The 72,089-nt window shown below is 43.4% G+C and overlaps 1 protein-coding gene across 13 annotated transcripts; it reads left to right on the forward strand.

The window, feature by feature from the left end:
- The first annotated feature begins 27,034 nt into the window (after window positions 1-27,034).
- Window positions 27,035-54,416, forward strand: tle3b (TLE family member 3, transcriptional corepressor b). 13 transcript variants are annotated; one of them, XM_084013199.1, is made up of 22 exons: window positions 27,035-27,499; window positions 28,049-28,274; window positions 28,854-28,954; window positions 29,185-29,248; window positions 31,211-31,255; window positions 37,259-37,321; window positions 37,927-38,031; window positions 40,537-40,575; window positions 43,272-43,475; window positions 44,437-44,496; window positions 47,018-47,140; window positions 47,600-47,650; window positions 48,057-48,212; window positions 49,084-49,219; window positions 49,534-49,706; window positions 50,325-50,401; window positions 50,487-50,736; window positions 51,460-51,707; window positions 51,895-52,042; window positions 52,132-52,282; window positions 53,587-53,663; window positions 54,015-54,416. In XM_084013199.1, the coding sequence occupies exons 2-22, from the start codon at window positions 28,251-28,253 to the stop codon at window positions 54,120-54,122; spliced, it is 2,403 nt and encodes an 800-aa protein (XP_083869325.1). In that variant the 5' UTR covers window positions 27,035-27,499; window positions 28,049-28,250; the 3' UTR covers window positions 54,123-54,416. The 13 variants fall into 13 exon arrangements, with proteins under 13 accessions (XP_083869325.1, XP_083869330.1, XP_083869331.1 ...); XM_084013204.1 differs by having other exon boundaries at window positions 40,540-40,575; XM_084013205.1 differs by having other exon boundaries at window positions 37,927-38,001.
- The last annotated feature ends 17,673 nt before the right edge of the window (window positions 54,417-72,089 follow it).

Here is a 72,089-nt window from a genome sequence, read left to right on the forward strand (position 1 = left end):
CTAAGAGCATCGATCCTACTTTTTTGGGAACATTTGGGCTCAGGGGCGTTGTAGTGAGTTTTGAATTGTATTTTGATGATGGCTAAACTTGGAGCTCTATGCTTCCTATCCTGTATATATCCATACAGATTTTATTTCACTTTATCAGAAAAGTATGTAGCAGTGCTATGCCAGACTTGGAGTCCGTGCACATTTACATAAGTCTGCTTTGTTTGTGTGAAGGTAGCGAAAGCAGCCAAGCCAGGATGTGCTGAGGAAACACTGTACGTTGAGCTTTTTCCTCTTCTGTGCCTCATTGACTTTGAATCTGTAAACAAATTGTCTTTGAACACATTTTTTCGTTCTCTGTGCTGTGTTCACACCTGCTGCTGAGTTCCTGTAACAGATGCATCCATACTTTAGGGTCACCGTGCACACTCCTGCGCTGCATTGCTGGCACACGGCCACACAGTCAGAGGCACACTGTGCAGACACACAAAGACACCGCTCACAATTAACAATGTGCTCGCACATGATTATTATGTGCATGCACACAAAGGAAAAACACAGACATGCACAAACACACGCTGGCAGAAACACACCCATGCGCCCACACAGCTGCTGCTCGTCCTCCTCCACAGCCCCTTGTGTTAATGGATGGGAGTCTAATTACTACTCTCACACTGGGACTACTTTCTCCAAACGTGTCTCCCAGGATGTGTGTGCGTGTTCGTGTGTGTGTGTGTGTGTGTGTGTCTGGGAGTGGTGGGGTTAGCTACTGTCAGCACAGAGCTCACACACACTGCTCATTAGCAGACTTTCTGTCTTCCTGTCCTTTTTGTTGCTTACTGCTCGACGGCGTTCGCACAGAAACACCCTCGGCTTCATGTAAAACACTTACACACAGCGTGGTGTTCAGATCAACATCTGTACAGGTAGTAGCGGCAGCTTAGCTTTGCATATACATTTTATTTTAAGATATAGTTTATTCTCTCTCTCTGTCTCTCTCTCTCTGCCTTTTGCTCTCACAGAGATAACTGGAGAAAGAGTGCGCCTAAAGCAAGACACAAAACCAGACAGACTCACTTCCCCATTCAGCCACCACTGTTCTGGTTAAAAATAACGACAAGGAACTGTGAGCTACTGACTCCTTCTCTCACAGTAGTAATGCACACATCTGCATGCACACACACACACAAGCGCATCCACAAACACAGCGCTGGTGGTGGCTGAGGTATTCCGAGTCTGTGTTTTGACACGGCCTCGTCTGTGACGCAGTCTGTGTTGTACCATAAACTGTCTCTGTTCTGGAGTGACCTCCCCCACCACTTCCTCTGTTGTCTGTGTGCGTTTCATCTCCCCTGTGGCTTTCAGAACTCGAGGTCTAAGTGGAGCACGGAGGAGAAGACAAGTCTTCAGAGGAAAGATTTCTGTTGAGAAACGTCTGCAGCTCACAAACAAAGGCCACCTGGCTCCTAGCAGCAGGACGGAAGTGTGCTCTCCTCAGTGCCTCGGCGATAAGTATGTGCTAATAACAGCGTCCGCACTCTTGAGGCCTAATTAGCCCTTCAACTAATGTAGTGCTAGTCATTCATAAACGCTGGAAAAACTTTGATGTTTGTGTTTTCGCTAATTGAGCCCGTTCTCATTCGTCTGACCCCGTGAGGTTTTCGATCTGGTATACAGCACGGTGGAGGGGGTGGACATTAATGTTCATATTGGTGTATACTGTGTGCTGATTAGTGCTTCATTAATGTGGGCTTGACTGTGAGCTAATACTGTGGTAATAGCAAGCTTAATTCCTTTGTTTGGGGTCTAAATGTTTGAACTTTGAACTACTTCAAATGGACAAATTATTTCCTCCTCCTTTTTCAACTTTTTAGCTTTTGGCTTTTAAGTACACAATAGAGTATGCACGACAGAACATGGAAATTGATTTTTTTTTCAAATTTTCATTCTTATTTCCTGTATTTTGAACACTATATAAATGTAAAAGAAATATTTCCTAGCATCAGGAATATCTCTTAGACTTAAAGGCGTAGAGTGTTCCGGGGTTCCCCATAAGATTACACATGTGATGTTTGTCACTTTGAAAGTCAGTTTGCACGTCAATTTTGTAGCTTATATGACTGTGAAAATACTTAATAAGAAACACTACACCCACCTTGCTGAAGCTGCAATGCCGGTGTGTTTCCTACCAGGATGTGCTCACACTAATAACAGGTCTTTCTCTTCCTCTTCCATCATGTCAGGTAACGTTACATGTGTACATGGGATATATTAGTGGTTGGGTGACACCTTTGTTTATATTTGGACCACAGACTGTGCTTTCACATTCATGTCATCTTTGTATTACACTTGGCTTCCTATTTACAGCACTGTGGATAGAGGTGCTGCTGTAGTACACCACAAAAAAAGCACATCATCTCTTAAGTATCCATCAAGTACATCAGCTGCCAAAGTCACAACCTCTGGATAGGATGGTCGCGCTCAGCAGCGGTGTTTGGTCCGCAGATTGAAGAATGAAAACAGGAATTGAGTCTTACAGGCGGCCGTGCCGGCAGAGTATGGATTCATCTCTGTCTGGCTGACCTCATCGGCTGCTCGCTGTTGACCGGCGATGCAGACGGAGGGTGGGCAGAGACCAGCACCCAAGTGGACCCCCAGGCTGCTCGATTGCTCAGCCAAGTCGAAAATGTGTTCTCAGATCTTCGCCTGACATGCTGTCCTGTGGGGTTATGCCTCTGCGTCTTTGCTTGTGTGTGTGTGTGTGTGTGTGTGTGTGTGTACACAGGGAGGAGAGGAAGCAGAAATTCACACTGATCCGCCTTGACTGGTGTGTGTGTGTGTGTGTGTGTGTGTGTGTGTGTGTGTGTCTGTGTGTGTGTGTGTGTGTGTGTGTGTGTGTGTTTAAAGCACATGGAGGTTTAATGAAGGCAATCTGATGTGTGACGGTGTTACAAAGGCCATGCTACAAATATGAAATATCACATCACAGGTGTGAGCACCTTATGTCATCTGTTCTGAGGTTATGTGTGTGTGTTCATGTTGTTCAAACGTTATTTAACACATTTAACGTGTACGAGTGCACTAAATACATGAAATGGAGGCCATTAAGTGAAAAAATAGTGGTCGGAATTTGTGTATTTGAAAACTAAATGTCAGGTGTTTATGTGTGTGTGTGTGTGTGTGTGTGTGTGTGTGTGTGTGTGTGTGTGTGTGTGTGTGTGTGTTCAGGGTGATGCTTCGTGTTGTAGTGGAGGCAGTGGAGCCATGATGCCTCCCTGGGCCCGTTTCCAACTGGAACACTTTGTCAGATTGAGTGACCTTCGGCTGACAGGCCGAGGAGTTCACTGAAGCGTGCGTGTGCGTGTGTGTGTGCGTGTGTGTGTGTGTGTGTGTGCGTGTGTGTGTGCATGCAGCACAGTCTGTGATTGTCTGGTTCTGCATTTGTGCGATTGTGTGTATGAATATGGCTGAATGCACGAATATGTGACTTTTTCCGTTTCGTGTGCCACACATCCGTTGTGTGTGTGCGCGTGCGTTGGCGAATCTCCCCGGGTAGCGATCCGTCTTGACAGTCTGCGTAGCCCCATCACATCACTGTCACGCCGTTCTCTCACTCGGACGAGTGATAGAGGGAGTCCAGGGGCGGGGAGAGAAAGAGAGAGTGAATGACGGGGAGAACGACAGATCACATCGGACTCATCAGGAAAAAGTGCTGTGACACACACGCTTCTGCACGGAGAGAGAGGAGGGCTGAGCGCTCCAGTGGTTACGGAACAAAACAAACGTCCCTCTGAACCGTGCATATCGGCTTGATTGGAGGTCTCCATTCATGTGATTTCCTCAGTAAACAACTCGCAGATTCAAATTCCACGCCTTTCAATCCCGATGGAAGATAACTTGTGCATGGAAGTGAAGATTTTTACTGATAGTTCAGCTGACTGGAGAGTTAGCTTCAGGCGAAGGAATTCATAATGATTATGGATCTGTCTGTGTTGTAAGATGCATACAGTTTCATGGATGCTGTTCTGTTCCATGGTGGAACGTCTGTCTCTGAAATTACCGTCTCAACTGCTGTTTTGGTGATTTATACACAAAAAAAAGCAGATGCCAAGAATTCTGGAAAGGTAAATTATATATAATCCCGTGAAATGTAGTTTTTGGCGACAAACTTGAGAAGTAAACATGAAGAATTTAAACAGTATGTAAAGGTAGTCATAAAGGAGTGTATGTTGAAATACATGAGCTGTATTGATTTGTTTTCATGGTAGTATTGAGGCCTACATTTCTGGTATTGTGACATCACACTTGTTAACATGTGAGAATTCTTCGTTTTTCCGTGTTTCATGCAAACATTTTGCATATGTCTGAGCCGTTGAATGTGGTTCAGACGGATTAATATCAGTCGTACTTTTGAGTGAATAGGAAAGCTGGAGACTGTAAAATGACAGACCGTAAGATTCAAGTAAATGTCAGCACTTGCCCTTGAGATTCAATGATAGATTTGTGCCGGTGTGCCAGAGGAATTTAAATGTAGTTGACTCTTAAAGGATTCACTCATGTGAAACACACACACGGAGAGCAGACTGGCATTGAGCTGAATACTGAATCTGTGGCAGCGATGAAGCCAATGCTTCTCCAATTGATGCCTTTTGCTGTCCTGCGACATTTTCATTTGTTAGAGATGGGCTTTCGCTTTTTTACAAGGAGTGAATGGCTTGTCCTTTGAAATGGCTTGGAATTGGTCTCAGAGGATCATTCGTGAGGACTATTCAAGAGTAATGGATACGTTCCGCTTAAAGAGAGATGAATAAATATATAACTCCAGTGTCCCAGTGTTGAATGATTGCTCGCCAAATCTGCAGTGATAGTGATGCTTTTGAATCACTCGATTGTGCCTTTTGTGATATTTCTGTTTTATTGGGTGGTTAACATTTTAAAGAGTAAGTTAAGAGACGATGAGCAGGAGATAGGAAGTCCAGAATATTTTGCACAGACATCGATGGATGAAGCCTACCGACTTGGCTGATGACCTGACTTTTCCTCCAGTGTCCCCCATTCGGTCGGTTGTGAAATGTCTGTTGGATGCATTGCCATGAAATATGTTGCAGATTTACTGTTGATTCTCCTCGGGATGTATTGTATTAACTCTGCTGAAACCTTGACTTTTTATCTTGTAATATCATCGGGTCGGTATTTTGTCCAAAACTTTCTTTTTATGACAAAATCCCTACAAAAGTAATGACATCATCCTCAGCTGTTCTTTGTGTTTTGTGTTAGCAATCGTATGAGTAATGCCAACATTCACACAATGTGACGGTATTAGTTTTCTGCAGTACTGCAGGTACCTGGGATCAGGACTCGTGACTAATGAAGTCCTGTTGTCCCGTGGGTGTAGGACATTTCCCTGATATTCTACATTTTGATGAATATTTTGCTCTGAAAAGCAGTGTCGGAGCTCATTAAGTTTATGTTTTAGAAAGGCACCTCTTGTATTTCATGTATTTATTTTTAAACTCCTTTTTTGTCACAAGTTACCAGTTATGGGCGCCGGGCTGTCAAAAACAAAATGAACTGAAACTGGCATTGCTAGTCTATTGTTCAGTGAAACATTTGTGCTGATATTATTTTCCACTCCTGTGCCTTTTTATGTTTTTATATAGAAGCCTCCAGACAGCTGTGAAACTATGGTGACACCTGTGCCGATCTCATTAAGATGTCCAGCGGGGAAGCTGCTCACTCAGCCTTGGCAGCAGGGCTAAGTACTGCAGCTCTCAGAGGAAACCAAATTATAGTATTGGTGAGTACATCTGAGATGAAGTAAGCAACCTGCACTGCTTCAGCACCCGGGAGCCTAAATCCTAAGCACTTCTGTCATGCTGAGATTGTTTCTCATCATTGTTTGGAACTTCCCGTCTCCTAAATTGCCCATAAACTGCACAATCATTTGACAAAATCCAGCCGCACTTGATAATACGAACTCCTTGTTTTTTAGTTTAAGTTCATATTTCCCAAATGTGATGTATGGCTCAGCGTGCTCACCGCGCTGCCAGAAAATGGGATCTTAGTCCTTGTTTCGGAGTAATGATTTACAAACAGGGTAAACTTTCATGACTTCATTTCCTCTCCTGGTGCGTCGTCACCCAGCTGTAAATATAATCAGTTGCTTGTTCAATTATGTTCAGGCCCAGCCTGTCGGTGGTGTTTTGAAAAGCAGGACTGTGGTTTACTGAGACAGTGAGGAGACTTTTGGCTTGTTCGCCTTGTCAGCTGCTGCTTTTAATCAAACTATCTTCTGAATAATATCCAGATTGCGCCTGGACTTCTTCATCCAATCCTTTTATGTGTTGGCTGCTCGAGGCACATGAGGAAAATCTCCTTGATACTCGTGGCTTTTTCAGCCTTTGCTCGAAAATGTGGAGCACAGATGGTCAGCGTTGGCTGAGAACCAGGTTTGAAAGGTTCTTGTAGTTTGTTTTTTTTAACACTGAGGATGGTCCAGAAGTTTAATTGAAATGCAAGGAGTTGGATGAATAAAAGAAAACGTGTGGGAAACCCAGCGTGATGTCTGCTGGGTATATCTTCATGTACCGTAAATTAATGTCATTAGCTGGAGGACTAAATCGGAAGGGTTTTTTTTACGCAGCTCTCTTTTCGGCGTAATTGCTTTTGTTTGTTTGGTGCGTGGAAGCGTCATCGTGGGTTTGTTTTACAGAAATCTCAAGGCACAAGCACGTAATTAAAGCGTTGTAGGCAAAGTGTATTTGAGATCCTCATCAGCATAGACAAGCGAGAAAATTACCATCACATGCAGTGATTTATTAGTTTCATTAATTTATGTTGATTTGCTTAATCACTCTCAGAGCGTCGGGCTGGGATCACATCAAGATGTTTACAGGCCTGGCACTCAGCGACGAGAGGTGTTATAATACTGACGTCAGATAATTAAACCGGAGTGCTGGATGTGTAATGGGGTTAAATTGGAAACAGACACTGCAATCAATGTTTTATCACTCAGGAATCGGTGGAGAATGCATCTTGCATTGATCCCTATGTGCGACGTCTCATCATTGTCTTGAGGAGAGAGGCCTCCTCCTCTTCCTCTTTAGAATCCCACATTTAATATTGATTAAATGTATTATGAGTGTTAATGTATTTACTCATTACTCTCTCCTCCCATCTGTTTACTCTTTCAACTCCTATCTCTCAATGTTGCGGCTGCAAACGAGATGCCGTTTTTTTTTTTTCCTTTTACACTACATGCTGGTAAAGAAGCAAGGGAATTTTTAACAAGCCCCCCTGTGTCAGTTGCCAAGCATTGAAGAGCTTGTGTGAAGTCTTGTGCCTGGAGGGGCTTTCGCTTGTATCTGTGTGTGGCAATAACAAGAAGGGGAACAGTGGAGAAGCCAAAGGGGGATGATTTTTTATTTTTTTTTTCCAGCAAGGTTGCAGAACTGACACTTAGAAATGTATCACACGAGAGCCTCCAGAGACAGATAGCCTTTTGTGGGGGGTTTTGCACTATAGGCAGATGTGGGATGAATCGGTGTCGACATACTGCGGTTGCTGTACCTTCACTCACATGGGTGCCACCAGGGGTTTTGGGCCCCTTGACAACAGCTCAACAACAACTGACATAATAAATAGTTGCGGTTCCTGGTTTGTTCCAGCTTTCCTCTCCAATTCCAGGTTCCCTTCAACTTTTAGGTTTCATCTGGCCGGCAGCATGCCTGAGTTCATATGAGACGATATAGCAAAGGACATCTATAGAAAGTTGGATGGAAAATATTTGTTCATATGTTCAATCCAAAGTATAGGGTTGCAACCAACCTCTTCATTATTAAGTCATTTGCTGAAAATACATGGTTGATTAGTTCATTTAAGAAATAGTGGGAAAAGCCTGTCACCATTTCCCTGAGCCAAAGGGAATGCATTAAATGTTATTGTTTTTGTATGAATAATCATTAAAACCCCAAAGAGATTCAGTTTATTATCATGTAAAACACAGAAAAGCAATAAATCTTAACATTTTAGATTCTAATATTGTTGCAGATTAACTTGCTTCGTCTCTCCGATAGTCAGGCAGACAACAACTCTGGTTTGGTCATAATAAATTCTTAATTCCCCAAGTAAAATTATGCCTGTGCTACATGTTGTTTTCTCCCCGCTGTTTCTCTCTGCCTTCCAGCCGCCCGGCTGTAGCGGCTCGTTGGCGTCTCACTCCATCTCACTCCGGGGTCCGTGTTTCAAAAGGGGTCGCGTGGGTTGCAGACAGTCCGGCCCAGTTAACAGTTGCGCTGGCAACAGGGTGCTCCTTCCCTCCCTGCATGAAGAGAGGGCACAGCGAGACTAAGATCACAGCCCCAGGAAGTGGAGAAGTCCAGACAAGCGGTGCTGGAAAGCTCACACGGCTGGAGGCCGGGAGCCACTTTCACTTTCCCAGCTAAACTCGAGCCGGTCGCTGCGCTCCGCTGCGGGGGAAATGTCCACGGAGAGGGTCGGACAGCCCACCCGTTGAGAGACAGGAAAATAATTTAGTTCATTATGAAACAGGAGCAGAAGCAAATAGACATGAGGTAATGAATGGGAAAGCCTGCTTCAGGGCTAACCCCCCTCAGTTTAATCTGCAGGTGGCTGGCAAGAAAGTCACAGGAACACTTGGGTCTTGATGAGTTGTAGAATGTTTCACCAACAGATAAAGTGTTCACAACTGCACTGCTACGTTCTCTCTCGGCTGGACACTCGCTAACATTAAATGGGCCTGTGATTCACAGGTGAAAGACCTGATGAACCTAGCATCTAAGCCAGTTGATGCAGAGCAAACTTACTGGGAAAGTGGCTGCATGTGTCCATGAATTGTCTGTTCAGATCATGGTGGCTTATATTGTTTTTTTTTACTATGAAACATTAGTGAAGTTGGTGTTTCTATCGTGACCCCACAGCTGCAGTGTTTGAGGAAGCTACAAAGCGACCGCGTTGCCACACAGGGTTGGCAAGCTGTCGTGCTCATGATCTCAGAGTGTCGTGCCCTCATCCTGGGCAGGCCCGTTACACCGCTGACTGGAGAGTTATGTGGTGCTACTGGCCACACTGCATGGTGACAGCATGTATACTCAGCCAAAGCTTTATTATTGCAGTATGTTCTAGTCTATATAAAGACTAATGGAGACAGCACAAATCGCCCAGCATATTGGTGGATACCGATATATCTGCGATAAAATCGCCTGACAGATAAATCGTTCAGGCTGTAAACCATCGTCACATATAAACATAACTTGAGTTTGTTACCCGCTACACTGCTCATTCTCTGGTCAGCTTTATCGCAGTTCTTAAATTTCATTAATTGCTATCTTTGAAAGCACATCTAAATGACTTCAAGGAAGGTGATGTGTTTTAGTGCACATTTTAATTGTTGACCCAGACTTCTGTAAACTGCCATCTCACCGTTTAAAACGGCAGAAAAAATCTCCCCTCTCCAACTGCCACCTCTTAATTCAGTCTCACACTGCGACCTTTGGTATGTGTCACTATATAAATATAAATGTGTTTTATGGGGGGTCTTTATGGGCCTTTTTTTAGCCACACCAGCTGCTTGGCTCCTGGGATGGCAGTCTGTCGGTTGATGCATCCACCACTTTGGTCCACATTGAAATATCTCAACAACTGTTAAATAGATTGCCGTGAAATCTTGTGCAGACATTCGTGTTCCCCAGAGGATGAATCCTAATGATTTGGTCATCCCCTGACTTTTCCTCCCGGGCCATCAGCAGGTTCTTATATGAAATAACTTGACAACTATTGGATGTGCCATGTTGTTTATTATGGATTCATCTCCCTTTCATGATTCACTGAATTAACGTTGGTGACTTCCGATCAGCCTCAGCTGTACGTTTAGTAAATATTAGCATGCTACATTAAACACGCTAAACTTATATCGTAGAGATGATAAACATAGCTGCAAAACATCATGGACTCGTATCCCAGAATTCATCTAGAAACATAGTGTACAATCAATGGTCCCTAACCAAGCACTATACCATCATGCATTGCGCTGAAGAAAAAATGAGAGCAGAGCAGAGAGAGCAGTGCGACTGAGACAAATCCCTGAAAATAATGTATTTAATATGAGCGGAGCATCACAACACAAATGGCCACAAAGCTATTTATTTATACATTTTTGGAAAATACATTTATTGCCCCCACATTAACTACAGCAGCGTATACCACTCCCTCCATTCTTACCTTTCACAATAAAAGCCGTCAGTGTTCACCAGCAGTGACATAATTAATGGCACACCCAAGGAGTGTCTGAAAGTGTTTATTCATTTTGCCAATGAGTTCACTATGTAGTCGTCTCCATGGAACTCCCCTGGATAATGAGCAGCGAGGAGTGAGGGAGTGGGTTATTTCAGACACAACTACTGTCATTGTGAGCAGGTTGCCATGCTGCCGTTAGCGTTTAGCTCAAAGCACTGTTGTGCTGAAATACAGCCTCACAGAGCAAGGCTCTCAGTCTTATTATTCAGTATTTATAAAGACACTTCTACAGTACTCATCTTCTGCATATTATAAAGACATCAGCTGCCAAAGCCACTTAAAACAGCCCAGCCCTGGATGAGGTGTGCGAGGCGCTTTGAATGAGAGTCTGTTGTTGGAGAGGCACTTCAGTCAGTTTCTAAAACACATTTGTGAGGGATGTTACAAAGAGCATGAGCTAAAGTACATACTCCTGTAGGTGCTAAAGCTCCACATCGTGACCCCCGAGAGGCTGTTGATCACGTTTCGTAACAATCTCATCTTCTCGGGGCCTGGAGGATGGAACTCAAGGAGTTGCTCTGTCGTTCACTAACAACCACTTGAACCTCGCTACCAAGGAGACCCAGGTACTCCCCAAATCCCAATTAATGAGAGAAAGGCTTAAAGAGGGTGTTCTTGACTCTGGCTGTGACAGCTTAATTGTAATTTTGCAGAGGCCCCTCTGGCAACAGTGTTCTCTACTTGACAGTTCTGTGCTCCTGATTGAACTGAAAGCCGTATTTTGCATATTCCTGTTACAGCTGAATACAATGTTGTGGTGGAACATATGCCCACTGATGTGCAATGTAAATGTGTACATGAAGGCAAGGAATTATTATGTATCTGCTCACCTTGGACCCACGGTTCGATACTTAACGTAAACGTATTCAAACAGATGACAGCGACATCACGTTGACACTGACAAGGTTTCATCGATCATGGCTGAAATAACCACTACTGCTGCTTTGTTCATGTTGTGGACGTCCCAGATACGCCGCCATGTTTGAGTTCATCACGTCACCCAGAGGTGAATTTCATTGAGCTGTAGTCACCGTGCCTAGCAGCCACACATCGGCTGGTTTACTACAGTGCCAAACAAACTATTTTGTTATTTAATTACAATAAACGGATAGAAAGGATGCCGAAGTAACCACATAATGATTTGATCTGTCTGCAGGACGAAAAGCAAAACACTAAAATGCTAATTCTTGAATGGTTCCAGTCGATCGGAGGTAGACTATGCTAACTGTAGCTCACTTAAAATGATGTCATAGCCATAAATACGGCCTTGTTGTTTATAGATAGTATGTGGTTTATACACTTGGTTTCATTTGGTCCCTGTTCTAATGTATCGTAGAGCTCTGGGAGACTACAGACCGCTATAATATATTTTGTCTCCATTTCTGATTCAGTGACGACAGGAGGATCATTTCAAAGCTGATAGGCTTATTGTTTTTAAATATTCCAACTTGCATGAATAAGAACAGATGTCTGTATTCTTCTTATATTCTGTAGTCTTTGTATTACCTTTGTATCCAACAGTGCTGCGTTAAAAACATGCTTCGTGTTTGTTTTGAGCACACCTTTAGAGTTTAGTGCGATACGGAGCTACAGAGGACTGTTGGCTCCACACACACATCTCCCTCACCTGTTAGATGAGGATGAGGATGAGGAAGAGATGATAAGCCAACTTTTCCTATTTGCAACCGGCTCTGTGTCAAAGCAGCATGGATAGTACATGCAGATGAACGGCACCTGAGCTCCCTGCTTGCTCACCTGCCTGCAAAAAAATGTGGCCCTGAATGCAGGATAAGTCATCAGACATTTGAGACCATCTAACAAAAGAGAAAAGACGGGGATTTTATGGGGATTTTGATGTAAAAATACTCGAAAAAAATAAACGAACAATCAACACAAGGACTCAGGATTAAAACTGGAAGAAATTAAATGGCATTTCACTGGGTCTTGAATGGATGAAGGGCATTTGGTATCCATTGATGTTCGTGCTGTGAGGTAAACTTTTGTTTATCATTGAATTTCAAAAGCTTTGTTGTGTCAATTGGCTTTTCTCTCCTTAGAATTCTTTTAAACTAATACTTAATTGCAACAACTTGATTGTTTCGTTCTCTCTGTTAATTAACACCAAGCCACTGTGAGAAGTTAAAATATCAATTAAAAATATGTTAACTAGAAATTCCTGTTTAACTTACCAGCCATTGCACTGTAGATATGTATATTAGAAACGGTGTCCCTATGGATGTGTACATACGCGTAGGTTTCTCTGAATAAAATGGGTCTTAAGTGTTGAATTAACTACGGCTTGTACGACGGATCTGCTGATGTCGGCTGGGAACTTGTTCCGAACGGAGAGAGCCTTGTCGCAGAGCGCTGTGCCCCGAGCTGTTTGCCACTGAACATGGGAAGTTAATGAGCAGTGATACTTCCTGTGTGAAGAGGGTTTAAGCAGGTTTATACGGTGTGCATACATCGGTGACTGTGGAAAGGTCATGTAATGCTTTCGTGAAAGCGACTTGGGGCCTACGATGATGTTCACGTGTCTGCTGGTTCGCCTGGATACGTCATTTAGAAGCTTCTTATTGGATGCGTGGAGCTGGGATAAATTGAGCGCTGCTGGGTGTTGAATGAGCATGAATAGTTATAGTGTGTACATAAATGTGCTGTTAGTATGATACATAGTTAGTTTGATACATAGTGGCAGACTGGCTTTCACTGTATTTATGTACGGGGAACTCCAACTAAGAAAGCCAACATATTTAATTTATGAGTGCATTTGTCAAATTTTCCTTCTTTTTTATTACTTTACCAAGCTTAACAATAAGAAAGCTATGAACTAGAACGTTGGCTTTCAATTTGCAATCAAATGATCTAGTACATGTTTTAGTCCCATTCATCATCGTGTATTGTGTGTTGCTCCAGTAATGTTGCATCAATGACTTAATTGTGGGAGATCTAGTTATTATGCATGAAAGGCTGTTCCATTAGCATTAGCATTGCTGTTGCTCAGGACAGCGCAGTGTGGATAGTTTGATCCAGCATCCCTAACTTCAGATCGGCCCAGAAGGACCATAACCATCCATTGATGCACATTAACAGTAGTCTTTTTGATGTTTGTAGTTGCGTATTCCTTCTTTTTTTACAAAGTGCACTATATCTCGCATGATTCCTTCTTATTACCATAATATTAGCTTTGAAAAGGTCGGAGCTAAATGCATTTTTCTGCATGAATAATGCAAGAAAGAGACATGTCGTCTTTGGCGTTTCTTTTCCACGCATCGCGCAGCTCTTCCTCTCTGAAGTAGATGTCCCTAAAAGCCTTTCCTGGGAGAGTGCAGTGAGGTGGACAGCAAAGCAGAACAAAAGGTTATTTTGTTGAAAGAGGCAGAGTGGTGACAAATTATGAACAACTCATTACACTGAGGTGGCACTTTGTAGAGCAGCGAACACAATCAAACATTGAGGATGGATCTCTGGGGGAATGTTGGAAGGTGCTAATAGCTCTCTGTCAGTGACAAAATGAATTACATTAAATTTCCCCAAAGACCAAAAACTCATTAATACTTTAGTGCTTTTCATGTTTTGGGATAATTTTGTATGGTGTTTCTGCTCTGTTAGATACAGTACTTCACACATTTAGAAAAAAAACAGACTGATCAAGAAACATTTATTTTTATGAACCTTTTCTTCTAAAGTGCTTATTCTTTTCTGTTTTGTGAAAGACTAATATCTTTCTGTGACCTCAACCAAGTGCCTTTCTTTGCCTGAACATAACCATAAAAACATGAGTCAACCATGAGTTACAGTGACCGTTGTCATTAGTGGATTTTGAGAAAACATTTAAAGAATGTCTCTTCTGCAAATATGGTACATACAATTGTTTCCTTGATTAAAAATTGGGGATGCATTATGTTTCTTTCAAAAACATTTTCTGTTGCAAATTGGCAGTAAATAATTGCAGGTTCAATGGAAGTTTAGTAGTTTTTTTTGCATTTCTTCATGTTAAAATCTAGAAAATTAGAAAAAGCCTAAAGATTTTAGTTGCTTGAATCAGAATAGTCTGATATTCTGGAAATGTATCTTATGTGCTTTCTTGCTGGGAGTTAAATGAAAGGGTCTAAAAAATGTCAGAGCATACATAGAGCTTTTGGAAAATGTGTCGTTTCACTTGAAATCGGAGGAACTTGATGAGTTTTGGTTTGGCACTTGTATCCAAAGCACTCCACTTTGTTGTGTCGGTAGTAACAGAGCAAAGATGAAAACAAACATAAAACAATATCATGGAAGAGTGGCGACACGAGGCCGCTCTCTGCAGTGTTGTCATGGAGCTTCATCATTGGGTTTCCTCTTGCGGGGCGGTGGGGTGAAGCAGCGTAACCCTGCTCTAGTCTCGCGGATATAGTTGTCAGCTGTTTGGATGCTGTGGTGTTAAAGAGAGCTCCTGTGTGGGCCAGCACGTTTCCCTGGTGGCATCATCAAATCCCCTCAGCTAGACTCCCCCACTTTGCTTAATATCCCTTGTCAACAACTGCTTTGGGTTCAGTTCTCGCCACTGGTATTTTAATCACTCGCTATTATGGGCTAAACAGCTACACTGGCCCTGAGGCCAGCTGCTGGGCATGTTTGGATGTGTTTGGATATGTGCCTGCATTGCGATGGCCTGCCAGCATGGGGGCAGCACAGTGTGATGGACGGGTGCTAAACATGCACACACACAAACACACACGTACAGAGACATGAACACAGATATCAATACAAAAATATATATAGAATCACTCCAATCCAAATGTCAAAATATAAGAAGTTTTGGTTAATTTTGCTTTTGGTAGCCTGACACACGTTAACCAGTAAACAACTTGTGATTTTTTACACAAACAAAAAGCAAAACGATGTGAAAAACAAGAAGTGCGTCGCTCGATTGACTCGATGAAGTTTATTGCCTCGTGTTGATCCGGTCATGCATCCTCCGCTCGATCAGCCTCTGGTCATTATCCGCTGACAGTTTGATCGGTGATCTCTATAAAGGCTGATCAAATCAATTCTGAATTTAAACATTTCCAATACTCGTTAGCCCGTTTTTTCTCACCTGCACTTTAATTTGTTCTGAGAGCGACACAGCTGGACACACACATGTACGCTCCACAGCTGGGTGTGTGTGACCAGCTATTTCACACACACACACCAGCACATGCGTCCTGGCTGTACAGCCAAATTCTTTAGCATGGAAGGAGCCACACATGTTCAATTAACATATAGAGCGTAGACTAATCTATAGACCAACATGCGTAACCGGTCACAAATGTTCAGGTTTAACCGTTGACATCCCCTCGTTATATCGCTTGGCGACACATTAACAACCAATCACTTCACAGGGATAAAGGTATTTATGACGGCCCCCTTCCCAAAATAGGCAACGCGAGGTTGCTTGATTTAGCTAACACTAAGTCAGATAGACAGGAGAGAAGAATTCTCACTAGAAAGAAACTTTTTTATTGACACACGAAGCTCAACGTTCACAAAAAGATGAACTAGATGCAGAACCAAGTGGTTATAACTAAATCGAAAACGGAAGATGGGATATATCTTATCGGCACAAAGCATCACCGTCTAATAAAAGCATACGAATTGCAAGCACACAGTTGTATAAGAATTCAGTCTGGAAATCTTTTTTGTTAATTTCTGTGTGATCAAGTTATTTAAATAAAGTCTGTAGTAGCTCATATAACTGAATCCCCTAATAGGGAAAATTAAGCTTTAAGGAAAAAGCATATCGTGGTAAATATCAATATCTCAGAGAGCTGCTTCCTGCTTCCCAACGAGAGAGTTAAAGACAGAAAGTGATGGGCAGTGGGCAGCGTGCCGGCCTCGGTGATAAGTGGACCACTGCAGAGCTACGAGTGTGGAGAAACCCGATATCAGGGTGGCAGCACTCAGCATAGAGTTGAGGGACAGGCGGAGGGAGAGAGGGCATAACACTGACAACAGCATTGCTTTTAAGTGGACGGCTTGAAGATATTAACACGCGATACTGTTTGGCCGTGTGAGTGTGAGGTAATGACACGTCAAGCAGAAGTGGTACTGAGAAGGAAATGTAACCAGACCAGCGAGTGAAGGTGAACTCTGTCACGGACTTCCTTGTTTTCGCCGTGCGAGCTTCCAGCAAATCCAGTCAAGTCTCTCAGAAAACACAGACCACATTTGCAACTGACATCGGCATTTTTTGTGAGCGGTCTAACATATTTTCTGTCACAACCCACACAACTTTTTTAAAACCACAGTTTTCTTCGATTAAACAGAGTTTGGAAACGCTGGGTGATTTCTTGATAGGTGTGTTTAACTGCAAACTCTCATTCTCAACGACAAACATGGACATCAGTGACAGAATCTCCGCCATATACCAGACCTCTGACTCATCTCACACATAACACATTTTGACAGTGCTGATTCAGAGGCATGGTATCATTATGGCCTTCATAATGTTAGAAGAAGCAACCAAGTGAGGTGGATTAAGGTTGACTGCCTGTTGACGTCAAGTGGATTCTTATATTACGTCTAGTCTGCCTTATCTTTTATATTCCTATGACACTTTATCAGATGTCTATCTGGTTAAATAAACTGTGTATCAACTTCCATTTCCAAACTTACTTAGGTTTTCTGAAATGTTCCGTTATGCCTATCGTACGCTAGCTGCTGCATTGTTGACTACAACTGAAACTAGAACCACAGTCGTATCCAGCAGACTGGATATGACTGTTTAAAAGCAGAATAAAATCTTGGTCCAGGCGGAAGCTAATGTCGGTGATGTCATTCAGTCTTAATATGACCTAATATAATATAATAATATATATTATCATTTCTGGTTGCAGTTTATGTGAATGACATCAGCTGACGGGAGGAAAACATGGATTGAAGCTGTTGCCTAGCAACGCAATTCCATTGAAATGCCACAGTACGTACCGACGGTATGTTCTAGTAGAAAAATACAAGTATGAGCATAATTTGTCTCCTGTAATAAGAGTTCGGTCATCAAGACGGTAACTCTGGCGCGGTTACACCCGTGGTTCCTGTACGTCTCCGTTCCAGCTCCTTAAAGACAATATGATAGCTTCTGAATTTATTGCGGCGGGTGGAGCAGGGTAATTAGAGCTATTGATCTGGCTAAATGATTGCGTTCGCGTCGTGCTGAAGGGCATGTGCTCAGCAAGCCCCGGTGTTATCTGATGACCCATGAAATCGATGGCCTGGCTGCAATCTCCCAGGTGATTTACCTCATTCCATTTATCTCACATGGCTGAGTGGCTCCACGTGCACGGAAACGGCACACAAGGCCACACGCACTATTGCATGCTCTCAATGAGCATACATAAATGCTACACACTTGCCTCTGAAGTATTTATGAGTGCAAAAATCTCATCTTGCCTACAGTCCTGAGGCACTGTGGGTAGGGGCTTGTTCCCTTGGAAACCATATTTTGCTCTGGTCCATAATGGATTCTGGTTGCCCGCCGAGTGACTGATGAAAAAAAGATCATTACATAGAGAAGACATTTGAAATGTCACCAAGATGTCAGGCTGCTCTCACATACTTGTAGATCCTTCCCGCTCCTTGTTTCTAGTAGAAATTCTACGTTGGGACAAGACGGCACGCAGTTGAGCCCAAACACGCCAATACTGAACAATTTCCAATTTACGGAGCTACAGCAGCTCTGCACCACTTCTATATCGATCATTATTGTGGTTGGATTTTCTCAGAAGATCATCAGACTTTGCAGCCACCATGTAAACCAGAGAATAACAGAATAACTGACAGTGTGAGATGTAACGCATGAGCAGACAACCAGATGGGGGGAATAAGAGATGAGACTAGAGGATGATTACAGAGATAATGACATGAATAGATGAATAATGAGAAAAGTCCTCCTTTTTAAATCAACAGTATGACTGTAAGCAATGATGCAAACTACTCTGTATTTTAAAGTATCCGCTAGGGTTAGGTAATACAGACATATGTAACATTCTGGTAATCATGATATTAGTGTTGTATATTTATAATGTTTTAATGTTGATGGTAATATATCCAATATTATCCGCAGATTTATCAGTCTTGTCCTATATTTGTGTGACTAAACACAAAGTTTTAGTACAGAAAAGTCAAAGATGCAATTTGATGTGGTTTTGAACCAGTTTTTCATCACTAGCTTACAAAGACACGGATTATCAAACTTAAATAGATTTTTGGTGCACTTGAACTGTAATTTATTTTCATATGGAGAGCCATAAAATATTTGCCCTGTAGTCTTCTGAATCCAATCCTGTCTTATGTACGTTTATATACTTGTAGCCTATGTAAAGCCAGCCATATTACGTTTTCTGTCACCATAACAAATTGTTGTTAAAAGTCGTGGATTCTGAATGTATCAGCAAAATCAACATTTCTGCCAATATATCCAATCAAGCAGTATCAAACAGGGTGACTACCGCTTTATTATATTTACTATATTTACTGTAAAACGATGGCTGTTTTAATAATCCTTTTCCAAACCTTAAACTAAACCGCTTATGTCACCTAAACCGAGCCACACTCTGGATTTTCACAGTAGCAGTAACGGTAGAAGGGCTACTTGGCACCTCTCTGGCTGACTGTTTTATCATTCACTTGGTGAAGGCGAAGTGGGCCTCACCGTCAGCGACAGGTTTCCTTTTCACTCTCCTGCTGAAGGACAGGAAAAGTTCACCGTGTTGACCCGGCTCTTACAGCAGCCACTTGGACGGTAATCACAAAAAATAACACCAACTCACTAAAGAGCCTTACACCGGGCCGGCCTGTAGACCCGGTCACACTGAGTGCTGACTAAATGAGCTCATTAATCACAGACGGCACCAGAGGCAGAGTCATTCTTAATTCATTAATGCTCAGCAGAGCAGTCTGAAAAAAAAAGTGTTTTCGACAACAACAACTGTGAATTCCAAATTGACGCTCCGTGTAGAACAAATACTCATGACTGCATGAGTGCTTAATATTACGTTCCAGGGTGATTGAATAAAACCACTCTATAACTAACTTCATTGAATTATCCTCTTTTTTTTAATTAACGATACAAGTTCGTGCTGCATAGAATGTGTCTCAAAATAAATCTGAACATCCTCTACCTATAATGCACAAGCTGGCAGACGTTCAGCTCTGAGTGTTAACATATCCAAGGTCCTTAAAAGACAGGAACAAAAGGAACATTTGTCAAGGCACTTTGAGGAGTCTGCTGCTGCTTTTTCTCACTTCTTCACTCTTGTTTACCGATAGCACCCTAACGAATTGCCCTGATAGACAGCCGCGTGTTTAAAAAGCTTACTCGTCACAGGTTTTTCTTTGCAGAGTGTCGGGGCCCTCTTTCAAGCAGGGATTACAAATCACCAGATAGGATTTGAAAACAAGAAATTCCTCGACACACCTCTCCATATTTCCTCTCTGCGGTTCTGTAAAACGCAGCTTACTCCATAAATGAATAAAATACAACTTGGAGAATATTTTTCACTTGTGTTTTCTACTTGTTTGGCAGCCCACAGGCTCTGACAACGCTGATATCTGTAGGCATGATGAATGATGATAAAGAGGAAAGACTGCATGAGTTCAGGGCCACTATTTATTCTCCAAACATGCATATGTAGGCCTACACACACACACACACACACACACACACATACAGTATAGACATCAGCCAATAGGACAAACACATCTATGGACTTTCGCCAAAAAAAGGCACTCACCTTTTTTTGTTCAGACACTGCTCACTCCAGTGTTTGTCTCTTTTGATAAGACCCTTTCATCTTGTTTGCATTGATTACAGGCTGACGAGTCACAGTGATACACTTCGGGGCCCTATTCATGTCTGCAGCCCCCGCGACACACACTGGGTCCATTGTGGTGAGGAATGTCTCCTTTCATGGCCTGAACCCGCCTGTGAAAGCATGTCAATAATCCCCAGTCAGTGGGTGCTTCACAATACCGCCGCCATCCTCCCACCAACCGGACCACTCTGGAAATAGGCACCATTTTGCTCTCCTCCAAGAAAAAAAAGAAATGACTGGAATGGTCACAAGAGGGGACAGTTGAATGGACGCTGGTAATCAAACAACTCCACGAAGGTGAGACTACTTACACAACAAGAAAAGCGCTAATCAACGTTAAGCCTTTGAAGCGGTATGCAATCCCTCCTCATTTATAACCTTCTCGCATACCGCGCCAAATATCTTGAGAAGAGCTTTATTGCTTTGCACAGCCCCTCCTTGTTTTCACACCGCAGGCCTCCAAAGGGCTACTGAACATGGTTCCTCTTCTCAGGAAGTATCGAGATCCTTGTATACATCAGAAGCAGGAACTAGCATCAGTTCGCTATAGAAACTGTGGTTTTGGTAGCGAGGAGCCGAGAATGCGATACCATAAGCAGAATAAATGGGATTTGAGTCTTCAGTGGCCAGTAAAGTCATTGAAAATATACATCAGTTGTATTTATTTTGGGGGCTGGTGTGAGTTGGCGTGTGGGGAGGGGGCTGACGGAGGCTGGAGGAATTCATTGGCCAAGCTCTTGCAGAGATGGGAGTGAAAAGAGCCAATCATTGCTCTGTAAAGAATTAAAACCACCTCTGCAAATAGCTCCAATATTTGTGTAGTGCCTCAGAGTGGGAGTTTCACAGCGTCTGGGTTTCCAGTGCAAATAAACAGTGCAGAGGTCTACAAGGGTGGACCGGCCCCCCTTATCCCAGAGGTGAAGCCCTCTTCTTTGTTGCTGCCTAATCTAGGCCACTCTCTATTGAGTGGGATGAAAAGTGGATCTGTGTGTGCGTGTGTGTGAGTGTGTGTGTGTGTGTGTGAGAGAGAGAGAGACATAATCAGAGTCCTCAATGTGCGAGATGAAGCTGTATGATAATGTGTGTTTGAATGCGGTTCTTGAATCAGAGTCTTGGGCCTGTGGAGACCGCCGCTGTTTGCCAGTTCCCAGATAACCCACATCCTCACACTGCACCTACACATACCGACGCCAGCATCCTCGGCACGGAACAGACCGGCAACTATCAGCTACCGGCAACTTTCAACTATGACTAACAGTACCGGCCCACTTGAGACTCGATGAATAGAAGATGATGTTGATATGCTGGCAGTTGATTTTGGACGGCGTGAAAAGAGTCGTACGGCGTACTTGACATACAACGTACGCTGCCGAGAAGAGGTCATCGCAGGTCCAGCCCACACAGACCTGATCCAGGACCCGGATTGGGGAGGGTCTAAATAATAATCAGTATAATTCAGTCGGGCAGTATCTCCATTGTGTTACTGCAAGTCTCGGGTGTGCATGCCAATTTTCTGAAGAGCAAACTGTATCAAAGTGTGCAAACTATCCGATCATATGCTTCGTCATGACCGTCACTGGAGAAAAATGTGGATTTTCAACGGTTGGAGCGTGAACTGTGAAATTTAGAGGGAAACTGGGAGCATTGCCTCCGTTTTGGCCTGCAGCTGCTCGTTAACGAGCGGTGCATCATGCTGCCTCTGTTGTTTTCTATTAGAGTTTCAGGTCATTCTGGTATCATTATCCCCAGATCTGTCTGTCCTTGGGTCCCTTCCAGATCTGGTCTGGTGAATTTATGCACACCACATTCGGGTTCGTTTTCCACAAGTCTATTTTGGACGGGTTCCAAAGACCTCTCCTGTGAAGTCATTATGTGGATGATTGGATGATTTCACTTGGCTGAGGAGTGTGTACAGCATGGTGGCTCGTTTGATGACATCAGAGGATATCCGAATACACTTAAAAAAATATATATATTTATGTTGAAATGACAAAATAGAGTGAATGTTTTCAGTGTTTTTACACAGAATGTAATAAATAATTTTCACAGTCAGATAAAAGGTGTGACTCTGAAACCTGAAACAAACAAACTTCCCATGTCATTTTGGTATATAGTGACATGGAAATGAGGAGGTTGAAATGGTGCGTTGGCAAGTGACTTACAAGTGATCATAAAATACTTAGTCATTTACTCCCTCTTTAAACGTGGCAACATCCCATATTTGAGGCGGAGGAAGAGGTTTTTTAGCTTTGCCACACTTCTTGGGTACCTCAGTCTGGCAAACCTTACAAGAAGCTGTGGTTTCTTCTGTTTTAACACCCTAAAACTGCTCATTACACATTTAATCATTTCAGGGGTTGTAGTCATTTATACCAGAAAGAAAATAGGTTGAGAGCGAGTCGTCATTTTCTGATAGACACTGTCACATTCATACATTCTTTTTGGATAATTTAGTCTCTAATTCATCTGACCTATCATGCTGGAATGTGGGAGGAAAGCAGTGGAAATACACACAAAGAACCTCTGGGGTGAAGTGAGCCACTGATCTACTGTGCAGCCAGTCTGACACAAAACCTGGACTCCGCTTAAAGATAAAGATCGATCTCAGAGGTGGTGAGTGTTTTTACAGCGGCTGTGGTTCAGTGGGGAGAGCGGGTCGTCCTTTAACCGCAAGGTTGGCGGCTCAGTGCCTTGCTCAAAGTATCCACGAGCGAGATACTGAACCCCCATTTCCACGGCGGCTGATTTACAGCAGCCCACCGCCCCTAAATGTTTAGACTGGGATAAATGTTTAGGCTGGGTTAAATGCAGAGGTCAAATTTCATGGGTGTGCGTATGACGACTGTGATAAAGTTTTTCTTCTACAAGCGCTAGAGCGACTGCACGTACACGCCGTTAAAAACCTCTAAACAGCGGCTGTCCATGTTTTTGAAGGTGAATACACTTTAATATAACTGCACATTTAAGTCTCCACTGACATCTTATTTATGTGAGTGTTGTAACGGCACAAAGAAATGTCTTTTGCTCTGAATGTTTCCGAAAGAAAGCGAAGCTTGATGTGTGTCGTCTACAGCGTTCAGATGGCTGTGTTTTATGATTCATGTCACAAAGTGGATGTCGGTTCAAGAAAGTAAACTTTGATTTAGCTGCTGCTTCAGGTAAGGTGATACGTTTAATATTAAACCTGGGATAAGACAATGATGGTTCCCATACGTTTCACCAATAAGCATGTCGTGATTTGTGAATGTTGTTCCGTCATCGCTTCGGCATTACACACACACACACACACACACACACACACACACACACACACACACACACACACACACACACACACGCACACACACACACACGCTTGTAGAAATAGAGAACATACAGAACCTGGAAATATAGCATCAGAAAAGTGACATTTCAGCCAGGTGAGAAGAGGAAGAGAATGATGACATAAACTGGCAGATTAATTGTGCATATGAATTAAGCATTGTGTTAAAGCATAGACCTATAAATTAACAGAAACTATAAAAACTTGAATAAAACCGCTTGATTTTGGTTCTTCCTGCAAGTTTAAGCAGTTCTTATAATGCATTTAGCCTCCTAAAAATATTGGAGACAGCCGTAAATCTACGAGTATTTCGAAGAGCCTCTTCAGTCACAATGTTTTTAAGAAACACCTCTTAAACTGAAGAGGGTTGGTACAATGGATTTTATGATCATCAGCCTGAAGATGCGTTTGAGAAATGAGGCCCTGGTCTTTACAACGGAGGCTGAACAATGTTAGATACTAAATTGCTGATGAAACATGAATATATCTGTTCTTGTCTTGGTCCTTTTTTTTCTCTTTTTTTTTTACAGCCAGGACTTGTGCAGTCTGCAAATGTGTGTGTTCAAGGTCATAGGTCAGACAGCGGAAGGACAGAGAGGAAATTAGTTCAGGATATAGTTTTCTTTTACAGACAGATGAGTTGATAGTCTGATTTCCCCCCATAACTCAATAATGAACTTTTAATACTTTTTTATTAAAATATATCAAGCATATTGAAGTTTGTAATATATCACCATATTGTAGTTATGGGACTACATGTTGAACTTTTAAACAACCTCACCACATGTTTATACTGTATATCTATGCCATTGTGCACCTGCTTACACTTAAAGCTACAGTTGCCTGCTTTAATAAAAATATTTTTTTGTCATATTTGATCAAACTGTCACTATATTTGGAGAGTATTACACAAGACAGATAATCTGTGAAAAAAAAAGGTGGTTCCTCCCCTGCCTCCTCTTTGTGAGCCCAATGGCATTTACAAGATGCCACGCTGCACAAAACAACCAATCAGAGCAGAGGATTCTCTATCGCGGCAGTCAATCGCTGCTTGTGATTCCAATCAAACTGTCAAACTAGGCAGCGCTGGCGCAATTTTAATCAAGATTCTCTTCCTCTACTGCTTATTTCTCAGCTCATATGTTTTCAGAATGTTTGTTACCCGGCTGCCATTTTGAAAACAGTCGAGGAAAACCCTTCTCATATAGCCTACGCTACAGATATGTTTCTGAGAACATTATTAAAATGACCAACTGTAGCCACAGTATATCCTAGAAACACAGCTGCATAAGGAGTTCTCCCAGAATTGTCACTTTACAAAGTTTCACTTCAAGAAATTGTAAATTGTAAGTGACCTTTTAAAGGGACTGCAGATGTGAATAAGCTTAAAGCTGTAATCTGGTACGGCATCAAATGGTGTCATTTATGTTTTAAACTGTACACGGTCCATTTTAAATAAAATAAAATAAATAAAATATATTATACTATAAATGAATATCTGTTTTTAGAGTCACTTTGTTGGAATCAACGACGCAGCGTCGTCGGTCAGTGCCAATCAGTGTCATTAGTAGCTAAGAGAACTAATAAAGTTCCCTCGGGGAGCTTGGATTTTGAGAAGTGCACATTGTTTGTTGTTTATACAGTCAACGGTCTGTTCCTCCTCAAACAGCGATGATTACAACCAGCACTACAAAGATAATTCATCATTAGGGAAGCTTTGTGTGAAGAATCTTTAAAGTCTCCCAGTGAGTGTGCAGCTTCCTGACATGCCCTCATGGTTTATGAGTTATTATCCCAACTCATGTCAGAGCATCTGCAGGAGGGATGCATTTGTTGCTAAGCAACAAAGCTAAGGCACACAGCATGCCCACTGATGTTATGTTCAAAATGTGGTGTACTAGGCTTTTGGACACTTTTTAATTCTACAATTAACATAACATTGAGTTTAGGTCTCAAGTGTACAACAAGTGCCTGAGTAATTATACTCTATCTGCATTTTAGAATGAATTTAATCAAACATTAATACATACATTTTTTTCATTTTCAGCACTGTTAAATAGTATTCACAAATGAGTCACATTTTTTTATTTAGTTGTTCTAGGTCAGTTTGAACTGCTTTTAATTTGGCGACCCTGTTAAAATCTCCTGCCACCCACCCGTAGGACCCGACCTAGTCTTTGAAAGAAATTACTGCTTCAGATTGCGTCAATGGCAGATATTTATTCAACATTTTGTAACATGCTTTTCACAGACTTTTGTTGAAGTTTCTTCATAATTTTCCCATTGACGTCGCTGACATGCACGCATATCAATAGATTTTACTTTTTTAAATAATTTCAGAAGAAAATGAGGGCAGAAACAGATGAGTGAAGCGAGCCCATGTTTGAATGAGGTAAAAGCTTTGTTTTGCAGCAAATGTTTTCATGGAGGAGGGGTTGAAGAGGAGGGGGGAATCAAACTGATATTTAGCCCCTACTGGCTTTTTTTTTTTTTTTTTTTTTTTCTTCCCTGCTTTTGTTTTATGCAAGGCTCTTTTTACCACATGGTAGTGACAGATTGTTTGAGCTGAAAGGAAAAGCCATTCGAAGCTAATTAAGCAGCCATTCCAGGCACTATTCGCAGGCAGGAGGGAGAGTAGCACAGGCATTTGTCAGCACCGTACCCAACGTGGGTTTAATTGACACCCCTGGCTCCTGACTGACAGCTTTTCCGCCCCTGAGCCAATCGTGAGCCGCGCAGGCAGACAGCTGCAACATCATTGGATAAACCGCGGCGAAGAGGGAGGCAGAGGGCCCACGTGGGGCCGGGCACAGTGAGCAACACTTGATAGGCTGATATGCTCACGCGCAGACGTGTTGTAGCCTACCTAGTGCTGCTGATAGGAAAGCTTGTAGATGCTTGAGGTCTCGTTAGAAATAGGGCGATCAATTCAAGTCACTCAAAGGACACTGCTGTAGATTAAGCGGTATTCACGTCCCGTGCGCACCTCGGGAAATTCTATGAGCTATTTTGATTGGCATAGTCACAAGACTTTATTTATTTTTGAGGGGGGGCTTCATTGTCTCCTTGAATTGGGAGCAGAATGTGATCTTACTGTTTCAGATTTAAAACTATTGTTCAGAGTGAGACGTCGAATTGTTCACATATTAAACACACATGCCACATTCACAGCCCTAATGCTTTTGTTTAGAGGATACATTCTGTCTTTGGTTAGTGTGGTTATTTCCTGTTTACGTCAGAACGTAGCGTTTGAATCGGCGTCGTTTTTTAGTGATACAACTCGCGGGTTAATCCTCGTAACGTGAAACGCCGAAACATCGGTTGAAACGCGCGGATGTATAAATTATTGGCTTTTGTTTTGAACAAGTTGTTGAACGCAGCGAATGTCACTACAAATCCAAAATGGCGAACGTGTGAGGTCACATATCGCCGCCCAATCAGAACGCCGTGGCGCTGAGGCCCCCACGTGGGGGATGCCGCGCTGCGATTGGCCACCGCCGCTGAACTCCTTCGGAGAAGCTCATTGGCCAGAGCAGAGCCCTCTCTCGGCAGTCGGTTCCTCGTGTCAGTGCACAGTCTGTGTGTGGTACAGCGCGCGGCGGAGGAACTGGGTATACCCGACAGTAAGCTAGTGGTATATTTCACAACGGCCGACATTTTCCAAAGAAATTAACGCGGTTATTCGCCCCCTCGAAAAAACAACAACTCTTGGACTTACTGGAAGATTCGCGTACTACTACTGGATCTAATACTCTCTGAAGTTGTATGCGGTCAACAACTCGTCCCGATCGAGGGGTTTCTAGCGTCCGACCGGACGGAGAGGCGCTCTCCGTCTCGGGATCACCGGGGTTTTAAAGGACTCTCTCGGGGCAAAGAAGGAAGACGTGTATGAACAATACAAACAGCGACGGACATTTTCCGTCCTTATCGCTTCGTGGTGACGGTTACAAGTGAAGGATATTACGCTTTTTTGGCGTCTGGATACTATTTTTTTTACCTGTGCAGAAGAGAGAGAGGAGAGGAATCAGCCCAGACAAAGGTAAAAAAAAAAAGGGCGACATGAAGAGAGCCGCTAACAAGACGGGTGGTGGTGGTGGTGCGTTTATGGCAGCCGACTTTGAAAGCAGCAGATCGTTGTTTTCTGATTTATTTTTTTCCCGGATCACCAAAACAACCTTGTTGTGTGTGTTCTCGCTCCCTTTGTGGAAGACAACTAGTCATATTTACGACAATAACAAAGAATCGTGTTGTGATCAAAAGTGTCAACTTTGGGATTTATTTAATACATTGGATAAATCACATATTTCTGGTACTATATATATCTATATATATATTTAAAAAAATCATCATATCGGGTCGACATATTTACAATATTTGACCAACAAAAAACGTGAAATATATGAAAACGATCAATGCCACAATGAGGATTATTCTCTTTTTCCCGGGGGAGTAGATCATATAGACGACCAGTCCGGTTAAGTTGATAAAGCTTTAACTCCTGCCGGTTTTACGACCTAAAGGGTGCTACGGTCACTTGCTGCGAAAGTGATCCGGCTCCTCCGCTCTGCACCGTTTTCTGTTTGCATAGGTACAAAGGAGAGGCCGCCGAGGTGACACAGCCAGCGGTCGGGGGTCTGAGTGCGCGCTTCGCAGCCGAGAACAGGGCTTTGTCCGCCGCCATCCTGCGCGTACAGCAGAGGGGGTGGCGGTGATTTACCGCACCTTCACTGGGAATACGGAAGGAGAGGAGGAGGAAAACGCACCGAATTCCCTCGTGTAAAGGACGCGACATGTATCCACAAGGCCGGCATCCGGTAAGTAGTTGTCTTTGTCACTATTTGTAAATGGATGCGAAACGCACCGCCCTTCAAAGTAGCCTAATTAGCTCGTCAGAGTGGAGCTGCTGATCCACACCTTACTATTTATGGTCTGCATCGGCGCTTCTCTCTGGCAGCAGAGAAACCGGGAGATCGTGTTTATTGGCGAGAAGATCAGAGCCTTTGGTTGAACCCGGGAAGCGTGGATCCTCACCTCCTCCTGCTGTAATCTGACTTCATTTCCCACTGGAAGTTTGTTATAGTCAAGTTTTCCACTGCAAAAAGGAGAATTGTGCTTTTTTTTGTGTGCAGCAACTTTATGTGTGTTGTTGTCCTCTGTCTACGTTTAACATTTTGACACTTTGAGGATGAAGGAAGCGACCCTCCTCTGTCATTGCACATGTTGAGTGAAAGCGGCTCGTGGGGGATGTGAAGACTAACCATGAAAAGAAAAGAAACACGCAGTCTACCAAGATAGAGGAGGAGGTGGCGAGAGATCGATGAGACGATAATCTGAACTGTGATGGCGTTATTTACACCTGTGGTGTTTTTTTCCCCAACCCTCGCACTTTTCAGGCACCTCACCAGCCAGGGCAACCGGGCTTCAAGTTCACCGTGGCCGAGTCCTGCGACAGGATCAAAGACGAATTTCAGTTCCTGCAGGCTCAGTACCACAGGTAATAACTAGCCGACTGTAAATAGCATTGGCTTCCTGGAAAGAGGAAGCTGCTTCGGTCTTGTTCCATTTTTGCTGCTTCATGCAAGTCTTCACTGATGTTACACTCATAAATACGTGTCCTGCATTTTTAACGTGGCGCAATATACCTATATGCTTTAATGTACGAAACATGTATCAAACTTACCGTAGTAGTAATACTTTATTTCCTCCTCCCTTCTTTTCCTCAAGTCTTAAAGTGGAGTACGATAAACTGGCCAATGAGAAGACAGAGATGCAGCGTCATTATGTCATGGTAAGAGCAGTCAGCGTTAAGTCATGAATCTGATTGAACGCCGTTCCTCCCTTTAGCCTCAGGTGAACAGTCACAGGTGGTGCAGCCTCCCTGCTTTGTGAAGGCCATGTTAGCATTTGTTCCTGCTTGGTGTTGTTGACTCACGCTCGTCTTTTCTGTTTTCATTGGATGAGAAGGTGCAGGGTGGGGGTGCGTGAAGGGGGGGGGGGTTGGTTGAAATTCTAGCAGGGGTCAAATGTCCAACTATTGATTGCAGGGTGTGACGACCCCCTCTTTGGCTCTGGGGTCCTCTTTATGACCCTACACCACCCCTCCCGAACACACCCAACATGACCCACTGGGGGTTAATGACTGGTCTGCTGGCTTTGTGCATGAATCAGAGGGTTTCCTGTGGGTTTTTTTTTTAACTTCTTAACTCACCCAAGTTGAACCATGGGGTCATTCGGACACGTTTGACTCAACCACAGGATTCTCAGAGATGTGGGGGAACAACCATAATGATAGCATACTCCTTATTGGGGAAATCAATATAAATGACAATATATTTCCACTGTTGATATGGGAAAACATACAGAATCTCACATGAGATAATCAAATTATTGTTTGGTGAAATGAACAACACATGTTCCACTGTCATCAGACTACACGTGTAACACAGAAAAGGCGTACTGTTAAGCACTAATTTGTACCAAGACAACAATGTGATGTCCTTATCTCTCATTTATCTCACTTATCTGTCATTTTAGGTCATTTTTAATAATAAAAACAAATGTCCAAACATTTCCAAAGAAAGTCAACTTATTATTTGGGCGATTTGGACAATTTGTCTAACAAATCAAGACATTTGAAGACATAATCTTTGGTTTTGGGATGTTGTGATGGGAATCTTATCTCTATTTCTGACAAACGTAGACCAAATTAGTTAAATCGCTTCAGCGAAAAATCAGTTACAGCCCTTTTTTTGGAAACCTACGTGAGAGCCAAGAGAGTTGCTTGATTTCTTACAAATCAAACAAACAAACGGTTAACTGCAATTAAAACATAACATTCGGCTCGGCGCTCACAAAATAAATACGTGCCTCTGCAAAGACGGCCCGACTCGAATGTTCTCCCCTATCCAGCAGCATTGTGTGCGTGGAAACGGAACAATCTTTATCTGACGAGTGTTGTAACTCAGACCTCACTCTTAGTTTGTGTATGTGCACGCTTATCCTGTGTGTACATGAAAGGAATGACTTTAACCAAACGCAGCAGTACGTTTGTTAAATATTATTTTCCCTGTGAGGAACCAGAAGGTGGTGGGAGTAGCTATAATAAGTGGAAGCTGTTTGCTATGTGTTTGATAAACAAGACAGACAATCTACTGGGCCTTAGCTTGTATCCGTTGGTGGGCTCACAGGCTTTTTGGCAATCAGCAGCAGATAATGTTGTTGTCAATGATAGTATTGGCTTTCTTCTGTGTTTTTGAAGCCACAGACAGTGTTTTAGGCTCCAAAGACTGGCAGTGCACAGTAGAAGTAGACGAGAACAGTAGCCGCTCGTCTGTCAGCTGTGGTCGCACAAAGAACATTAAGTTGTCAACCTCTTTGGTTAATGTCGCTGTGTTCTTAATAGCTCGCCCCGTGTGCTGCAACAAGTACTCAGCTTGTCTCTGTTATTGTTGGGTTGCTTTAGAGGATGGATAAAAATGTCATACCAGTGCACCACTGTTTTCCTGCAAATCTGTTGCACCGACAAATCCTCTGTTCCTCGGTAGACATGAGTCACAAGTTACTTTCCTATTCATATTAGCATATAGCCGACACAATTAAGAAGTATGGATATCACAAAGGATACATTTCTGGGTGCATGTCTTGTTTCAGATTGCTTCTTTGATTGCATGGACAAAAGAATATATTTTTTAAGCAAAGTTTTATTGCAACCTTTGTTTTGTATTAATGTTTTCTCTCTTTTATTTGACAGTACTATGAGATGTCCTATGGGCTCAACATTGAGATGCACAAACAGGTACGTGGTCATATCAGGGAGGATCTGTGTACTGCAAAAACACTGCTGTTTTTCACCCCGAGGAATATAAATGCATGTTTACACACACACACACACACACACACACACACACACACACACACACACACACACACACACACACCTGACCTTACTTTTTACCCGCATCCTTAAATGACTTTAGGAGGCATACACATACTGGCTTCCTGTTGTGAAAATGCTGACAGGCTAAACAACACGAAGGGCACGCTGCCTGATGGGGATGGTTTGATAAGATTAAAGTGAAGTATTTGGCAGACTGTCTGAGAGGATGTGTTTTTGTGTGTTTCAGTTTGTCCTTCTGAATGTGTGTGTGTGTGTGTGTGTGCACATATGCCTGCTTTATTCTGTGTCTGCCTCCCCAGTGTCAGCCGGGCTAAAAGCTCATTAGTTCAGCTGCCACCCAGCACTGGGCATCATGCTGCAGTGGAAAGACTTCAACTGATGAATAGGGCAAAAATATCTGCAGTTTCCTCTACGCCACCCAAGACGCCACTTCAGTAGTTAAGGCATGAAATAAACATGGGGCAGATGTGTTAAGATCATCGGTGACCACGTTTCACATCAGGCTTCTTTGTTGGTTTGCTTCCAGTGGATCTTTGGCTTGTCGTTTCCAAAATGCTGGAGGCATGTTTAAGTGTCCCCAGAAAAAGAAGGGCTTTCTTCAATGACGTCCTTTTTTTGTCTGACTGTGTTGGTGCTTAGCAACTTGTTGGAAATAAGTGGTCACGCTCGGTATGTGTTTTTGTATTGCTGCAACAATGAGTCGAGGGACAAATAGATTGGCAATTATTAAAGAGCAAAAATTCAGTTGGATACATTTACTGCTATTCTATTATGGACTAAACAGCCTGTCAAAAATGGAGAAATTAATCTGATAATGCCGGTCGTCGTTAGTTGCAGCCCACGGATGGCTTTGAATTAGAAATGTAGTGTCACATAACAGCATGTATATTTTTTTTTCATACCTGTGAGATGTCTGGAGGTGTGAATTTTAGCATCTCATATGAAGACATTCGGCGTGTTCACGGGATAATGAGTGCGTGCCGTCTGGCTGCTTAAATCTATGCAGTTAGGATGAGACATCTGCTCCTGCAGACACACATAGTCCTAAATCCTCTGTAAAAGTCAGGTTACACCTGTAAAACAACTCTGTTTAGCTAAACATCTGACCTGGGGCGTTTTTAGTCGGCTGCGAAACCCACATTTTCTTTCCTATTAAAAGACATTAGCATAATCTTTTATTCTGTTCACTTGAAAAGAGGAAAAAGGACGCTCCTGATCTCAAGATGCCCCTCTTTTATCTCCCTGCTCTTACATTTCCATTTTCTCTGATTCTGAGTTGCCTCCTCAATTTTCCTTTGCAACCTCCCGGCACCCTTATGTCTTTTCATTGCCTCGCGCTCCTCTGTCTGTGCCCCCTACCCCACGATGTGATGTGAATGATGGCCCTGGTGTCATTAGCAGTGTGATATGATGTATGGGAGTGGGAGTCTGTCAGATGGGGAGAAAGGGAGATGGAGAGAGGTGGTGCGGAGGCTTCATGGCCCTCAGATCCAGAAGGTTAATGGCATCAGTGGGAGGGTAGCCCTGTTGGAGCAGCACAATTCATCGTGTGTGTGTCTGTGTGTGTTTGTGTGTGTGTGTTGATGTTAGAGTCACCCTCCCCCGGTCTTGAGGGTTTTCTGTCAGGCACTTATCACCAACGAGGAGGTTTGCCCGGTGGGGGTGACGCTGGTTCTTGTGGGTGGATGCTGGTGGCAGTGGACAAAAGGGGGATGGAGACAGGAAAGCAGCGAGAGGCTTCAGGGTAAATGGGTTAATCGACTGTTCCTCTCCTGTGCATCTCCTTTGTTTATCAATAAGCCCGGCGGAGTCGACGGAGCACTCTGAATAATGCATGATTCCAGACACCTCCCTTCGTCTCCCTTCTGCCCTCCCCGGTGAGCGAGTGTTTGTGATGACATCAGCGGGCGGTAAACAGGCAGCTCTTAGCTGTCCCTGTTATTGGTGGGGAGGGAGGCAGGGTTATTGGATGCAGGGAGGCACATTACTTCGCTCGTGTCGAAGATTTATTGCAGTGTGAAAAAAAAATGACGCGATAAACTCGGTTTGTTGTTGTTATCGCTACAAAGCTGGATTGAAAAAAAAGCAGGGGAACGGGCACCGACCGCACGCATAGGCGCATATAAATAAATACTCATATCCCTTACATGGTAACCGTAGCTGTGTCTACGCACACGCACGCTGTAATTGAAGTTCCAACAGACACGCAGCTTTCCCCGTGCTGCCGCTGAGCCCAATGGTTGCTAGCGAAGGGATCTGTGCGGTTGCTTGGGGGTAATTTGTTTTGACAGTGTCTCTTATGATGGCAAAGAGTGCAGGGTGGAGGTAATCACCCTCGCTTGCTGTCAATAAGTGATTTTAATTAGCGCAGCTCATTAGGCTGCCTCAGCAACATGCCCTGCTGACTCTGTGGTGTGGTGGGGGTTTGCTCTGGTTTTCACTACCTCTGTTCTCCGTTGTCATCCAATTTTATCTCGTACATTTAGGGTTCAGTTGGGTAATTGTGAGCAAAAGGAACACAAAGAGAAGAATTAACACATCCTAAACCATGCCATTATATTTGGTTGCTTACTTTTCTTGCACATTCGGGGGCCATCTTGTGTAGTGTGTATGAATGCATCCTTCTCCTCACTTGTTGAGTGAGCGAGGGAAACGGAGAAAGTGCTTTATCGAGAAGAGGCCATGTCTGTTTCCTGGATGGAGGAAGAGCGTGAAAGGAGGAGCTGAGGGAGGGAGAGAGAAAAAGATCTTGCAAATGAATAATTTATACGGGATTCCTGGAATTGTTTGCCAAGGTGATGATGGCTGACCTGTCTCTAAGCCAAAACAAACTGACTACAAGAACACACACACACACACACACTCTCGAGGGAGTTTGACGAGGTTATCGGAGGCTGTGAGACATGCTTTATTTCGTTAGCCATGCTAGAAGGCCTGGTAGAATAGTGTTACACAATTAGTGTCTCGGTGTTGCTGTGTGCTCAACCAGCTGATGATGGTTTTGTGTGCTAGTGTTGATTTGGTTAAACGGAAGAAAAGATGTTGCGTGTGTCTGTAAACATGCACTGTATAATTAAAAATGAAATCTATATATATAAAAAAAAAAAAAAGTGCTCACATGATGATTTGAAATCAGATGTAATCTGCTGGATAAAACAGCTAATTTCCATATCCTTCCCTGCAGAAAAAGATGTCACTTCGGTGTTATGTGTATGAGCTCAAAATAGAATGACATGCAAAATATTCTTCATGCATTTGTAATGAACAAGATACCTCTAAGTGCCTCTTTCTTCCTCTGCACTGACTGGGAAGATAATTCCCCAAAAGCCCCCCACACCACCACCACCACCACCACCACCACCATCATATGCCACTTGGTTTCCTCGCCAATTGAATGCTCGTCAGAGTCTCTGCTCTCCACTTGGGGGCCTAATGCCTGAAGCGACAAACAGCCAAATGGCTTTCAATGCACCATTGACAGAGGGATGCAATGCAGAGAGAGAGAGCCTCTCCAGGCTCTGGTGCTACTAGACAACCCTGAGTACCTGTAATTGTGGCGCTGCAGTGAAAAGCTTCTGCCGGCTCAAAGGCTTCTGTTTTCAGTGGCTTTAAGTGATAATAAACTCTTTCCAGTGCCTGTCTCTACCGCTAAAAGCACTGTGGAAAATAGTGCCTCCAAAGTGAAGCAGGAGTAATGTAAGAGTGCTGCGTGTCATTGGATTTGATGTGTTATGAGTATTTTTTTTTCTCTCTGCCAAATGGCTGTGGAAAACTTGTGGAAATAAGCCATGTGCCCATTTGCCCTCCCTAACACGTGTGAACTCTTGTGTGAACACAGCGGAGTGACTCGATTTGAAAGGAAGGACCAGATGTAGCTGATAAAGGCAGTGACTCGCACTTGACTTTTATGGTTCATAGGCAAGTCATGCATCCTCGCGTTCTGTTAACTTGTGGCTGAGCTATGAAAGGTAAAAATGTACGGCATTAATAATTAGGCTACAAAGAAAAAAACAGAAATTGATGCGAAGGAAGTCTGCTCCATCCTTTTATATCCTGGCTCCAAAGTAAGTAAGTTTCCGAGGAAGCTAACGTTGAACCTTAAAAAGGCCATGGATGCAGCTCGCCTTTCAGAAGGAACCGCGGACCGAAACCTGTTTGTTGTTGTTGTTGTTTTTTTTAACGCACTCGTCAATTCAACACTAAAGTGCACCTGAAATCCATGAATGTTTTTGGCTTCCAACGGCGGCCCTTGAGTGGTGATTTGCTACGAACAAATGGCCGACTTTCTCTGCGACTCGGCTTGTGGTGAGCGTCCGCAGTGTTGTTGCTCTAATAGCCGAGTGTATCAGCATACTGCTGTTTTCCTACAAGCCCCATGTTGCTCCCCTTGCAGCCATTTCCAGAGAAGTGGTGTGATACTGAAACACTCTAATCCTACTGTGTGTCATTGTATCCAGCCCCCGCTAATGATGATGGTTTATGAGTCTCCACAGAGCTTCCTCTCTTTCTATGTCAGCCCCCCCACCCCCCCACCCCCGGTTGCAGCCCCCTCCATCCTCCCAGTTATCCCTCATTAATTTCCCGTGCTGATCAGATCGACAGGCCGAAAATTCAATTTAATGACCTGCCTCTTTGCTGTGCCTAATATGATTTTACAGGCTGTTCTGGTCAGGGCCCCAGCCCAATTTACATAACGATCAGCCGCGCCAGATAGCGTTGCCCTGGCAACAGAAGAGGGGGAAGATGAGAGAGGAAGAGAGAATAGTGGAGATTAGCAGGGAGGGGTGTGAAGGAGTGTGTGTGTGTGTGTGTGGTGGATGGAGAGAGAAAGCACAGTGCTTCTAAGGTCACACAGGAGGTTGTGAGATAATTCCTGACAGGCCAGTAAAGGTCTGTCCCCTCCTCTTCTCTCCCTCCTTTCCTGTCTCCCCTCCTCCAAATTGAACAGAGTGACACACAGAGCTGTGCAAAAGGCCACTGGCACCTCCTGTCCCCCTTTTCCCACTTTCTTTCTTTCTTTCTCCTCCTCCCTCCCCCATTTCACAGTCAAACAAGGTTAAGGGAGAAAATGAGTGGAATGCAGTAGTGTATATAAAACGGTGGGAAGGACCTCTTCAGCCCCCACACACCTGCTGGGCCTCCACCCCTAATCTCTCCGAATCAATTAGTTCACCTCCCCCGCTTCAGTCAAACTACATTACCTTAGTGTCAAATCAGACTTTCACTCCACCATTCATCAGCCCCACACTCTCCCCACCGCCATCTCCTTTTATTCTGCTTTCTACTGTTGTGTTCCTCTCCTTCCCCCCTCCCCTCTCCGTGGAAAGTACAGATTTTAAAAAAGGAAATGGGTTTGGGTAAATGTCTTGGGACATTCAAGTGCGGTAGGCGGGCAGCGCAGCGTATCCATTTGTCCAAATGTAGCACCGTAAAGTGCTCTATGTGCGTCGAGCTCTGCAGTATCATCTTCCTCTCCCAGCTAATATTCTGTGGTCGATACCAAAGATGCCTCTGATAGATAGGGCCGGGGAGTTAACCAGTCTGCCTCAGTCTGCCCCACCCCTCTTTATGGGCCATAATTATGAAGTATGGACCTCATTATGGTCTCTCCAGCCAGATGGTATTAGCATATTTCAGCCTCATAATGAAATAAGGCCTGGGTCTAATGGAGGCAGGAGAGAGGGTGAAGTAAATTTGTTCTAAGGCGGTCCCAATTTAGTGAAGAAATACAGAGTCTATCCAGATGGACACTGCAAACATTTGTGTGTGTGTGTGCGTGTGCACACAAATGCACACTCTTTTGTTTTATAGGTAGTTTAGCTGCTCGATCAAAGTGCTGCCTGCAGCATGCACTATACCGAAAGACTGTCATTCTTACGTTTTCTCTCTCCTCTCCTACAGACTGAGATCGCCAAACGTCTCAATGCAATCCTGGCTCAGATTATGCCGTTCTTGTCACAAGAGGTGAGTGTCACTCCAGCTCGCAGCATTGTGAGAGTGAGAATAATTCCCTTCACCATGCACAGTACCCGCACAGCATATTGTGAGGCCGGGTGTCGTCAATGGGATGTATATGAATGACATCTTTCATATTGTACAACCCCACTCCAAAAATGCAGTATTTGAATCACTAGATCGTGCTCAGAACTGGGCGACTGAACATACAAGCAACTTTAAAACAAGCCTGCAAAAGGGAATTAATACTGGCTGTCACGTTCGCCTTACAACAGATCAGCTGAACTGTTTTTTTTATTAATTTCACACGGTGAAAGCACGATACTGTTATCATCACTGTCACTCTTAAGAATTCAGTCCAGCTGCTGAAAACACCCACATAATGGAAATCCTGCCTCAGGGATACCCGAAGGCTGTCTGTATGTGGTTGATATATTCTTGATTAAATTCTGAACAGTGATTGATGGAGCTCCCGTTGATCGTAAACATCTCTTGTTTGTCATATGTGACTGAGAAGGCTTGAATTAAAGATTGTAGGATGTCTAGGGTTTGTAACTGAGCACAGGCCTGGATGTGTGCTAATGAAGTGTAATCTGTGTTTCTGTGTCCTGCAGCATCAACAGCAGGTGGCTCAGGCTGTTGAACGGGCCAAGCAGGTGACGATGACTGAGCTGAATGCGATCATCGGGGTACGTGGACTTCCCAATCTACCTCTGACTGTGTGTATACCCCCTTTTTTCTTCTTTCATTCACCCTGACGCCAGGGGCAAGACTGCATACATGGAGGAGGCTCGGCTCGCCAGTACAGACTTATAGACTGTTTAAAAGTGCTACATTAGACGGGTTTATTTCACCTTTATGCGCTTCAGCTAAAGTGTTGCATGTCAAGGATAACCTGGGAAAGGGTAATAGATTCTGGGGGAATATAGGGGTGAAAAGGGACTAGGAAAAGCTTAGTGTATTAATCTGCAAGCCTTTTCTTCCTCCCGTCTCTGGCATTTGAACATTCAGACTGAATACAAACGAGCAACGCCGCGTCCTCTTCACATGTGCAGACTTGCCCCTGTCTCCAGTGGTTTATTATGTATTATTTAAGTTTGCAATGGTGCTGTCAATATGCTCTGCACTGGTGTAATGTCTCTGATTGTTGGTTAACCATGAGCTGTCAGCACGCTGCGTGCAGTTCCTAACAGCAGCTGTGCTCTGATTTCCTTCTCCTCATGCAGAGTCAAAGAGCATCTGGTATACAGTAACAGTCCAGGTTGAGGTCAGATCACGGCGTTTCTCAGATTTCACTTTGGCTGAACTTTTAGTTTTTTTTGGTAGAAGGTTCCAGCAAACAGGCTTACCTTTACCTGTGACACAGCAGCAGGAGGAAGTAGAGCGGCCAGGTTGAGGCGAGCATTGTGATTGTAACGGAGATCACGGCAGTGTGGACGTAGCAGGTAGTGAGCATTTGTAAGGTGTAGCGGGTGAAAGATTTAGGCCGTATCCAAGCAACAACAGGAAACACCTGTTATTCTGACGAGGGAGTATTCACACACTGCTAGCTTTGTAGTCACACCATGTAAATAACCTGAAATAGCTACTTTGGTTGTTGCTAGGGCTGGAACCAATCATTATATTGATTGATTAATCTGCCAATTATTTTTCTTGATTAATATAGGACTCATAAGGTCAGCTTCCTAGAGAAACTGGGTGCTGTCTTCAAATTGCTTGTTTTGTCCGACAGTCCAATTGTTAAATAGCGTTTACGATCTCAAGACAAATATATGCTAATAATTAACCAAATTCTGTTAGTTATTCTAATTTCTGTGTACCTTCAGTGAGGATGGGTTTTTACGATTATTTTCGGCTGCTTGTAATTACAAGTGTACACAGCCTTATGTCTGCTCCAGTATTACTGTGGTTCGTTTTGGGGGGAGTTTCAAACAGCTTTTGGCTTTCAGCTTACTCGTCTTTCAAACCTAACTATATTAAAAGTACATTCTTATGTTTGATTCGATTGAGAGCATCTGCGGCGCTCAAAGGTTTAATAGCCGAGTGCACTACAAAAATCCGTAATAGACCTTTTAATTGTAGACTCAACCATAAACGCACACGAAATACACTTTTTAGTAATTTGGTCTTCCATCTGTTTTTATTTAAAAACGATCAGACTTGCTGGCTCATGATAGCCAGCTTGGACGCAGATGGATAGCCGACCCTCTTGATTAGCCCTCAGTAGTTAGAGGTGAGTCAGCGGTGAGCTCGTCCCAGTGGTCGGGGGTCAGGTCTAATGAGAGGCAGATATCGAAATTCGATTAAGGTAAATGAGCCAGGAGCACAACCTCCAGTTTTCAAGGTAATTACTTCCTGTTCCCTTTTCTTCCTTTTTTTTTTTTCCAACTAGCTCAGTGAAACAACAGGAGTGACCCTGCCATCATTAAGGGTGGGCAGGGCCACACAGAACACACACACACACACACGCATACACACAGGAAAACACACTTTAATTATAGGGGCGAAGACGCATGGCAGGTAATCAATCTCCATGTCCCCACAGTGTGAGGAGGGCGGTGCTGCTGTGGTGTTCTTGTCATTAAAGTCTCAGTGATATTCAGAGAGCAGCAGACTCTGGCAGCTTCCTGCAGCAGCCAGATCAGAAAATAGGTTTCAGTTCAGACACACACACAATATAATAATCAATATACCATTTTATATTGCTGTGAAATCATCTACTTTAAACACATTAATTTATTTAAGTCAAACATTTTACAAGTTTACATTTTAACACATTGTGTTTTAATTCACCAAAACTCAATTAACTGTAAATGCATCATAATGCAAGTCAATGCAAACTCCGTTAGCTGTTAGCCGCATGCTATCTGCAGAGGAGCTGGTCACTGAGCAGCACGGGAATGTAAGACCATGTTTGATGAAGTTAATTGTTCCAGATGTTTCAGACTTGTAACAAAGCGTTAGTTTTCACGCTGTTGAACTTCCACCCTGTCAAACATCGGCGTCCAAATATCACGCAGCACACGTGTGTAAACGTTGCTTCCTTTCGTTATTTTGGGGTTTTGTCGTGCAAAGACAAAAACAAGCAATTTGAAGACGTCACCTTACACTCCGGGAAATGATTTAACGTAGACAAAAGTTTTCATTGTCCTCTTCAGTTTTCTTGCTTGTTGCTTGTATCATTTCTGGCTGAATCTCTCCTCTTCCTCTCTCCTGTGACTCAGCAGCAGCAGCCGCCTCATAGTGTCTACCCAGCCTTCATGGTCAGTGTTCAGGTTAACAAACAGAGAAACCATCTGTTTTCATCAAGTGTTTTCTATTGCTTGCTGGCAGTCTAACATGTGTCTTTGTGAAGGGGGGCTGATGACTTTTTGTAGACGAAGCATGACTTGGGTGTGTTTTGGATACTTTTGGCATCCTGTCGAGGGACGGGACGATGTTGGATTTGATTCCGCGATATATAACACTCGCAATAAGTCAGCGGCGGTGAATTTTTATTTGGAATCATCGTAAATATCTTCAGGGGTGACTTTAAAAAGATGTCAAGCTCGCTGACGTGGTAGACTAGTGAAAAATAGAGCCAGGATACAAAAATACATTTTAAAAATGTATTTCTCCTTTATTTATGCAGGGAGACCTAATGAGTTATGATCTTCATTTGATTGTTTTCACAAAATATTTTCGTATCTGTGACACGATAAAAATGTTTCTTCAAAATATCAAAATAAGTGATTCCAGTATGTTTTAAGAGTTTAAAGCACATTTTGATGATTATCTGGTTATCGTCAATCGCAATTATTACCGTGACATGATATTTTTACACCGTTCCTTGCCCAACCCGTGTCTCGATTCCAATACTGAACTCACGCTGGTCCGTTATTAGCATAGCACGTAGCGTAATCTTTGTTGTGACAACTGAAGACAAATATGACGAGCCACAGAAGCTGTAGTAAAGCACAGGCTAAGTAGGTAACGCGGCGATCGTTGCCAGACTTTCTCAGCCGCTCTGCCAGCTGGTTTGTGCGGGTGCTGTTGATGCTTGTTCCACCTGACAGTACTGTTCTGCAGGGACCCAGCTTCGCCTAGTTAACTTTAATTGCCTGTTTCCTGTGGAAGTTGCCTGAGCTGCGGCGGCATTTACACATAATGAAAAAAGATAAGTGTGAAAGGAAGCCAGCTCTTTATCCATGAATATTGAATTGGAAGCAATTTATTTTCTGAATTTCCCCCCTCTCCCCTCCCCTCCCTCCCCCCTCCCCCATCTCCCCTCGCTCCTCTCCTCAGCCATAGCTCATTAATGAGGCTTCTTGATAATGATCCCTGCACGCTTTCCTCATTAGGCACACTCAATAGGGACGTCCCTGCCTCAATCCCTCGCTCGCTCTCTCTTTCATTCTCTTGTTATTTTCGGATTCTGCCTCTCCCTCCTTGTCTTGTTCTGGCTCCCCCCTTATTTTTCCTGATCGCGTCTCCCTTTTCACAACAAATAGGCTGCTCGGCACAGCAATACAATATCGATTAACAAAGCCGCCCCTCAGTTGCTCCTATCCATCGTACGATTTCAGGTCCAGCTCGACATAATGAGCTGCCTGAATAATGGCCAGCTGCTAAATAAACCTTTAAATGTGGTAAGCCACCACATATACCCTCGCCTAGTTTCTCCATTTTATGTAATGAATGTATGGATGAGGCTATTGAAGTTCTATCCAGCAAGCAGAATAGCAATCATGTTTTTTTTTTTTCCCTTCTTTGGAGAGGCAGTTGATGGATGTGCTAAGTGTTATTTAACCTTGTTTTAAAGCACTTGCTTCCCTCTTGCCTGAGTGGCTATTTAACTCCTGTCTATCTACTCACTCCTCTCTGGCTGCCTCTCTCACACACACATCCGCGGCCTCTTGGGAAGTGTGTGTGTTCTCCGCTGTGTCTGTGCTTAACAGCATTTTGCTGGAGGAGTGGGCATGCTTGCTTGGTTTTCCAGAGTGTTGAAAGGTTTTGAGGTTTTCAAGTGTACACCTATTGATTTTTAACCATCCCAACTATTATTAAAGCACAGTGGTTTGGGAGAGAGTAAAAAAAAAAATAACCTGCTCTGTACCGTTGCTGACGAAGAGTCGACATTTTGCTGACTCGGACGTAGTTGTCAAATAAAGGCCTCTCATCATAAATGAGAAACGATAAGCAGTTTGTAAAGAGTGTGGCAGTGTTGTTATAAGTGTGATGTGAAAGAGTAGCAGGTCTCAGGCTCAGTCATGTGCAAACCTTTACATTGAGCTGTTTCACGTAGGAAATGAATGAGCAGCGAGTTTGATTTTTATCTGTCGAGCATGAACGTCATATATTTTCTGATTCCAGCTTCTCAGATGTGATGCTTTGTTGCTTTTCTGTGTTTTATATCTCAATGTAAATTGAATATATTTGCGTTTTATACAGTTGGTTTGGGTTCTGGAGAGTAGGGATGGGCATTTTCTTTTATTGGCTTTTTACAGATTCAAAAATTAATGGATTTTCATGACTGAAAACTAACTGTTTGTTGCAGCCTTGCTTTGTGTGTAATTGATGTGATAAATACTCTAAAATGTGGTTTCAGTTGTTGAAATGTGACGTATTGATTTCTCATGATGCCAAACAGTCTATTTTGGGGATAATATTGCACAGCCAAAGATAAAGTACTAATTTATGGCATTAATGTGTTTCCGTAATGTACCACTTTTAACCAGACGATAACCAGACTGTACGTCTAACAGCTATGAACAGAATCCGTTTTCCCCTCAGACAGTGAATGAGCTGGATCAGCATGTTGGCAGTCACTGTCAGTCTGCTATTATGCATAAACGGTTTGGCCTTGTACTAAATGTTGTCAAAGCCAGCTCTAATGCATGAGTAGAGTGCGGTCATTCATGGATACACTTCCCAGCCGACCCACTTGTCCTCTGTCTTGTCTCTGTGCGTTTGTTTACAGCAGCAGCAGCTCCAGGCTCAGCACCTCTCTCACGCGGCCCACGGCCCCCCGGTCCAGCTGCCCCCGCACCCCTCAGGCCTGCAGCCGCCCGGCATCCCCCCTGTGACGGGCGCCGGCTCCGGCCTCCTGGCCCTGGGAGCCCTCGGCAGCCAGGCCCACCTGCCTGTAAAGGATGAGAAGAACCACCACGACCTGGAGCACCGAGGTGAGGAGCACAGCCTGCCACACACACACACACACACACACACACGTTTTAGTATAGATTTCTGGCCATACCACTGATATATTTTGCTATAAAAAATAAAAGTTTAGTTCATACTAACATTAGGAAAGACAAAGAACAGGCAAAACAAATACAGTCTAGAAATATTCAGTCCTAATGTTGCAGGTTGTTATGCTGGTCTAATAATATAATAAAATAATTTCAACTGTACCTTTTCTGTTATTAGAAATTAAGTACCACTTTCTTATAAGTCACCCCATGTAAAAGACTATAGATCAGTCACAAGCCATTACCATAATTGTGATGAAAAATCTGTCTGGCTACTCTGTTATTAATTGTCATTAATAAAAGCTAAGGATTTCTCATTTTGTAATATGCCATCAAGTCTGCAGTTTTATATTAAATTATTAAAGGTAATAAACCAGCGATTCCGCAGTGACAGATTGATTTAAAGGTCACGCGTTTCCCGCTTCACAAAACGCCAAAGGTAGAAGTTTGTAAGTCATCTGTAATTATGAATCCGGAGTCATTGAGGGTATTTTTTTTTAGTAATTCATCAAGTCTGCGGTTGTAAAATGTTAATAAATAATTCATACATGGGTTTTGTGCAGATAGCAAGCTATGATGGGTCTGCTGCTGGCTATTTTCTGGCTTAGTTACCACAGCAGTTCTCCAGAAGGTCAGAGGTCATACAGGGTGTTTTGCATAACTTATAACAGCTTATAACTGATTCATCAATTTACAAGCATCAGTACATTATTAATTAAAAAATGAATAAAGCTATTGTTTATACCGTATTAACACTTCATAAAAAGCACCTCATTAGAAAGTGTAACAAAAGTGTAAAGCGTAATCTTTTAGCTTGATAATAACTGTGTTACCTGATGACTGTGGTGAGTCGTGGTGACCCCCGTACTAATTTGTGTTTTGCTTGTCTCTCCTGGCCCCTCATCTTTTCACTCGCCTCTGGCCAATCCCCTGAAAGAACGCGAGTCCAGCACGGTACGTGGACTCCCTTCTTCTGTGTGTCTCTCGACTTTGCCCATCTCGCCTCAGCGTGTTCGGTGATTAGGTGTACTTTACGAGGACTTAAGCCCACTGTTCAATAGAGATCCGTGCTCCCGGTGTAGGAAAACAGACATTTTTGCGCTCGGCGTGGGGGGGTGGTGGGGTTATAATGAAGTCTGACCAAATAAGCCAGTGCCATCTAATCCAGGTGGAAAATGACTCCAATCACTGGGTGAGGATTAGTAGTCAGCTGCCTCCTTTAATTTCAGCACAATTAAAAGCGACTTTGACTCCCCGTCTCTTCTTCCCTCACCTCTTTAGAGGATTCACCCCGTGCATGTGTCCACTACCAGACTCCTTTTATCTACCTTCCTCTTTTCCTTTTGCACGTACGTTCGTTATTTTCTGCTCTCTCTTATCTTATCTAACTCATTCACTCCCTTCCACCACTACTTCTCCCCCTCTCTCTGTCTCTCTGGCTATCTCTCTCCTCCTTCTCATGTTAAAGTCCTTGTTTATTGGACTGGCTTAAAGCTCTCAGTTAGCTGGAGCGTAACGCTCGGTTGGATCTGCTCGGCCAGATTGAGTTCCCATTGACTGGCCATCCTGAATGAGACCACTCATGTCTGAAGGGAACCCAAACTCTTCCCCCATCTCGTATGGTGACGAGCGGCTGCCAGTACTGCCTTACCTGATCTCCTCCCCCGCCTCCTCCCCCCCTCTCTCCTTTCCACCTCCCACACACAAACATATACAGAGTCTTCCTGTCCTTTTTGTCAGGTCATCTGATACCAGAGTTGGAGGCAACTGCAGGGTTATTGAGTCTAAGCAATCCGTTAAAGGTCACAGGCTCAGATGCGCAGACGGACCAGAATCTCCTCCAGCATTACAGCCTGTCAGGCAGCATCTTCACACCGAGACTAAAACTCTCTGTGTGGCTTTCTTTTCCACAACAGCAGCTGAACAAATGTCCGTACTCTGACCTGAGAAACAGGGATGTGGAAGTGGCAGAACGTGTGCCAATAACTGTCCAACCCCAGTGTGTGTGTGTTTTTTTTTTATCGTCACACTCCACTCTCCTCAGCTCAGGAGATCTTTTTCTTCTTCTTCCTCTTTTTTTTTTTTAAATCGTCCTTTCACTCAAGCCGTTACCTTCTCTGCTGCTCTTCTTTCTCTTCCTGTCATTTGCTGCCAAGAAGTCAGACATCTTCCCGCTCCCTCTTTCACCATATCTGTTTGTTTCTGATGAAGGCAGGGAATTGTTGAGCTGCCTGACGGTGTCGTCTAGCCTCAGGGATTGCCCCCCCCCCCCCCCCCCCCCCCCCCCCATCCTGCCTGTCGGCCTGTTTGGCAGTGCCACTCCACCACACCAGTGTCCAGACTACAAAAACCCCGCTGGCAGCTTCTGAGAGAGTGCCAGCCTGTTGGGGCATTCCCACTAGTGGGAAGAACTCATTGCCACACTGCTACGCTCTCATTGCTTGCCAAGTTCCTTTCCTGTTTTGCTCTCTCGTCTTTCTTCCGCTTTTTTTTTTCTTTCTTATTTTCTCTCTCTGCCTCTTTCATGGGTCTTTTCTCTGCTGGCACATACTAGTTACCACACACACACACACACCTAGGGATTCTGAAGCAGCCATTGATGTGGGTATAACAGTCACACAGTGAGAAATGTTGATGCCCTTTGTTTTTATTTGCATGTCACAGACTGACAGAAGCCGGGAATGTAAGCCGTGTTTGGTTTGAATAGTTAATATAGCTTCAAGCGTGTCTCTGACCAGGTCACTGTGATGGTCTACAAGAGGATTAGATGTCAGCTTGTGTATGTATGTGTATGTACCAAATATCCCATGCTTCACTGCACTCTCACATTTTCTCTCCGCCTCTTCTCGATCCGTCCTCCGCATCACTTTGCTTGCGAGCTGATGCCTTTGTCTTCCAGAGGCGTTTTTGTGTTTGTGGGTTTGCTCAGCTGCCTCGTCTGTTTCCTCCTTGCTCCACTGCCTTGGCAGCAGGGCTAAGCCGTCCCAGAATCCTCTTCTGCACCTTCTATCCCAAATCAGTCCAGCTCAGTCCAGGAGCATTGTGTGTTTTTTAGATGTACAGTCAATATTGTCACTGCTCTGACAAAGGCGAAGGCTCAGGAGCCATGCCTAGACTTAAATGCACCATTTGGTGTCTGGCTTTTCTGGTTTCTGAGGGTTTGTCACTTGCTGCTCCAAGCCTGAAAACATTCACTTGAGTAAGGGACAAATGCTGGCAGGGCAGCCCTTACTCTTTCTATGTTTTTAAGTCCCTTACATCTTCCACTAAATATTATATATTTACTAGAAACAAAGACATTTACCGAGATGATTTCTTTACGTACTTGTTGAAGCTGCAGTTCTGCAGGATGCATCACATATAGTGTTCATGGCCTATTCGTATACGGTGCAGTCTATTATGGGATAAATGACAGTACTTTGAGGGTGTCACACACGGGGAACTGATCTGTGGTCCTTCTGCATGTTGTTGGCAGAATAACTCGGTGTCGCCGTCAGACAGCCTGCGGGCAGCGAGCGAGAAGCACCGCGGCTCTTCAGACTACAGCCTCGACTCCAAGAAACGCAAAGTGGACGACAAAGACAGCATGAGCCGATATGTGAGTGCTTTTATTGTTTTCATTAGTGTGAAATATATAGCAGGAAAACTATCTAACAACCAGTTTATTAGCCTAATTTCATGATATAGCCAGCATAGTTTTGGATACTGGGTCTTTAAATTCCTTAGAATTTTCCAGAAAGTGTCCTGGAACGGTGTATTTTCACTAATTTGGCTCTAATTAAAGGTAAAATAGAAACGGTGTTCAACTCCAGTTAAATAATTCAAATTAAATGCTAAGCTGATGCATCCTTGTACTTGGAGACATTTCTCTGGATATTTTTAATTTTACTATAAATTACAACGATGTTACACAGTCTTGTTTCATATGTGTGCACAGCATCTTAAACAAGAGGTCACAAAGTTCATAAATCTGGTCTTTGAAGATCGTGCACTGGTTTATGCTGAGTGTTGCTGGTGGCCTCCCAGTAGTGTAAACCCCGTCGCTCTGTTGTTTCAGGACAGTGACGGAGACAAGAGCGACGACTTGGTGGTGGACGTTTCCAACGAGGTAAGACTGCGTTTGATCGGAGCTGCTCCGCCACATTCCTCAATGCCAACGCTACACGGAAACCAAACACCGCTCTTTTGTCATTTGTCTGTCGAAGCATCAACACCTTTCACAGCGTTGCCAAAATGTCTGTCATAATATTGGTTGTGTGTGAGTGTGGGCCTACTTGCTGTATTTCTTTGGCTATTCATGCAGAAAGAAATACAAAGAATACAAAGAGGAAAGGGAGTGACAGGTGAATGAAAAGTGTGTGTGTGTGTGAGGGAGGGTACGAGCACGCATGAGTATATTTATCTGTGTTTGCACATGAGGCCTCAGTTTGTTTGACCTACATGTACATGCCAGTGGCTTTCCTCCGGTCTGTTTGCTCAGTCTCGCTGCGTGTCTGTCTCGTTTAACTCTGTAGGATCCAGCCACCCCTCGAGTCAGCCCCGCTCACTCTCCTCCGGAAAACGGCCTGGATAAATCACGAGTGCTGAAGAAGGATGCTGCCCCCAACAGCCCCGCCTCAGTCGCCTCCTCGGGCAGCACGCCGTCCTCCAAGGCAAAGGACCACGCCCACGTGAGTGACACGCTGACAGCCTAGAGAGAAGATGAAATAAGGCAGTTAGGGTGGAGGGTGAGCTGACAGACTAAAGGGCATTTGTCAAGTGAAGTGGGTGTCTGTGTGCAGGGGGCTTAGCAGTTGGCTGCTACGAGGGGCTTGAAGGGGCAGAGATGCACTCTCAGGAAATCAAACCCTGTGGCTCACTCCTCTCAATCTCCTTTATGGCTTACCCAATAAATGGTCATTTCTTCCTCGACCCGAGGCTGTAAATAACCCAGAGACACAGCAGCGAGGGAACTGCTGTCTCCCGCTTTCCCGGCTTCGCCTCGTCTTCGCCCCCGTTTTCTCCGATACTCAAGCTCTCACTCACCGGGGCTAAAACAATCCTCCTGCATCAGTCGTACATAAACCATTTCACTGAGGATTAGGACAGATTTATAGTCCACATCACTACCCTCCACCTCCCATGACACCCAGCTTCTGTCCGTCCCTCATTAGTGTGTCACCAGGCTAAACCCGCCACTTCTTTAACTCCATCTGGGATGGAGGAACGATGGATTAATTATAAGAGAAGTGTTTGGGCCAAGTCGTGTTTGTCTAGCCACTCTTAACAAGCTTGACTTCAAGGCAACGGTTTATACCCCTTCCCCCCCCCACACACACACACACCCCGCGGCTGTAATGAAGTGTCAGTGTTAGATTGGATTACCTTGAGCCGTCCACTCAGATTGTCACTCTGGATTTCTCTGCTAGTAGGGGTATTTTTGACTCACTCCGGGATTTCTTTTTTTTTTTACTTGCAAGTGGCTGAGAGTTGCGAGTAAGTGAGCTCACAACTTCCTTAAGCGGATACAACATGAGGTTAAAAGGGAATTTTCTGTTTTAGAATGACAAGTCGTCCACGCCCAGCCTGAAGTCCAACACACCTACACCGAGGAACGAGGCGCCCACACCAGGAACCAGCACCACTCCGGGACTACGGCCTCTTACGATGGGCAAACCCCCCGGCATGGAGGCCCTGGGTACGGCAACACAATCCCTATCACATTAAGAGTGGAAGCTGTTCATTTACTGACAAATATATACTTGCTTCTCTAAGTTAAGGAGTGCTGGTTGGATTTTACGTTTTAAAGAACAGACAATTAAGAAAGAAATCTGCAGATTTATTGATGATAAATTAATAGGAAAGTTAATTTTTGACCTTGGAAATACATCCATTAGCAGTAGCTCTGGATCATATCGCCTGATCTGTAATGAATCCCAGTTTTTGTGTATCTGAATGTCGTGTCAAGCATCTGCAGACATTCCTATTTAAATGCCCCTCTCTGTTCTCTAGCTGCCCCGGCCCTGCGTACGCCTCTCTCCATTGCGGGGTCCTACGCCTCCCCGTTTGCCATGATGGGTCATCATGAGATGAACGGATCCCTGACCAGCCCGGGCGTCTATCCAGGTCTCATTTCACCACAGATGAGCGCTGCAGCTGCCGCCGCCTATGGACGCTCACCGATTGTAAGTATGCTCGCTTCGATTAAGGATTCATGAATCCGGTGAATGAACGAAGCTCCTCTTCCCCACACACACACACACACACACACACACACACACACACATTCATTCATGTATTCTAACAGTTTGACACGACGAGCCCTCACCAGCATCTGTATGAATTATCCTCCACTGCTGTCGGTTGTAGAATCTGTTTGCAAGATGACTTTGAGAAACTTAAGCGCCATAACTCATCGTGACTATTTCTGCTCGGCTGGCTGCGGCTTGTTTTGTGTACATAATGAGATGTTACAAAGACGGCCTCGCTCCTCTCACTTTGATGTTAGTTAGTTAGCATTCTAAAGGCTTTTAAAAAGAATGCCTCTCCGTGTTTGAAAATCTCCCAGGCTTTCATTAGCATTAGCAAGTGGGATGTTGTAGCCTTGTGTAAAGCTTCTCTGTATGCAATGAATCTGCATCTTTCAAGGGATTTGCCTGAGAATGAAGGTACAAGAGTTCCTCAGGGCGTTAGCCAATAAAGTGAGGCGTACTTTTTAATTTGAATATTAGCTTAGTGTAATTTATCTTTGCAGATTATCGTTTGTTAACCTTTTTTTCTTCTTTTTTTTTCCGCATATGCAGGCGGGGTTTGACCCTCATCCTCACATGAGAGCTCCAGGCCTGCCAGCCAGCCTCACGTCCATTTCTGGGGGAAAACCGTGAGTATCTGGGCTTTAGCTATTAAACAGATACAGCATGTACATCCAGAATCTAACTGAGCACGTTTCCTTTGTCCCCCCACAGAGCGTATTCTTTTCACGTGAGTGCAGATGGTCAGATGCAGCCCGTGCCCTTCCCTCCAGATGCACTTATAGGCCCGGGCATCCCACGCCACGCTCGCCAGATCAACACACTGAGCCACGGGGAAGTGGTCTGCGCTGTCACCATCAGCAACCCCACGCGTCACGTCTACACCGGCGGCAAGGGTTGTGTCAAGATCTGGGACATCAGCCAACCGGGAAGCAAGAGCCCCGTGTCCCAACTCGACTGCCTGGTAAGTCGTTTTTTTGTTTCAGATCAATGTTATTTATGTGGAAGTTTCAAAGGCATCCGACCAGAAAGAGAAACATAATGTACTCGTTTCATGAGGTCTCTGCAATCGGCCTCCTTCATTAAGATTTTCTTGAGCATCAAATGTAGCCTGACTCCAGATCCCAACAGACAGAGATGTGAATAATTCAGCAAAGTATCTCTCTGCTGTGCTGAAATAATCCTTGGTGAGGAGGGGAAAAAAAGAAGCCTGCTGAGTAATGATGTTCTGATTGGCTGACCCTGTCTGCCATTACCCAGCTCATTACTTCCTCCCAACTGCCTCCCATTTCTCATTTTGATACTGTGGCTTCATGCCGTTCATCTCATATGGCCTCCAACACCCTTAAGGTGCGTCCAGAGTGCAATTGGGTCTTATAAAGCCATCGGGGTGCTGTTTTAATCCGACCAAGAGCTTCCACAGTCCTATTGATCTGTCTTCCTGCTCTCTTGGAGCCTGGCCAGCAGCCCCGCTCTCTCCCTGCATCTCTTGTTAAAGCTGACATCCACATCTTCACTAAAAGCACAAAAGAGGCGGCGGCAGCCTGAAAACCTCACTTGTCAAAGAAAAGCTCCTCTGGAGTTTCAGTAGAGATGTATTCCGTTAATCCCTCGTTGTTGTAATTAAGTTTCACACGTTAACAGGTAAATTCCATCGCGATCGTGACGATACTCGTTTCTGTTCCAGAACAGGGACAATTACATCCGCTCCTGCAAGCTGTTGCCTGACGGCCGCACCCTAATAGTGGGTGGCGAGGCCAGCACGCTGACCATCTGGGACCTGGCCTCACAGACGCCGCGCATAAAGGCCGAGCTCACTTCCTCTGCTCCGGCCTGCTACGCACTCGCCATCAGCCCCGACGCCAAGGTCTGCTTCTCATGCTGCTCGGATGGAAACATTGCTGTGTGGGATCTTCATAACCAGACCCTTGTTAGGTCAGTATTACGTTACTAGTAATGGTTGGCTTTGAGCACACACTGAAAGACGTAATTGGCTGGGTTTGGACGTGTGCTACAGGCATTCTTTAATACGCAGCTCATTGTGTTCGGAGACTTGTTGTTTAAGAGTGGGGAAGGTGTCCACTGTGGCCGACTCAACATTGTGTGTCCCGTGGCGTTACAGGCAGTTCCAGGGCCACACAGACGGAGCCAGCTGTATCGACATCTCCCACGACGGGACCAAGCTGTGGACCGGAGGGCTGGACAACACCGTCCGCTCCTGGGACCTGAGGGAGGGCCGGCAGCTCCAGCAACACGACTTTACCTCACAGGTAGAGAGACGCTCGTAGGAAGTGTCCTGAAGAACTCACAGACCGTCTCTCAGGCGATCCCTGGTCTAAATCCTGTGTCCTTGTTGCAGATCTTCTCGTTGGGCTACTGTCCCACCGGAGAATGGCTGGCCGTGGGCATGGAGAGCAGCAACGTGGAGGTGCTTCACCACACCAAGCCCGACAAGTACCAGCTGCACCTGCACGAGAGCTGCGTCCTCTCGCTCAAGTTCGCTTACTGTGGTGAGTAACGGCTTCCTCAACACAGACGGTCCAAAGCATGACAGGCGGAAACCGGTTTGTTGAGTCACGATGTGATGAGTCAGTATTCGGTAGGGCCGGTTGCTTACTGGTGGGCTGCGTTGGAGGCAACTTTTCTGCACAAACAAATCACGAAGTAATCATTTCTGTCGGCGTTAAAATGCAGTTTATTTTTGCCAGAGAATTCTTTTTTTAATGATTGCCCGTTTATTAGAGAGTTTGTGTGAAAGCGCTTGTTAGATTTGTCGTCGTGCCTGCTGGGCAGACGAGCTGGTGTCGAGTTTAAGGCGCAGACAAATGAGGTTTCGCTATCACCTCGCTCAGTATTCATTCCTCCTCATGAGACTCCCCCACAGCACCGTCTCATATCACTGCCGCCACACAACTGGTTAATTCAAATGCAGCTCGCTGCTTCAGAGCTCTCTCTGCCACTAATTAAATTATTACCCAACTAGTCAGTTGGGTAATTAATCAGAGGGCGATTTAAATAATTATCAGAGTGGAAATGATGAGAGTCTTCTTCATTATGGGCATTTTAGGACTGTTAATGTAATGGTGTTTTCCCCCCAATAAGGTTTTTTAATGACAGGGTCACATGTTAGCTGTTGTTGTAATGTGAATCTCTATTTTTAGAGAGGAGAAAACACACATGAATGTGCGCTGGGCTTTCCACAGAATTAGGCAGCGCTGAGACTCAGAGAAGCATTTCGGTCGTAAATGGTCTCTGACTCATTCTAATGCCACTATTCTGTCGTACACACTGAATTATTGCCGACCCGATTGTAGCATTTATTGAATTATAATAAATTAGACTTCTTGTGCCTTGTGTCACTAGAAGGATGCCAAAGTAACATAATGACGATGATGTCGGTCTGCAGTATGATAACTTTTAAACTGCTTGTTTTCTGAATGCCGTTGATCGGACGTAGGCGATGCTAACACTGTAGCTGTTCGGACCACAGACTACGGTTTCGCTGGTTCCTATCTTAGAGCTCTGGGAGACCACAGACCGCTACGATAGCGTTTGATGACTTTAATAACCCCATGTTTTATATTGAATTATTAGTAGCCTGTCAGACAATGAAGACTCCTCTCCTCTCAGTCCAGACAGAAACATTTCTATGGTTCTATGTTAAAAAAGTGCATGCATAGTGAGTCACAGCCTGTTAATCAAATGTCATTTTATTAGGAAAATAAAGTCTCGTTTGCAAATGTGTGTGTGTGTGTGTCTAACAGCACACACACCTTCAGATCGTATCCTCAAGACGTCTGTTCTGTGTTTGCAGGTAAATGGTTTGTGAGCACAGGGAAGGACAACCTGCTGAACGCTTGGAGGACTCCTTATGGTGCCAGCATATTCCAGGTACGACTCGCAGTGAAATTACACTTAAATGACATCAATCAATCGGAAAATGGAAGAAGAATTGTGATTATTTTGCTACATCGAAGATGATACGTCCAAATTATACCAACGCTGTCTAACTATTCATGTAGATAATTCAGTCGTGGAAAATCATTTTGGCTCTTCCAACTTGCTTTAATCGGACTGAATTGATTAGTGTCAAAAAATGATCTTAGTTTCTCATCCTAAATGAGTGTCAATTAAGAATAATACATTTATAATCACCTTAAATTGATGCAGTGCAGTCTTAAAAATGTTATTTCTCTTATGATACTCTTCTATATGTTAAAATGAAACCTCTTCCTTGCACAGTCGAAGGAGTCGTCCTCTGTCCTGAGCTGTGACATCTCAGCAGACGACAAATACATCGTGACAGGATCCGGTGACAAGAAGGCTACCGTCTACGAGGTCATCTACTAGAGCGCCAGAGAGGAGGCTCCTGCTTCTTCAGCACGCTTGTCCGTTTCCCTCCCGACCATCCGTCTGTGGACTACAACACACAAACACCTACGGAGCTGCTGGACAACAAACTCGTGCTGGAAAGAAGCGTTTATTTTTGAGACTTCTGAACTTTTTTCCCCCTTGAGAATACTTCGGTGTCACCCGATGAAGCAGCGCTTCATTCCCGAGAACCTCGTTCCCCCCCAGACGTCTTGTGAAAAGTGTACATATCGGATTAAATAAAAGACATTTTATATATATTATAAAAATATATATTTTCATGTCCTGGGTGTACTTGTGATTTTTCTTCTTTTTTTTTTCCGGCCCACTCCGTCTTACGCCATGATATTTGAGTGGAAGAGCAGAACATAGACTAGAACTTTGTAACAATTTTACTCTTGTTTTTCTTAAAGCACATTCTCCAGGCTGACCTTTTCACGAATCAAACGGAGGAGCATGACATTTGTAAGTAGGACGTTTTGTGGAGATTTTTAAATGGCCTTTTGTCACAGAGCTCTTACCCGGACGATGAAAACGTGGAGTCCTCCGACTCCAGCAGAGCCTCGGCTGGTTTGGACCACTGTGGGGGACAACGCAGGACACGGACTCACATCGTATATTAAAGTGAACTGCTCTGTCTGTGCTCCCTCTCTCCCCCCGTTGTTAGATTATGGGAGATGGCGTTTAATCTTTAGCCTAACCCTTGGACCTCAGTTGGCAGCAGCAGCACTGCAGCAGGCACAGACTGGATCAAAATGTGCTTTTTGCTAACTTGACGCAACATGGATGTCGAGTTGCACCATTGATTTCTTTGCCACAGACTAAACAAACCGTTCAATCGGCGCTATTGGAATCCTTCTTATCAATCTTCCTGGAATATGTTTGGTTGGCAGAAAGACGTGTAAATGCTCTTGAGAACGGAGGGAACGGCACTTAAATGTAAACACGAGTTGGGAACTCAAAGTGTCTGCCACTTAGACGACGGTGAATAATGCTGGTTTGTACACGGATCGTGTCATTTCCCACAAGAATATATAAAAAAACGCCGGCCCCTCTGAATCACACCAAAGTATGTAGCAAATGCTGTCAGCACTGAAAAAGAAATGTACAGTTGTTAATAAATCAATAAAACAGTTTTTGTAGAATGTCTCATTTCCTCGTGATTGACCGACCGACGATGTTTCATCAGGATCTACTGCGGTTTAGGACTCGGACGTCGAGTCCTCAGTAGGATTTGTTTGTGGTGAAACAGATTTTTGTTTGAGACGGCGAGTGAATAAGAAAAAAGTGCCTAAGTATGAACTGAACTGGAGACTCATTACACCCCACGTATGTTGGATGATGGCTTACAAAGGAATTGTTTGGAGAATATGCTTATTTACTTCACTCCTTAGAGTTGGAGAAATGTATTTTTTTATAAGACTGCTGTGAAATAATGTTAGAAACCTGGTCAAGGCTTTTGGAGGGAGATACAACGAAAGCAATCTCACTAAAACCCTGAGCGAACCTTGATTTATCTTATGCCCACGAACACACAACCTCTTCCAACGTCATAACTCCCGTATCTCTGAAAAGTTCAGGAGATTGGAAAGCAGAACAAATATTTGAGGACTGTAAAAGACTTGCTTTTGTCCGACTGATACCTTTTTTTTTTGGCTCGTCTCCGTGTGACGCTCACAGTCGCAGCGTCTGTGGTCGAACCTCGTCGGGCGAGTTCTCCTTGTTGATCTCTGTTTGAAGAGGAAAACACAGAGATGTTTGTGTTTTAATCAGATGGCAGATAGTCTGACTTCACACTTGAGTTTATGAGCCACAACGAACACGCTGGCTATGAGGGTCATTTAATGTGGAGCATTACCAGAACCATTCAGATCCTGAACTTTTATGTGGAAGTCCAATCGTTAATTTAAATGTAGTCAATTGAAGCAAGTACTGTTCGGTGTTCAGCCTTTAAAATCCCATCGTTGTGAAACTGCCGACAGAGATCAAGTAGTTACTGTCGGCGTTGGTGATGGGAACTGTTAAATGTCATGGCTGGGACACACACACACACACTAATATATTTGTCACCGCGCACACACTGATATGAAACAAATGAAGTGTGACGGAGAGAGGAGATCTGGAGCTGAAGGAAAACAAGGTGTGAGAGAGGCCGAGACGGTTGTTGTGAGATAATGGCTTTGTTTCCAGACGGGATGGTTTGTGGTTTCAGGCCTGCTGACAGAGCAATGGTGGGAGGGATGAGACACAGCGCAGAGTCTGTGGCTTACCAAACCACACACACACACACACACACACACACACACACTTGAATCACAGAACCAGCAGAGACACATTCAGTGGCGCTCACATTCCTCACACTCCCACACACACCTCAGAAAATGACAAACTACTTTGGGAATTTGCGGCTTTGCGCTGATATCGGTGATGATTGTGGGATGAAATGCCAACGACGACCATCACATGATTATGAAACTGCAGTCAAAGTCCAGGCTTCCATAGATTACTCATGATATATATACTATAAATGTGTTTTACTGACTCACCGCCCTGAACAGTCTTTTGTGTCTTCCTCTCCCACTCTCTTGTTCTGCTCCCAACACAGGTGGTGAGAGCATTCATTCTCACTCTTGTGGGGGTGCTGGCTGTAAGGCTGTGATGTCTGACTGTGGATGTGAGAGAGAGGGAGGGAGGGAGGGAGGGATGGGGAGACAGGGTAGTTAGGGAGGCAGTGTTTCTTTGCCATGCATTTAAACCTAGCTAGGCTGAAGTGCTCTGTAAACATGGCTGAGCTACGCAAGCATCCATGTACAGATGTTGTACATTCGAGTCAAAACAAGTTGCATCAAACTTAGTGTTCTATGAATCACACGTGGTTGAGAATAAGGAAAGACAACACTGACAAATACTGAGATGTATGAACAAGAACTAGGCACACCTAGCCGAAGCCAGATGCATATAAGTGGGATATGTGTTGATGAATTATGATTAATGTACACAACTATCTGTGTATCATATGTCTAACACAGCAGTACTGTGTCTTGACTTCACGCCTTTGATCACTTTGACTATAAACAGGAAGGAAAACTGTCCTGGGTCTATTATGGGTTTTATTCATTATATTATTTATTATCATTTTTATTTAATTCATTTATTTTTTCATATAGTTTTGGTTAAACATTGGGATGCAGAAAGAGGACTGTGTGGATTTTGAAATACCTTTTAAAGGTCTCCTTGTATGAACAGGATCAGCATACATACTGTTTTCGGAGACTCCGACATCTAAGTTGTTTTACTTTGACAAGAAAAAAACTCAATGTCAAGATGTCTTTTATGTGTTTTGATATTTGCCTAAATTCTGATGTATTACCAAAAAATATAAAAGGACCCATTTCATTGCCCATTAAAGAGCCATTTCACCCAATTCATAAAAAAACACTTTCGCTTGACGTCTGCTAAAAGCTGACTGCGCTGCACTAAAACGCCTCCAACCACTCCGAAAGGCTCAGCCTGTAAAATCCTGATGCATGATGTTTTTTGTTCTCTTGACAGTCGAGAGCTTTTGCTGTGAAGGAAAAGTGATGCAAGGCGCTCAACCTCTCTCCTCTCCATTTTTCTCTCCTCGGCCCATTTCAGCGGGGAGGCAAAGGTTTTACTCTCCTTTTACCTGACAGCCTTCTGATTTCATCTCTCTTTCATAGCACCGCTAGAAGAAATAGAGGGCGAAATTATGAGGCTTTTTTTCTCACCGAGACAGGCCTTTTATGTTTCCATCTTCCACTGGCTCCTTTTCTCCGTTCCATTTTCAGCAGTTATACCCCTCCCGTCGTCTTCTCTCTGTTTCCACATCGACTGAAGCAGGTAGCCTGAAGAAACACGGAGAGCGTATGAGGGTGCAATATATATATAAATATTTAAAATGGGTGGCAGGACAACCAAGTGCTTGCGTAGATTAAAGGCAGCTTCTATAGAGGCAGAGAGTTCTGGTGCTTCAGGGTCATTTTGGTCCCTTTGATGGCGTTCAGGCCTCTTCACCGTCTCCTGACCCGTCCTTCAGATGACGAGCTTTCTCCAGTCTCGTGTTTCCTCAGACACAAGAGCCCACTCAGGATCACAGCCTCAAATTAGAGAAGGCATTGTGTGTGTGTGTGTGTGTGTGTGTGTGTGTGTGTGTGTGTGTGTGTGTGTGTGTGTGTGGGCATGTTTTACCCTTCTTGTGGGGACAACAATCTCATTATCACATTGTGGAGACTCGCATTTCTTTTGGGGACAAAATGCACATCCCCATAAATCATTATATTTTAGGGTGAATACTTGGTTTAAAGCTGCTGTTTGGGTTATATTTAGGGTAGGTCTCCAGGGGAGTTAATGTAAGTCAATGTAATGCCCTCAAAAGTCATGAAAACACGACTTTGTGTGAGTTTTCACAGTTAGGTATTATTCAATGCGTTTAGGAGCAGGATTTCAAAGGTTTCAGGCTAAAAAGAAACACTAGAGCTTCCTGTAGCACGCTAACAGCAGCCTGTCTACTAAATATACAGCTAGCCAAGTATTGACTGTATACACACAGACATTAGCAGGGACATATACAGATATAACAACCATGGTAAAGCTAAATCTACACGATGATCATTAAATTGATCCTGGTCCCCGTCTTCAGTGGAGATTATAACAACACTGATAGGAACAGCTGACTGTGGAAGCTTCACACAAGCAGCATTTAAATGCATTTATGATTGTTTTATTTGGAAGGAATTCACATTATTGTGTCCACCTTTTGAGCATATGAATTACTAAAAATTAGCAACAAAACATTGATATTTGAGATGGGACTTAAAGGAATATTGGGAAGATTGATATCATAACCTCTCTTTTTTAGACAGTAAATACTGAAGAAAGTCGTGACACCCCAAACATCACGAGTGGTAATTACATATATCTGAGCTCCGACTGGTCTCAACAGACAGGAGTAACAACAAAAACAGTACCTGCATTAAGTGGGACCTGTACAACGAGAAACTGTGAAACTCCTCACATCGCTTTAACTGCCAAGGTGAACACGGGGGTTAACAAGCTCAGCAAAGCAAATAATTGGTACAAATAAGTCATTAGCACAGTGGAAAGGCTCGGATAAAATGTGAAGGAGCACTAATTGAACATGATTATAAACTTCCTTCCTTCCTCCTCCATCAATTGGCGCTGGACCGAGGAGGTCCTCGGAGATAATTAGGATCACAGATCAAAAGTGCCACTTAAGAGAAACTCAGATGTTGTAAAGACTTTACCACAAATACAGTCAAGTCCACATAATCATGTGATGATGTCCATATCAATCCGTTTCTATTTAGACTAAGCTCCATGACTGAATATTTTCCACAGATCTGATTACTCTGTATACTGTGGATATTAGGGTAATGATATTCTGTTGGCTGTCTTCCTGCACTGCCATCAATCTTACCATTTAAACCGCAGCAGTTAAACACCCAGATATGTTAATAAGAGTAGGTGGAAAACTAAAACAAACATGACAGTATGACACTTTAATCTATACTCATCATGAGGCCTCAAACACAACTTCAGTGAGATGTGATGTGTGTTCCTTTAAGTGTGTAAGTACTAACACACATCAAATATCTAAAGTTCTCGTTATTGATTAATGTGAAGATTATTTTCTCAATTAAACGTTTCAGTAGAAAAGGTTTATAAAAAAAAGAAAAAAGAACTGTCCATCTTAATTTCCAAAAACAGAAAGATATTCATTTAAGTATCATAAGGCTGAGAAAAAAACTAGCAAAGCAAATAGTTATATTTGGGAGGGAGGAAGCAATAGTAATAGTATGTCAAATGAAAAAGAAAATCATAGAATAGTAACCCATTAAGCTGTCATAAGATAATTATAGTATATGCCATAAATATGTCATAAAAAGTAATAGTATGTGCTGAAAATGTCAAAAACAAATACAGTGTCATAGCAAACAAAGTAAAACTCATTAAAAAAGTCATTATATAGTATGTCATAAAAAAGTCATGGTATATTATGTCAGAAAAAAGACAGTTCTTGCAACAATGTTGTCTTTTGCAAATGTAGAAACTGAGACAAAAGAAAACATTACAGTTAAAAATAAACATTAATTTACTATAATTGTTATCGATATGAATGTGAATTGCTTATAGTTTTAAAACCAGAGACGCAGTTGTTGTTTCTGAAGTTATTTTGAATAAAACTTCCAACATAAGTAGTTTGTTAAGTAATTAAGTAAAATAACCACTAAAATAAAACAATGAAAACCGAACTAAATAAGAGGAAGGGAAGGTTATAAGAGGTCATTGTGTAGAGGGAGAAGTGAAATGAAGCCGGAAGCCTGACAGAGCTTTGTGCCGTATGAACAGGTCATTTGTTTGGGTCGGTCACAGTGGCTAAAAGAGCCAGAGGAAAGTGAGGTGCCAAGTTAATGTGACAGGCAAATGAGTGTGAGCCTGTTCCTGGGATTTCTATGGGCTTTATGCAAAGCGAGAGGCGACGGGGGAAACTGGCCATTCAGTGTGGCAGCAGAGCGGAGGAAGGAGACTCCAACCAACAGGAATTCAAAGCGGCGGTCAAAACGCCACACTGAATATAATACTGCTTTGAAAACTGGATTTAGTCAGCGAGGGAGGCTAATCAAATCATCAGCCAATCTGTCACTGGTGATTTGTTTTGTAAAAGTCTGGACAGACCGGCGTCTATATTTATTCCTCTTTTTGTTATATTAATAAAAACATCGATCCACAGGGATACATCAAGGCGTGCATCGTTAGAAAATATCTTCAGACACCCGAGCTGTACACTCAGGAATGACGAGATATTCAGAACCCAGAAACGAAGCTTCTTCTGAAGGCTAACCCTCTGTTGAGGTTTGTATTCAAGTTTCAAGGAAGAATTCCCTTGGAGAGCTGCCTTGACTGAAAGGTGTGTTTGTGTGCACATATAAACAAAAACACATGTAAGCTCAGACGCAGACATGTTGGACGTGCTCCGAATGCCTCCACCGGGGGAGGAAACCAGGACACATCCTGATCAGATGTCTGGACAACCACAGCTGGATGCCTCCGACACAAACAGGAGAAGCCATACTCCGAGTGCTGACCTTCATCCAATTTGTGCTGCAATCACAGTCCAATTAGCAAGCAGACACACAGTCAAACCGCAGAGATGCAAACCGGAACGCAAAACTGGACACATGGTTCTATTGCCTGTGATGATCTGAATATATATGTATATATAAATAAAAGCTCATAGCGACCACGTCATTTTCATGGAATTTCTCTTTCATTATTTTAGGAAATACAGATGGGAGGGGAAATAAGTCTTACAAGACATATTGCTTCTCGGATAAATCTGGCCATTATTACTCTTGTAAAATACATTATAGGAATCATTTACAGTGTGAATTTGAAAATCTTCCACAGCAAACAGGTTGTTTTTAGAACTGCAGAAGCAAAAGCTCTTCTCTCTGTATCTCTCCCACACACACACACACACACACACACACACACACACACACACACACACACACACACACACACAGACACAGCATATTCCCTCTCCCTCTCTCGACCTGTCTCACACACCATTACCCCTGTGAGGCGAGGAGACAACCCTAGCCAGGGGAGAGAGGGAGGTGGGGCGGCATCATGGGTAATGTCAGTAGACACATGTCAAAAGTACAGCCTGTGTCCTGAAAAAGCTGTGTGTGGTGTGACAGCAGTCCGACTGCCGCTAACCCCCCCCCCCTCTCCCCCCCCCCCCACCACCCTCGAATCCGTCCAGCCGACACAAAAGCTTCCTGTGTTATCCCTGAGGGGGGAAGAGAGCAAGAGAGAGCCAGCAGGGAGGGTCATCAGCACTACTCCGCCAGGATAAATGCTTTTCCTCTTGCAGTCTCACCTCACTGCACAGCTATTGTCCTCAGGACGAGGGAAAAGGGGGTTTTGTGTGTCTGTGTGTGTCAGAGAAAAAGCAAAGACGTTGAGTGTGTGTGTCAGCGAGTTTTACCTGTCATGTGGGGACATAACTCTGATAACAAAAACACACATCGTGGGGACTTGTTTATTTATTTATTATTTAGACCAAATGGGGACAATTGCATCTCTTCATTGATGCAAATCATCACATTTTAGGGTGAAGACTTGGTTTAAGGTAAGTTTAGGTTTGGGTTAAGGTTAAGGTAAGAGTCAGGAATAGACTGGCAGCAGTTCATGTTCGGGATAAGGTAAATCTATGGAATGACATTTAGGCCGATATTAAATAATTACGCCTCCTTTCAAATCCCATTCTTTAAATAAATACATGAGGTAATACATGTGGAATTATTAAAAACAATTCCCCTGACATAAATAAATGAGTTATTATGCCATGATGATAATTCACACATCACTTCAACTCTTCTGGTTTCAGGTTTAACAATAGATTTTTGTCCAAACTGGCTCCCCTGTTCAGCCAGTCATGAGGTTGGATACTGATGTTGGGCAATAAGGCCAGACACGCTGCCAGCGTTCCAGTCCATCCCACATGTGGAGCCAAGGTCAGAGCTCTTTGCATGCCAGTCAACTTCATCCACACCTTCTTTTTCTGATTTAAGAGTAAACTGTGAAGGCTTCATCGTAGGCAGCAGGACTTACTTTAGGTTTTTGAAGACTCTCATCCACAAGGCTTCTTCAGTTCTAACCTATCGTTGTGATAAAGCTTTCAAATCGATCCCCATCACCTGGATGAGAATCTTTTGAGCGTCACAATTAATTCTTGGCCGTAGAGATTCATATCCGTAGTACCTGTAAGCACTTCAAACATACCATAACAGGTGGTGAACGGACGTCAAAGTCACTGACCAGTAGTGCTGGGCGGTATGACCAAAAATGTATATCACGGTATTTTTCAAAATGATATCGGTTTCACGGTATTTGACGGTATTTTTTTTTTCAAGCACGACTGGGTGTTAACCTAATTTTCTAATAATTTAGAGAATAATTACTGCAGTAAATTGGCTTGGACTGACATATTTTAATGTCATAAGGAGTGAATATTGTAGAAAAACATTAATGTCCACACTAGCATTAATGATGTGAAGGAATCAGAATGCATGACTGTTGCAGTCAAAATACAGAACCCTTTATTGTTTTGCAACTTGAAAAAACATCTTTTGTAAACCAACTGGCTACACAATGTAAACAATACGTCTCCTGTAACTGCAATATGAAGACTTCTTTATCCACTGGACATCAATTAAGGCAACATCCATAAATAATATTGAAACAAATAAATTAAAAAAATAAATAGTTCCACAGTTTGCTTTTCTTGTCGTAGGCAGTCCCCCTAGCAAACGCGTCTTTGAGTGACATTTGACTCGTCTCTTCTCCCGCAGTGCGAACAGCGGCTACAACTTTAGCCCGACGGCATTTGCAGAATATTGTTGTTTGTTCGACGTCGATTTTTTAAAGCCGAAGAATTTCCAAACAACAGACACGGCTCCTCTTTTCGGCACAAGTTCTTCTGTTTCATTGCTTGCTCGTTCGGAACTTTCGGCGAAAGTTTCGGCGAAAAAAAGAAATGGATAAACACGGCGAAAGTTTCAAGAAACTTTCGCCGTGTTTATCTATTTTTTCACCGCATCTTACGCTCAACACAGGCTGTGCTCTCGCATGCTGCTTGTTTGGTGCAGCTGCTAATCAGCCCCCTCTCAAACAATGTCCGGCGGCGCGACGTTCCGCTGCTCTGCGTTCCCGACGTTCATACGCTACACACTCACCGGTATTGGGGTATATGAAAAATGCATATCATAAACAAAAAAACCACCGGTATTCGGTATGAACCGGTATACCGCCCAGCACTACTGACCAGGACTCAGTGGAGGACCGGAGCTTTGTGAATGAGGGAACTGACGTGTTGAGACAGAAGCCAGTCTTCCCTAAACTGTTGCCACAAAGTTGTTAGTTGTTAGAGTTTAGCAACCTCGTCCAAACCATGACAACGTACAGATCATGTTTAGAAAGAAATCTAAACCCCTGGTGTTTATATAGCATAGATCCATAACTGAGCCACGAGTATGCAAGGACAAATAGTGCTGCCTGCTGTACTGCAGAAGGCTGATCTGGGATCAGACGGGGAGAAGAAAAAAAACGGAGAAAAGCTTGATTTTAGAGAGTGCTTTGATTTTCAAAAAAGTGCCTGAATGAGACAGGACGAGAGATTAGATCTGCTAATAGGACACTACAGTTTAATTAGTGAGATAAACTACAGTACAACTCTCTTCCCTACACTGTATAAATTAAGATATACTAATGAGCCATACTTTACACATGTCAAATCTTTAATTAATGTATGTTTCATGCACGGAGGTTACTGTATACATTAGTTTCCCTTCATTTTAATGAATGTCCAACCAGTGGTAAACACAGTATAGTCACAGAGAGACGGTGGGTATTTATAGGCTGCCTTGAACTCTCACACTGGCTATTGTATGTAACTTATATTACATAGCATTTATAGCATATATAATACAATCACAGTATGACTTCAATTACAGTAACAGTACATTGTGTTGGCGTTTCAAAGAGTGTGCTGAATGTCGCTTCGTGTTAATGTGTGTTTATCTCTGAGCCCTTTTCCTCCACTCAAAATGTAAATTACTTGAAATCTGCCACTCAGCTGTAATTAAGAAGATTCATCATAAATAGCAACAAACTGAGATGCTTTATACTGGTAACGTGCTTCTTTTACAACAATAACGATTCACAATCTGACAGCGCGATAATATCACACACACAATAACTGTTCAATTATCCCATGCCATGAAAATTATTCTTAATTGTTCAGAAGAATTGTACTATAAAAATGTAGTCTTCAGACAAACATGAGACCTGGTCATTTCTACTGGACTTATTGGACTAAATTGCAAAGTGAAACCAAAACTAACCGGATGAAATGTAACCATGTAACTAAATACGACCTCGGTCCGGATTTCAGGTGTGAAAACGGCTTCAAACTATTGAAGTCACTACTTTTTGTTGAAACAAATTCCTTTACATCCGAGGGAGCAGCAATATTTCTCCCACCTTCCACCCTGTGTTGCTGTACATACACAAAAAATCATCACGAACAATATGACGGCACACCGCTCCTTGCACAATAATCTAATAACATTGTTCAGACCACTGTGTCCATTCAATATTGCTACCGATATTCGACACACAGAGCACAGATTGACAAACAGTTGCAGTTTCAACACACAAAAAAGAAGGTATAGTTTTACTCCTTTGTCCATAAGAATGAGACAATGCTGTGGAGAAGCTTCCATGCAGAGGCTCCGACATACAGAGAGGACAGCATCTGTTTTCAGGTGAGGGTCAGCTTCATCTCATGACCTCTATTATTTTTACCTTGACCAAACAACAAAACAAAAAGACTCTGCTCAGAGAGTAGATGCATTTAAGGAGCCCCTCATATTTTCCATTCAGCCTCTCCACACAGATTACAGAAGCCACTGAGCATTATAAGAGGAACACGTAATTGCAGGTCATTTCTGCGACAGACAAAAGCTAATGTTCTGGCTGCTCTTAAGGAAGCTGTTGAGGTCAGTCAAGGATTCTTCAAGCAGGAAATAGTAAGGGTATTTTTTTCCGGGACTACAACCAATCTGAGGATATTATGAGGCTCTCCATTTAAAAAGCCTTGCGTTGACAGATGGCTGCAATTTTAATTCACTATATTATGTTTTTTGTCTTTTCTTTCTGAGGCGGCTGAATTGATGATTTTTGGCTTGATGTTGGACATCATTTTATGCCATTTCTTTCTGTTTTATTCATTAGTTCTTACGTGGAAGATGAGGAGCCTTTATAAGATTGTTGTACTGCAGCGCAAGAGAGGTTCACACTGCTGGCAATACGTTATTGTACAGGATGATATTGACTTGAGGAAGGAATGATGTTCCCAGAACATACTTTACAAACTAAAGTAAGACCGATCAGTTTGTAGTTTAAATAGTGGATGTAGAATATGTACAGCAGTGATGTTGGGCATCATAAATGTACATGAGACTTTAACCTTGTTATTTTTCACATCAAATAAAATGTTTCTTACCATAAAGAGGACCAACAAAATGTTTTTATATAGGGGTCGAGGATGAAGGTTGGAGGAAACAAATAAAAAGCTGCTACATGCTGCTTCCTACACTTTGACTTCTTGACCCCCACAAAGAAGCACCGAGCTTCAGCACAGCAGGGAGGGTGGAGGGATCATAATATCTTACCTAAAGGTGGATGTTGGGGGGTGGAGCTTTTGAAATGCTATTTGAACCACAGCCGCTAGTATCAGCGTAGCTTTCAGGTAAGCGGTGAAGCAGCAGGCGTGAGAGCAGAGGAGTGAGTTTGATTTAAACGCTGCAGTGAAGGATGTACTCTGTGTGAATGTAGCGGTGGACTCCAGGAGAAAGTTTAGGTATTCTTACTCCTACTTTTGATGCTTTGTGAAGACTTTGAGAAGGCTGAAGGTACATTCACATCAAAGGTGACATTTTTTAAGTAACCACTATTGCTGCTGTCCTGTCTGAGTTCATAACATCACCCGGAGGTGCTCCAGGAACATACTTACTGTGAAAGCCACACATCGGCTGGTTTACTACTAATAAAGACGACAATTTCTAAAAAGACTGACGTCATGGTTTGATAGGTCTGTCTGCAAGACGATAGGCTAATCATTTTTAAAATGCTCGTTTTCTGAATGGAATTCGGATCTATTGGAGGTAGGCTATGCTAACACTGTAGCTGCTCCATCAACACTTAAAATAACTTGATACAAGCATTAAAACGGCAGTGACCTCCATAGACGGTCTCTGGTTTACACACATGGTTTTGTTAGGTCTCTGTACTATACTGTACTGTATATGAGGTTCTATCGTAGAGCTCTGGGAGACCGCAGACCGCTACAATGTTTTGGTTCAGTTTCTGGTTCAGTGACAACAGGAAGAGAATCTCTGATAGGCTTTCGCTTCAGAGCAAACCAGTTCTATTGAATTTGTATGCAAAGTGCTGTTACAGATGTTTTCTACCAGTGTGTGTTTTCTGCCGACTCCCTCGCCGGCATCTGACGTGATCCACCAGTGTCCAATTAACCCCGGCTCCCCGTGTAGATAAACCTTGTATCTTCTGTCTCTCGTTGCCGGTTCCTCCTGGCATTGCTGCATCCTTCCTTGTGTCGGTTACACATTGTTTTTTAACCTTGGCTGTTCTCCCGAGGACCTTCATTTTGCCTAACCCTTGCCTGCCTCGTTTGCACCGCTGACTGATCTCCTGTGGACCTGAACCTCTGCCAAGTAAAGACTGGTTTACCTAACCTCTTTCTTGTGTCTTGAGCCGTGCTGCTTGTGTCCAGCATAACAAAAGACATTTCTTTCATTCTGCTGTTTGGCCTTGTGCCTACTCACACACACGGAGGGTGTTTTTCACCCCCCGAAAAAATGCTTTTCTTAAATGTTGAGTCATTGAATCTGAAATTGACATTGATGATGTTGTGTTGCAGTGAAAGGGAGAGTTTCCCCAGTGCGATGACAGGTCTAAACAGATATAGTTGTGCAGAAAAGTGATGGAACAAACTTTTTGACAAGTTCATCCCTCTTTGTGATGCGGCTCATTGTGCAAGCCAAAATAGAAGAACACAAAATATGGGTGTGATTTTTTTAAAAACCGCAATTTCTGTTCATGTTGCCAGCTTCATGCATAAAACAGTGATTTGATTGACGCAGGAATAATTGTTTGCCTTGGCGTAAACCCTTTTTTTTTCTCTCCGCTTTGTGAAAACAGCCAGAAAATGCTGGCTTAGATGGAAGTTGTTCACATTTATACAATGTCTTCACCTCAGTGAAAATGGCCTCAGAAGGAGGTGGTACAATAGGTGTGTGTGTGTGTGTGTGTGTGTGTGTGTGTGTGTGTGTGTGTGTGTGTGTGTGTGTGTGTGTGTGTAAATGTCCACTGGCTTTGAACAATGTCAAGACCAAAGTCACCACAGATTGTGTGCTTGTGCTGCGAGGACCAAACCCATTTAGGGAATTCAGAGGGTATTAGTTGGTGATTTAGGTCCTAATGAATGGGCTGCCAACCACGCACACGCACACACACAGTGCATGTGTCCTCATCAAACACACACACACACACACACACACACACACACACACACACACACACACACACTAATCCGGTGAATTGTAACTAAGCATTGCTCTCACCCCAAATCCTTCTTACTGCCATGCTAAACACCAGTTCGTGGGACCCCATCTGGTTTCCTCGCTTCAAAAAAAGAAAGAAAGAGATCTTGTCAAAGCAGCGTGAAAAAGCACACAACACTAAAAAACTCAAAGACTCCAAAAGCCAACTGAAGATAAGAAGCACAAATATTGCCCCATTACTCATCCTCTGACCCTTAATGTGATGTCCATTATAGCACACCGACCATTGGGGTAGAACCAATCCTAACCCAGTTACTATTTGCATCTGAAAGGCTTCAGCCTCAGAATATAGCATCCAGAGAGGTGGCTCTAGCTCTGATTTCAAGGGATATTTAGCCCTCTATTCAGCCATCAACAAAGGACGGGCATTCATACAGGCAAGGAGGGAGGCAGTGCTTGCTGAGCCGTCACAGAGCTCATTTGTTCTCTTCTGTTTACTTAAGCCTCCACCTCGTTTTTTCTCTCTTTTCTTTCTCTTCCCTCCAGAGGCTTCAAGCATGGGTGGGTGGGTGATTAGGAACCCTCCTTCAATCACTCCATCCCAGTGGGAGAGATAAACAGCAATTTAAATGGCAGTCAGGAAAAAGGCTTTGATTTGCATGAATTTATCGGTCAATCAGCTCTGCCGACAATCACCATCAAAACTGTCGGTGCGGCGTTGAATAGAATGATTCACTTATTCTTTCTTCCTGTTCTGTTGTTAGCATTGTGTGCGTCTACGTGAATGTATCTGGGAGAAGGAATGTATTAGCGTCCGTGCACCGTTCAAGTGTCGTTAGTCTCCGATAGGGCAACACTTGATGATGAGGGGCCACCTGATCTGGTTTCCACCACCACCCACCAACAGACTCATGTGTATTTGCTGGGAGGTTGCTTAGGCATCTGAGGGGGAAAGGTATTTGTAATTATGTTGGTGGATTAGGGGGTAGACTGGAGGCCCCCGTGGACTAGCTTTGTCTGAGATCTAGGGGAGATCGAGCTGCGCTGCACGTCCCACAGGTATCAAACAAGGTGCTGTTAGATGGCGGGCTGGAGAGAATAAAGGCTCCACGTTAGCCGGGTGTAGCGTAGCGTGGCGGGAGATGAGGAAGTGAAGAGAGGGTGGCAGGGATGAAGCACTGCCAAGACACGAGTCGCATTTTAGAAATGTGAAAACCAGATGGGAGCGGGATATAAAAGGATGGTGTAAAGTCACAAAGCACTTTGAAGCAAGCCAATAAATAAATGGAGAAGTTACACCACCTGCAACAGTAACGTTATTATGTTTTAATCCTGGTTCAACCATGTAAAGCACTTTGGAACTTTTATTTTGAAAAGCCATCTGACATCTGACAAGACATCTGAGGTACATCAGCAACATCTAAAGTAAAGTTTCAGCATCAGAACAAATGCTTAACAACCTCACAGGAACAGATACTTCCTGGAAGAGACTTCCTGCAACAACAGGAGTCTCAATGATTCAATGCAGCCTGAAGATGTGTTTTGTAAAAGGGCCACAAAGCATTTCTCTTGTCTAGAAAACTAGATAAAACTCAATCCGCCTATATGTGAATGCAACATATTCTGTCAGTCTTTTGGTAAATAAAGATATAAAAACATTAGCTAAATTATAAATCAAGTAAGGACAGGAAAATAAGTTATTTTTGATGACAAAATCACTCCCTAGACGCTCACGGACTCAAAACACAACGTATGCCAAGTACAACAACTCACAGTTAAGAGGAAAATCTCTTTCGTGTACACGACCGCAAACATTTACAGGCAAAAAAAGAGAGCAGTATATAGAGTAATCATATAGTTTTCATCAAGAAAATATTAATCTGCTGAATCAGACTCCTAATATGCAGCAGCTCTATTATAAATGATATATTTCTGGTGACGGCAGCATTCCTACAGCCACTGCTTCCATCACACCACTTGCTGACTCACTATTTCTATGATATATGTTTGCTTTGATGCGAACGCTCAGCCGAAGTGAGATGGATATGTTTTCATGTTTTTCTTTACCGGACACGGACGGCCGAGGCTTCTGTGTGTTTACACCAATTAGTTACATCCTCTGGAGCTGCTCAGACACATCGTTCGTTTCTCAACTGTCACAAACACACCAATAAGCAGAAAACAAATTGTGGTTTTACTTTTTTATGGTCATACAAATCACCACTGAGTTATAGAGAAATTAAATGAATTATCACTGCCTGTGGATTTTCATGACGGGAGCTGAACAGATGCAATAAAGGCTCATCGGTACTTTTCTAGCAAAAAGGAGGTTTATGTGTCGGTTATTCAGAAATCAATGTTAAAAGCTGTCAATCCAACGGGACTAAATATTGCACGAGTCAGCTTCCTGAAAATGATGGATTACTCTTGAAGCATATTTTCCCCCGCTATCAATATCTCCAGAACATTACGATCATCTATGATCTCAATGCAGCATTTAAAGGCTCATTTAAAAACCTGCTATATGAACCAAGTTTACAGTAATTTAACTTCTTAGTACTGACCCAGAAATACAGACTCCAGTGAAGGTTTTTCTACCTGCCCTGCTGTGATGCTGCTCAATGTTGACTGCTTTTTGGACTACACCAATATTACCAACACCAAATTCAGATGGAGCCCAAGAGGATTCCCTTTTTCTGCTCCATGTGTAAAGTTTCCTCTGATAACGTTTGTTATAATACGACACTATAAATAAACTTTAATTGAATAGTTAACAAAATACACTTTTAATTAACACATGGAAATAGTCCTTCAGAAAACCATTGAGCTTGTTCGTCCTCCAAAACAAGAAAAAACAATTAACCTTGCGTAAACTTTTCTGAATCTGCATCCATCACTCCCACCATAAAGTATGGCTTCGATAGCTACTATCATAAATACATCTAGGTTTTTGTTGGCATTAAAATTATATTTTTAGTATCTTAGCCAGTCCATGTCACTGTCTGGTACGGACACTTTACCAGGGAGGCTGACGGTATTGACTATATTTATTCTGTCATGATTAAACTAATTAATAATCAATTTCATAGGTATGAATTTTGTTGTTGCTTCTTCCCTAAAGACTAGTGGAGCACATGTTTTCAAACATGCAGAATCATTGAAACTGTAGAGAGCAGTGAACAAATACTTGTTGTTTTTCAGTTCCGTCTGAAGCTCTCCAAGGTGCTGAATAAGTCCTCTGCTGTTCAATAACGGCTCTGACTGTTCGTATGTATAGAACATAAACGTGAGGAGTTATATTTCAAACAAAACTGAGGCTGCAAACATGAATAATGTTCTTTCTTCTCACCATCACCTCTCACCACCTAACTGGCCGTCCTCTGATATCTACAGCGTGAATATCATTTGAAAATGAAAATATTTGCAGCTTTACATTCAGAATCATATCGTCAACACGAAGTGCTTGATCGCAGAAATATTTCTATTCCCCGTTATTCAAACCGAGAGCAAACAAGTGCAGCCCTCCTGGCAAATGTTAGATGGTTTGTAGTCAAGCCTCTTGTCTCTGTGCCTCAATCTCTTTATCCCTGGACTGAGCTGGCCCTGGCCCAGAGCCCGTTCCCAGGCTGTGTGTGTGGATCTTTATCCTCCCAGCAGGGAGTTATCTGGGGGTAAAGGGCTCACTACTGTTTTTACATAAACAAAGACTTTGGAATGAAACTGAGAGAGCGTCATGGCCAAATCCCTGTGC

This window comes from Eutrigla gurnardus (genome assembly GCF_963514095.1).
Source record: "Eutrigla gurnardus genome assembly, chromosome: 1".
NCBI classification, from domain to species: Eukaryota; Metazoa; Chordata; class Actinopteri; order Perciformes; family Triglidae; genus Eutrigla; species Eutrigla gurnardus.

Coding starts and splice junctions, on each gene's coding strand:
- tle3b (XM_084013199.1), top strand. CDS start 28,251: ATGTATCCACAAGGCCGGCATCCG. Junction 49,707..50,324: donor CCTATGGACGCTCACCGATT/GTAAGTATGCTC, acceptor CCGCATATGCAG/GCGGGGTTTGACCCTCATCC. Junction 50,737..51,459: donor TGTCCCAACTCGACTGCCTG/GTAAGTCGTTTT, acceptor TTTCTGTTCCAG/AACAGGGACAATTACATCCG.